Genomic DNA, 60,948 nt, shown 5'->3' on the forward strand with positions numbered 1-60,948 from the left:
AAAGCGGTAGAAAAAGACATCAGAAATATCAGGACACAAAAAAACGAGTGGGGTAATCTAACGCCAGGTGAAACCAAAGCGATTAAACAATTCCAACAAGATTTATCAATAACGATTAGACCGGTGGACAAACATAGAAACATAGAATGTGTCGGCAGATAAGAACCATTTGGCCCCTCTAGTCTGCCCAATAATCTGAATCCTATCAATAGTACCTGGCCCTATCTTAGATGAAGGATAGCCTTATACCTATTCCTGTCTTATATGAAGGATAGCCTTATGCTTATCCCTATCTTATATGAAGGATAGCCTTATACCTATCCCTGTCTTATATGAAGGATAGCCTTATGCTTATCCCTGTCTTATATGAAGGATAGTCTTATGCTTATCCCTATCTTATATGAAGGATAGCCTTATACCTATCCCTGTCTTATATGAAGGATAGCCTTATGCGTATCCCTGTCTTATATGAAGGATAGCCTTATCCCTATCTTATATGAAGGATAGCCTTATGCTTATCCCATGCATGTTTAAACTCCTTCACTGTATTTGCAGCGACCACTTCTGCAGGAAGGCTATTCCATGCATCCACTACTCTCTCAGTAAAGTAATACTTCCTGATATTACTGAAGAAACCTTTGCCCCTCTAATTTAAAACTGTCCTCTTGTGGTAGTTTTTCTTCTTTTAAATCTCCTCTCCTCCTTTACGGTGTTGATTCCCTTTATGTATATAAAAGTCTCTATCATATCCCCTCTGTCTCTTCTTTCTTCTATACATGTTAAGATCCTTTAACCTTTCCTGGTAAGTTTTGTCCTGCAATCCATGTACTAGTTTAGTATCTTCTCTGAACTCTCTCTAGAGTATCTATATCCTTCTGGAGATACGGCCTCCAGTACTGCGCACAATACTCCAAGTGAGGTCTCACCAGTGTTCTGTACAGAGGCATGAGCACTTCTTTCTACTGCTTATACCTCTCCCTATACATCCAAGCATTCTGCTAGTGTTTCCTGCTGCTCTATTACATTGTCTTCCTACCTTTAAAGCACAACTTTCATGAGTTTTAACCCTCATAAACCAGCCCCAGCTTGACAAAGTTGATAGAAATATCAGTTAAATCATACCTTTTGCTGCTTTCTAGACGCTTTAATGATGCCAAAAAATGCTTTTAACGATAGTCAGCAATAGTCGGATAGGCGTGGCTATGCCCGCAGCTGCCACGCCTATCTCCTGTATGTCAGTGCTGGGGACGCTGTGTGATTGGTCCACAGGTCCCTGCATTGAGAGCCCTTATTACTGTACTGTAGAAGAATAAACGGCGCCCGTTCATCTATGCACTCCGGTGATGCGGGCAGTCAGCACTTACAGCAAGCACTAGCTCTCTTTCTGCTAGAACTTGCTCCCTATAGCCCAATGCACGGTGTAATGCTGTAGCGGAATGATCTGGCTGCCCGGTCTCATCTACTGTTGTGTGGCAATGCGGGCGGCCAGATCATTCCGCTAATTTCCATTAATTTCCCCACTATTGATGTCAGACTTACTGTCCTATATTTGCCTGATTTCTCCCTACTACCTTTCTTGTGAATGGGCACGACATGTGCTAATTTCCAATCTTCCGGGACGGCTCCTGTTACCATTGATTGGTTTTAAATAAATCTGTTAATGGCTTTGTTAGCTCACCACAAAGCTCTTTTAATAATTTTGGGTGCATCCCATCAGGCCCCTGTGACTTATTTGTCTTCACTTTAGATAGCAAACCTGGAACCTTTTCCTCTGTAAAGACACATGCATCAAACGATTCATTAGTCTTCCTCCCTAATGGAGGTCCTTTTCCTTCTAAAAACTGAACAGAAGTATTTATTCTCTTCTACATAATATACCAAATCCCCATTTGTGAATACCAAATCCAAAATGGCCTCCCTCCGGGCTGGCTCCTCAACCACTTGTAGAGATAATCCCAGTAGGGAATTTAGAATATCTGTACTCCTGGCAGAACTTGCTATTTTGGTTTTCCAGTTTATATCCGGAAGATTGAAGTCTCCCATAATGATAACTTCTACTTTCATTGTCATTTTAGATATTTCTTCAACTAGTAGATCATCTAATTCTTTAACTTGGCCAGGGGGTCTATAGATCACACCTACACAAGTTATTGATGTGTTAGTGTAGTGTAGTGTTTTTAGGGTACATTCACATGGGCAGGGGTTTACAGCGAGTTTTCCGCTGGGAGTTTGAGCTGTAGCGGACTTCCAGCTGTTGCAAAACTACAATTCCCAGCATGCTCTTTTGCTTTCCGTGCATGCTGGGGGTTGTAGTTATGCAACAGCTGGAGGCACACTGGTTGCAAAACACTGAGAGTTTGTTACTTAACTCAGTGTTTTGCAACCAATGTGCCTCCAGCTGTTGCTAAACTACAACCCCCAGCATGCACAGACAGCCAAAGAGCATGCTGGAAGTTGTAGTTTGCAACAGCTGGAGGCACACTGGTTGTGAAACACTGAGATAAGTAACAAATTCTCAGTGTTTTGCAACCAGTGTGCCTCCAGCTGTTGCAAAAGCTACAACCCCCAGCATGCACGGACAGCCGAAGGGCATGCTGGGACTTGTAGTTATGCAACAGATAGAGGAATATTACTAACACTTCAAGCATGCCCTTTGGCTACCCATGCATGCTGGGGTTGTAGTTATGCAACAGCTGGAGGCACACTGGTTCAAAACACTGAGAGTCTGTTACTTATCTCAGTGTTTCGCAACACGTGTGCCTCGAGCTGTTGCAAAATTACAACTCCCAGCATGTACGGTCTATCAGTGCATGCGGGGAGTTGTAGTTTGCAACAGCTGGAGGCACACTTCTCCAACTGTGGAGCATACAGCACCTGCTAAAAATTTTAAATAGCAGTAATTTACAAGTCTGTTTAACTTTCTGACACCAGTTGATTAAAACCATGTTTTCCAGGGGAGTACCCCTTTAATGGACATTTTGGGACCAATCCATATTGTTACTTGAGGGTGCACTGTGCATATATATATATATATATATATATATATATATATATATATATATATTCAGTGGTCCCTCAAGTTACAATATTAATTGGTTCCAGGGCGACCATTGTATGTTGAAACCAGAACTCTATGGAAACCTGGTAATTTGTTCTGAAGCCCCAAAATGTAATAAAAAACAGGAGAAGGTGAGGATTAATGAAAAATAATTAGATAACTAATAGAGATAAAGCAAATCCTTACATATAAAAGTAATAAAGATCTGCTGGGAGCTGTAATCACTGTCTATGTAGAGGATAGGAGCTTCTTCAGGGTGCTGTACAGTACACACAATGTCCTAAAAAAACTAAAATGGAGCCGCCTTCACCTGGTGTCCAAAGGAGCAGCTAACCCTGGTACAGGTAAAGAGTACAGAACATGTAATACCCCCCTGTACTGTAGGGGGCGCTACCAGACACCAGTCAGTGCATGCACTTCAGTAATACAGGTAGAGTAGTACAGAACATGTAATACCACCCTGTACTGTAGGGGGCGCTACCAGACACGTCAGTCCATGCACTTCAGTAATACAGGGGTTTTACCAGTGAATGCCCATTCTGATTGGTCAGTTCTTCCAGCCATTGTCACGTTGTACAGATCTGGACTGGATTGTATGTTGAGTCTGGTTTCAAGTTACAATGGTCCAGAAAAGACCATTGTATGTAGAAACTATTGTAAGTTGAGGGATCACTGTATAATATTATGATTTTTTTTTTTTACATACACAACGCTCCATAAAACACTCTGCTTTTGTTTTTCCATTAATCCCAGCGATCTGGTGGACGCGTCCCTCTTCTCGGGTGTCGTTTCTCTGTGTTGACAGTGGTGACTGATCTGAGGTTAATGGTGGTGGCTCTGAACTCGTTGGCAGGTTCATATGGTAATTTACTACCTGACACAACAGGGACAAGCGAAGTAGATGGTACAGTAAGTGGAATAGACAAGGCAGCCACAGAACCTGCCATGTTTTCTATAGCAGCTGTATTCGATTCCCTGAGTTGATGGATATGACGTTTCCAGGTAACACCCGTAGAGACCTGCACTGTGTAAGTAAATGGGCCGGATTGTTCCATGATCGTTCCCGGAGGCCACTTTTCTTGTTCTCCATTGTAATTTCTCACCAGAACTCTTTGCCCTACATCAAACTGATGCATTCTTCTGAGAGGATCTGTCTATTGGTTTTGTTGCACAGTGTTAAAGGGGTACTCAGCCCCTAGACATTCTGGGGGAGATTCATCAAAACCAGTGTAGAGAAAGAGTGGTGCAGTTGCCCATAGCAACCAATCAGATCGCTTCTTTCATTTTTAACAAGGCCTCTGCAAAATGAAAGAAGCAATCTGATTGGTTGCTATGGGCAACTGGGCAACTATTACTCTGCACAGGTATTGATAAATATCCCATTTTATCCCCTATACAAAGGATAGGAGATAAAATGTCTGATCACGGGGGTCCCACCTATGGGGACCCCAGCGATCTCTGTCCAGCACCCGTTTGTTTAAAACACTGCAGGTAGCAGGGCTGTGGCATCACTGCCATGCCCCCTCAATGAAAGTCTATGGGAGGGGGCGTGGCGGGAGCCACGCCCCCTCCCATAGACTTGCATTGAGGGGGCGTGGCGTGATGTCGCGAGTGCCATGGCAGTGACGTCACGACCCCGCCGCCCGTTCCAAGCGTTCGGAACAAAATATTCGGAGTACCCCTTTAACCTCTTCAGGACCCATGACGTATGCATACGTCATCACACCCTGGGTCTTAAGGACCCATGACGTATGCATACGTCATGGCGTTTTCCGGTCTCTGCCGCTCGCCGGGCAGAGATCGGAACCGGATGCCTGCTGAAATCCTTCAGCAGGCATCCAGGGCAAACGCCGAGGGGGGCCATGTAGGCCCCCCATGTCGGCGATCGCCGCAAATCGCAAGGGAAATCGCCCTTGCGATCTGCGGCGATACCGGGCTGATCGGGTCTCTGGGACCCGACCACCCGGTAATTTTGCATGATCCCGGCTGTCACAGACATCCAGGACCATGCTAAAGTATAGGAGCGAGGTGGCAAGCCGGCCACCTCCTATACCCTGCGATCTGTCGGTTAGTTAACCGACCAATCGCAGGAGGGGGGGCGGTTACTTCCTCCCGTCCTGCCCGGCCCCTGAAAATCCGGAGAGAACGGGAGGAAGACCGGAGGACGCAGTGGGGGACGGGGGAGTGCTGGGGACCGGCCCCGGTACTTACCTCGTCCCTGAAGACCCGGATCCAGACGATGAAGATGGCGGCGGCGGCGGCGACAGGTGAGTAGATCTTCAGCCGCGGTCGGGCCCTTTACAGCAATGCACGTCGCCGTAAAGCGACATGCATTGCTGTAATAGGACTCTGTAAACTACAACTCCCAGCATGCCCAGACAGCCCTTGGCGTCTGGCCATGCTGGGAGTTGCAGTTTTGCAACATCTGGAGGTCCACAGTTTGGAGACCACTGTGCCCTTCCAGATGTTGCAAAACTACACATCCTCAGCATGCCCTTACTGTCCAGGCATGCTGGGAGTTGTAGTTCTGTAACATCTGGCCCTTCAGATGTTGCAGAACTACAACTCCCAGCATGCCTGGACAGTTTTGGCATACTGGGAGTTCTAGTTTTGCAACATCTGGAAGGGCACAGATTGGGAACCACTGTATTAGTGGTCTGCAAACTGTAGTCCTCCAGATGTTACAAAACTACAACTCCCAGCATGCTGGGAGTTGTAGTTCGGCAACATCTGGCTCTAAAGATGTTGCCGAACTACTACTCCCAGCATGCCTGAGAATGTTTGGGAGTTGTGGTTTTGCAACAGCTGGAGGCACACTGGTTGGGAAACATTGTTTCCTAACTCAGTGTTTCCCAACCAGTGTGCCTCCAGCTGTTGCAAAACCACAACTCCCAAACATTCTCAGGCATGCTGGGAGTAGTAGTTTTGCAACAGCTGGAAGTCCCCCCCCCTGTGAATGTACAGGGTACATTCACATGGGCAGGGGCTTACAGTGAGTATCGGGCTGCAAGTTTGCGATGCAGCAAATTTTGCGCGGCAGCTCAAACTCGCTGTAATCCCCCCGCCCGTGTGACTGTACCCTAAAAACACTACACTACACTAACACAAAATAAAATAAAAAGTAAAAAACACTACATATACACATACCCCTACACAGCCCCCCTCCCTCCCCAATAAAAATGAAAACCGCCTGGTACGCCACGGTTTCCTAAATGGAGCCTCCAGCTGTTGCAAAACAACAACTCCCAGTATTGCCAGACAGCCGTTGACTGTCTAGGCATGCTGGGAGTTTTGCAACAGCTGGAGGCACCCTGTTTGGGAATCACTGGCGTAGAATACCCCTATGTCCACCCCTATGCAAATCCCTAATTCAGGCCTCAAATGCGCATGGCGCCCTGTCGTATTTCAAGGCAACAGTTTTGGGACACATATGGGGTATCGCCGTACTCGGGAGAAATTGTGTTACAAATCTTGGGGGTCTTTTTCTCCTTTCACCCCTTATGAAAAGGTGAAGTTGGGGTCTACACCAGCATGTTAGTGTAAAAAAATAAACTTTTTACACTAACATGCTGGTGTTGCCCTATACTTTTCATTTTGACAAGAGGTAAAGGGGAAAAAAGCCCCACAAAATTTGTAACGCAATTTCTCCCGACTACGGAGATACCCCATATGTGGGCAAAAAGTACTCTGGGGGCGCACAACAAGGCCCAGAAGGGAGAGTGTGCCATGTACATTTGAGGTGATTTGCACAGGGGTGGCTGATTGTTACAGCGGTTTTGACAAACGCAAAAAAAACAAAACCCCACATGTGACCCCATTTTGGAAACTACACCCCTCACGGAATGTAATGAGGGGTGCAGTGAGAATTTACACCCCACAGGTGTCTGACAGATCTTTGGAAGAGTGGGCTGTGCAAATTAAAAATGTTGTACAGCCCACTGTTCCAAAGATATGACAGACACCAGTGGGGGGTAAATGCTCATTTTATGCCTTGTTACGTTCCTCAAGGGGTCTAGTTTCCAAAATGGTATGCCATGTGGGGGTTATTTTGCTGTCCTGGCACCATAGGGGCTTCCTAAATGCGACATGCCCCCCGAGCAAAATTTGCTCTCAAAAAGCCAAATGTGACTCCTTCTCTTCTGAGCATTGTAGTTCGCCCGTAGTGCACTACAGGTCAACTTATGGGGTACCTCCATACTCAGAAGAGATGTGGTTACAAATTTTGGGAGGTATTTTCTGCTATTAACCCTTGCAAAAATGTGAAATTTGGGGGGGAAACACACCTTTTAGTGATTTTTTTTTTTTCTTTACGTATGCAAAAGTCGTGAAACCCCTGTGGGGTATTAAGTCTCACTTTATTTCTTGTTACGTTCCACAAGGGGTCTAGTTTCCAAAATGGTATGCCATGTGGGGGATTTTTGCTGTTCTGGCACCATAGGGGCTTCCTAAATGCGACATGCCCCCGAGCAAAATTTGCTCTCAAAAAGCCAAATATGACTCCTTCTCTTCTGAGCATTGTAGTTCACCCATAGTACACCTCAAGTCAACTTATGGGGTACCTCCATACTCAGAAGAGATGTGGTTACAAATTTTGGGGGGTATTATCTGCTATTAACCCTTGCAGAAATGTGAAATTTGGGGGGGAAACACACATTTTAGTGAAATTTTATTTTTATTTTTTTACATATGCAAAAGTCGTGAAACCCCTGTGGGGTATTAAGGCTCACTTTATTCCTTGTTACGTACCTCAAGGAGTCTAGTTTCCAAAATGGTATGCCATGTGGGGGATTTTTGCTGTTCTGGCACCATAGGGGCTTCCTAAATGCAACATGCCCCCCAAAAACCATTTCAAAAAACGTACTCTCCAAAATCCCCTTGTCGCTCCTTCGCTTCTGAGCCCTCTACTGCGCCCGCCGAACACTTTACATAGACATATGAGGTATGTGCTTACTCGAGAGAAATTGGGCTACAAATATAAGTATACATTTTCTCCTTTTTCCCCTTGTAAAAATTCAAAAATTGGGTCTACAAGAACATGCGAGTGTAAAAAATGGAGATTGTGAATTTTCTCCTTCACTTTGCTGTTATTCCTGTGAAACACCTAAAGGGTTAAAACGCGGACTGAATGTCATTTTGAATACTTTGGGGGGTGCAGTTTTTATAATGGGGTCATTTGTGGGGTATTTCTAATATGAATACCCTTCAAATCCACTTCAAACCTGAACTGGTCCATGAAAAATTGTGAGTTTGTAAATTTTGTGAAAAATTGGAAAATTGCTGCTGAGCTTTGAAGCCCTCTGATGTCTTCCAAAAGTAAAAACACGTAAATGTTATGATGCAAACAAAATAGACATATTGTATATGTGAATAAAAAAAAAATTATTTGGAATATCCATTTTCCTTACAAGCAGAGAGCTTCAAAGTTAAAAAAATGCAAAATTTTCAAATTTTTCATAAAATTTGGGGATTTTTCACCAAGGAAGGATGCAAGTTACCACAAAAATTTACCACTATGTTAAAGTAGAATATGTCACGAAAAAACTATCTCGGAATCAGATTGATAACTAAAAGCATTCCAGAGTTATTAATGTTTAAAGTGACAGTGGTCAGAATTGCAAAAAATGCCCGGGTCCTGAGGTGTAAAATGGCTGGGTCCTTAAGGGGTTAAAGGGGTACTCCGGTGGAAAACTTTTTTTTTTTTTTTTAATCAACTGGTGCCAGAAAGTCAAACACATTTGTAAATTACTTCTATTAAAATAATCTTAGTCCTTCCAGTAGTTATTAGCTGCTGAATACTACAGAGGAAATTCTTTTCTTTTTGAAATACAGAGCTCTCTGCTGACATCTCTGTCCATTTTAAGAACTGTCCAGAGTAGGAGAAAATCCCAATAGAAAACATGTGCTGCTCTGGACAGTTCCTAAAATGGACACAGATGTCAGCAGAGAGCTCTGTGTACCAAAAAAAAAAACAGAATTTCCTCTGTAGTATTTAGCGGCTAATAAGTACTGGAAGGATTAAGATTTTTGAATAGAAGGATTTACAAATCTGTTTAACTTTCTGGCACCAGTTGATAAAAAAAAAAAAAAAAAATAACGTTTTCCACCGGAGTACCCCTTTAAGATTTGGTCTAAAGAGTTCTAGGAAATTGGGTTTCACTTTTGGCCACGTCCCTGGGGCCAAACAAAAAAACTTTACCAAAGGAAATGGTAAAGACATGAGATTTTGCTTTTTTTAAATTTTTTATTGTTTTTTCTTTTAATTGTATAGCCGTCCACTCAGTTTTACTATTCAGATGTCCTTTATTTCTTTATTTTAGTAATTAATAAAAACTAAAACATTGATAGTTTTGCTTTGATGCTGTTAAGAACCTACATATTTATGTACAGTATGCACGTTGCTGCTAGGACTTTACGGTGATAAATTTTATAAAAAAAATTTTTCTTTGCTGCTTTTTTGCTTTCACGTAACACAGGGTCCCCCTAGTGGCCATGCTCTATTACCACAACAATTCTGAGAAGACTGAAGTTCTTTCTCCTAGTGAAGCGATTATACATTATCCCATTAGATGCTCCATTTTACATGAATTTTATTGTACACAAATCTCCTTTTTACTATTTTCTAGTGTATTATCCGTTGTCATGTGTAGAGATGAGCGAACTTACAGTAAATTCGATTCGTCACGAACTTCTCGGCTCGGCAGTTGATGACTTTTCCTGCATAAATTAGTTCAGTTCTCCGGTGCTCCCGTGGGCTGGAAAAGGTGGATACAGTCCTAGGAGACTCTAGGACTGTATCCACCTTTTCCAGCCCACCGGAGCACCTGAAGGCTGAACTAATTTATGCAGGATAAATCATCAACTGCCGAGCCGAGAAGTTTGTGACGAATCGAATTTACTGTAAATTCGCTCATCTCTAGTCATGTGACACTAACCATTTTTGGGCAGCAGATAACATCTAGCATTTTACACACCAGAACTAGTGTTGAGCACGAATATACGTAATGCAAATTTTTATCGCGAATATCGGCACTTCGCGATTTCACGAATATTTAGAATATAGTGTTATACATTCGTAAGGACAAATATTTTTTTCAAATGCAAATTTTTATGCAAATTTTCAATGTGAATTTTCGCATGGAAAAAAAAAAAATGAACATTGCGAATATGCAAATTTCGCGAACATAGGACGAATAACCGTCAATATATTTGCATAATATCCTGAATTTGAATATGGCCCCTGACGCTCATCACTAACCAGAACCATGTTTCCCAACAAGGGTGCCTCCTCCAGCTGTTGCAAAACTACAACTCCCAGCATGCCCGGACAGCCAAAGGCTGTCCGGGCATGCTGGGAGTTGTAGTTTTGCAACAGCTGGAGCCACCCTGGTTGGGAAACACTGCAATGGGAAACACTGCACAGTTAATCTCGTTTGGCACAGTTACAGTTCAGTCCATTTTTTTGGAAAATGGTTTTGTCCACTGTTTCAAAAAAAAAAAATTATAAATAACCTGTATATTCACTGTAAAGTTTTTTTTTTTTAATTTTTATAATATTTTAGTCAATGAGAATCGTATAAAACCGTGTATGGTTACCGTTTCATAATGTTTTACTTATATAGTTTTAATATCCGTAAACTGCATGACAACCGTATGCGCAAACCGTGGTGTAAATGCACCCTAACTTATAGTAAATGTCCCAGGCTGGGGGCGGTCATGATCCCTTGAAAGGGGGGGGACTCCAGTGGAAAACATTTTTTTTAATCAACTGGTGGCAGAAAGTTACACAGAATTGTAAATTACTTCTATATTAAAATCTTCATCCTTCCAGTACTTATCAGCTGCTGAATACTACAGAGGAAGTTGAGTTGTTCTTTTCAGTCTGCCCACAGTGCTCTCTGCTGACACCTCTGTCCATGTCAGGAACTGTCCAGAGCAGGAGAAAATCCCCATAGCAAACCTATCCCTGCTCTGGACAGTTCCTGACACCGACAGAGGTGTCAGCAGAGAGCGGTGATGTCAGACTAGAAAGAACTACACAACTTTCTCTGTAGTATACAGTAGCTGATAAGTACTGGAAGGATTAAGATTTTTAACCCCTTAAAGGGTACTCCGGAGGAAAACTTTTTTTTTTTTTTTTTTTTTTTTTTTTTTTTAAATCAACTGGTCATTTTTTCTTCAATTTTGTTACACACACTGATTATTTTTTTTGTTTCGCTGTAGATTTTTGGGTAAAAATGACTGATGTCATTGCAAAGTAGAATTGGTGGCGCAAAAAAATAAGTCATCTTGTGGATTTTTGGGTGTACAATTGAAAGGGTTATGATTTTTAAAGGTAAGGAGGAAAAAATGAAAGTGGAAAAACGCTCGGTCGTTAAAGGGGTACTCTGGTGGAAAACTTTTTTTTTTTTTTTTATCAAATGGTGCCAGAAAGTTAAACAGATTTGTAAATTACTTCTATTAAGAAATCTTAATCCTTCCAGTACTTGTTAGCTGCTGAATACTACAGAGGAAATTCTTTTTCTTTTTTTTGGAACACAGAGCTCTCTGCTGACATCTCTGTCCATTTTAGGAACTGACCAGAGCAGCATATGATTTCTATGGGGATTTTCTCCTACTCAGGACAGTTCCAAAAAGAAAAGAATGTGTTCCAAAAAGAAAAGAATTTCCTCTGTAGTATTCAGCAGCTAATAAGTACTGGAAGGATTAAGAATTTTATTATAGAAGTAATTTCCAAATCTGTTTAACTTTCTGGCACCAGTTGATTTAAAAAAAAAGTTTTCCACCAGAGTACCCCTTTAAGGACCGAGCGTTTTTCCACTTTTATTTTTTCCTCCTTACCTTTTAAAAAATCATAACCCTTTCAATTGTACACCATCCACATGACGGCTTATTTTTTTGCGCCATCAATTCTACTTTGTAATGACATCAGTAATTTTACCCCAAAATCCACGGTGAAACAAAAAAAAAAAAATCATTGTGAGACAAAATTGAAGAAAAATCGCCATTTTGTAACTTTTGGGGGCTGCCATTCCTAAGCAGTAAATTTTTTGGTAAAAATGACCCTTCTCTTTATTTTGTAGGTCCATACGGTTAAAATGATCCCCTACTTATATAGGTTTGATTTTGTCGTACTTCTTGAAAAAATCATAACTACATGCAGGAAAATTAATGTTTAAAATTGTCATCTTCTGACCCCAATAGCGTTTTTATTTTTCCGCGTACGGTGTGGTATGAGGGCTCATTTTTTTGCGCCGTGATCTGAAGTTTTTAGCGGTAGCATTTTTATATTGATCGGACTTTTTGATCGCTTTTTATTCATTTTTTTCATGATATAAAAAGTGACCAAAAACATGCTATTTTGGACTTTGACATTATTTTGCACGTACACCATTGACTGTGCGGTTTAGTTAACTATATATTTTTATAGTTCGGACATTTACGTACGCAGCGATACCATATGTTTATTTTTATTTACATTTTTTAAATGGGAAAAGGGGTGGCTGATTCAAACTTTTATTAGGGAAGGGGTTACCGTAAATGATCTTTATTTACTTTTTTTTGCAATGTTATAGTTCCATAGGAGACAATAACATGTATTACATTGATCAGTGTTTCTGCCGCTTGACGCGGAGCAGTCATTTGGTGATCGGACAGCGAGGAGGCAGGTAGGGATCCTCTTCGCGACCTGCAAGCTGTTCGGGACACCACGATTTCACCATGGCGGTCCCGAACAGCACCACTGAGCTAACCGGCAATGTTTACTTTTGTTTTAGACGCAGCGATCAAGTTTGATCGCTGTGTCTAAAAGGTTAATGCCGGACATCAGCCCGATCGGCGATGTCCGGCATTTGCCGTGGGTCCTGGTTGCTTACAGCAGCCGGGGCCCACCTGGTATGATGCGCACTCACCTGCTGAGCGTGCGTCATACCTCAGGAGCCGCAAATGGATGTTAATGAACGTCCATTTGTGGCAAAGGGGTTAAATAGGAGTAATTTACAAATCTGTTTAACTTTCTGCCACCAGTTGATAAAAAACCCCTTTAACCCCTTAGAAATGTTGATTTGTGGTCATATAGATAAAAAAAAAAAGATTTTATTTATTTTTTTAAAGTCCCATCAAAACAAAAACAACACATAAAACGAGTCCTCATACAGCCCACTATACAGGAAAATAAGAAGATATAGGTGGTCAGAACAGGGGGGACTTTTCTACCTGTGGATTTTAAGTAACTAAATTTATTTTTTTTTGACATTTTTAAACGACATCAGGCGTACATGTACGCCTGATGTCGTTTAAAAATGTCAAATAAAAAAAAAATGAGTTACTTAAAATCCATTTGAGGAACCCGTGCCAAAGTATCTGAGTGCAGGACCCCGTCTCCCGTAAAAATCAGCATTCAATGGTTCACGTTGGTCTGTAGATATTTTAGGCAGCTTAACAGACTTCCAAAATGTCTTACCCAACGCCATGCCAGCTGGAGAGGAGGAGTAAAGGGATTTGTAAGAATTACAGAATAGAGAATGAATCAGGCACAGAGGTCGCCTGACTCATTTCATAGCGATAGCGGCGGGGGGGGGACCTTCCAGTATTGGTGGTCATCAGCAATCATGCCATTAACCCTTCAGATGATGTGATCAATACTAATCACGGCATCTGAAGTATCTGCAGGGCTTGGGGGACTCATCGAACCACCCACAGCGTAATTGCGGAGGTCCGATGAGTAAATACGGTTTTAATAAAAGTGAAAAAGCCCCTCCCACAATAAAAAAAAAGGAACTTCCCTCTGTTTTGAGAAAAAAAAAGGTAAAAAAACAAATCATTATTGGTACTGCTGTGTGCGGAAGCATCTGAACTGGTAACATTTTTTGCTAATGATCCTCATATGGGTCTGAAGATCGAAAAATTAAAGTTAAAGGCGTGCTCCGGTGGAAAACTTTTATTTTACATTTTCTTTTTTTTTATCAACTGGTGCCAGAAAGTTAGACAGATTTGAAAATAACTTCTATTAAAAAATCTTAGTCCTTCCAGTACTTATTAGCAGCTGTATAATATGTATGTGTTCAGGGCTTCACACTCGTGCTAGTGATTACAGCAATACATACGTACCTGTATGGAAAAACATTGCACTAAACAAAACGGTCAGATTTGTGCCCCATGACCGTGACGGAGGGCACACCTTTAGAGGGCATCGCCTGTAATGGATAATTTGAAAAAGAGGGAGGGTTGGGAGGGGTCCGCAAACGTCACATACGCCCCTCCCGGATTTGTGCCCAATGATCACGACGGAGGGCACACCTTTAGAGGGCAAAAAGTGAACCTGGTAGGATTAAGAGGGTTTATAATCATGAACCAATACCACAAACGCTAACACGAACCCCTAATTTCAGCCTCTGATTTGAGACCGAAATAAAGAATCTGATAACTAGCTAGCCTAGTAATCGATGCCTGGTGCCGAAGCGCTGTGGTAGACTTTCTTATTCTGTAATGAACGAGTCGGCATTAAAAACAAGTTAAAACTGATATACAAGCAGATAAATGCCTCTTTGACATACTTGCCTATGACATTGTGGTGAGGGGGAACCAATAGCTACCTATCAGGCATAATATGAAACTATCCAGTCCCTGCTATTAGGCGGCAAAAATAACTGTTGGAAAAAAGACACACAACAAAAACTACCTGACAGACATTGGTGATAATGACCATTTAACACCATATCTCCTGTAATCAAACTACCCTCAAATAAGCACTTTGCCTGACGAACCATACCTTACCAATTGACCAGCTACCCACTCAAACTGATCTCAGGAGTGAAGTCCTGCTGTGATTGACCGATCCCTTAATTGCCATCATGCCTGTAGACATAACCGGTCTTTGCATAACCAACATACCTGTAAACGTTACAGTTCTGTACATGAACCATCGTGCCTGTTGATTAAACAGATATACAACCGCCCATGAATTGTGATGTTGTTGCTCTGAAGACGTGTCAGTAACAACAATTGCGCAGTGCATCCCCCTGCAGACGTGGCAGGTATAACGAATGTACAACCGCCTTTGTATTGTGATGTTGTTGCTCTGAAGACGTGTCAGTAACAACAATTGTGCAGTGCATCCCCCTGCAGACATGGCAGGTATAACGGGTATACAACCACCCATGTGTAGTGATGTTGTTGCTTTGAAGACATGTCAAAAAACAACAATTACGCAGAGCATCCCCCTGCAGACATGGCAGGTATAACAGGTATACAACTGCTTGAGTGTCATGCTGTTGATATTCTGATGACAAGTCAATAACAGTAAGTCCACAGATCGTGCCCCTGCAGCCATGACGAGTGCAATGAAATCCACAACTACTTATGTCGCGTGGATCGTTATAAGGTAGATGCGGAGTGTGACATGCAAAGTTGATCCAAATGCTGAAAGGTCTATCACATACATGGGATGACAGCCGTGGCGTAATCTAACTTATGATGTTATGAACTTAATAAGAGTGTGTGTGTGAATTTGACGCCCGTAAATGGTCATATAAGCCCGACTGATATAGCTAAAGTGATACGTGTGACTGCACAGTGTGAAAGAACACCGGATTATATCAAGCTCCCAATATGGCAGTACAATCCTGTGTATTCCTGGAATAATGCTATGTGATTTCTTAATGTAAACATTATGACGCTATGATCCACATGGATGCTATGCACCTATGAATCCTGTAACGCAATGAGTGCATGTGCAGTTGAAAAACGTGAAAATGCCATGAAATATATCTAGCAAGTATACCATATGAAGGATATGAGCTAATATCTTGTGAGCTATGATTGTATGTGCAGAATACTAGTGTAAGTGCATGCGCAGTGTAAAACTATAAAACGTGTGCTCCGTAAAATACTGTGATTATGTGTATCGTATGCATGATATGAAAGTATGCGCAGCACTGAACACTGTGTGCCAAATACTATGGCGTATGCACTGCACAGCCCCAGGTACAACTATGGTACAAACACTGTGGTCGCATAGAACTCCAACGCCACGAGCGCCGAAGCCACACGAACGCCACGGTTGCCCATGCATCGTAATGATATGAATGAATGCACAGCGAGAACGTATTGCAAGTGTAAATACCATGAGTGCATAAACAGTATGAAGACTTATGGGCGTCATAACCGGCATCAATGTTATGAGCGTGTGGAACACTAAGCACCGTGAGTGGTTGACAATAAGAAAGTGAAGAAAGAGTCAAAACAGTATCAATGCCATGAGCGTAAAAAACAGCAACAATACCATGTGCGTGTGGAACAGTATCAGTACCATGAATGTATGAAACAATATCGATGCCATTAGCCCATGAACCGTGTCACTGCCATAGCGTATGAGACAGTGTATAATCCCATATGTACCGTGTAAGTTGTGCTCGTTGTATCGTTTAAATACAATGTGTGTGCCTGGTGAGACTACGAGCGTATGTGCCGGCTGAAACCAAGAAGAACATGTACAGTATGGATTATGTGCGTGTATACAGAGCATAGATGCCGAACATTGTGCATGTGATACCATGAGTACATGCACAGCACAAAAGCCACTGGCGTCCGAGCACAAACATCATGAGCGCACGAACAAGGTACACCACGTGCACGCATGCAGTACCAATACAATGACGCAACACAAATGCCGAGAGCATGTGTGCTGCACTACCAACGTCAAGAGTGCGTGCGCAGCCTGAATACCATGGACGTATGAACAGCGAGCGTATGAACAGTATGGATGCCAAGAACAAGTGAAACGGTATGAAGCTATGGTCGTGGGAACAGTATAGCATCAAGAACTTATGATCAGTGTAAATGCCATGAGTGCATGACATTGTGAATGCCATGGACACATGACAGTATGAATGCCATGGACAGTACAAATGCTCAGTTTTTTTTACATGCCATGCGCGCATAACCGGTATGGATGCCATGAGCGTGTGTACATGAACACAGTACACAGCATAACTACCATGGGGGTATGAACAGTTTGAATGCCATGAGTGTCTGAAATAATGTCACAGCATATGAACAGTATAAAAACCATGAGTGACACAGAAACAGTGGGAAATTCATGAGCGTATGCACAGTATGAATATCCTGAGCATGTGCAGTGTGAATGCCATCAGTGTAGAACAGTAAAATACTGTGAAACGGTATGGATGCCCTGAGTGTATTGATAATGTAAATACCACAGCGTGTGCCCAGTATAAATACCCTGAGCGCAAGAACGGCATGAAGCCATGGTGGAACAGTATAAAAGTACACAAGTAATAATCAATGTAAAACCAAGAGCGTATGAATGGTACGAGTGCCATGATCGAATGAATATTATGAGTGAGTAAACCATGTAAATGTCGTGAGTGTATGAATATAATGTTCATGATCTGTAAACAGTGTTCCTGTAAGCGTATGTGCAGTATTAAGACTATGGGCGTATGTGCGAGGTAAGCTTGTGGGCGTACTTACAGCATGAGCGTTATTGAGTGTACGAGTGGAGCGTGCGTGTAGTGAAAGCGTTTGCGCGTGCGTGCAGTGAGATTATGACCCTGCGTGCAGTATAAAGCTAAGAGTGTGCATGCCATATTCTCGCTGTGGAAACACGTACGTGCAGCCAAGAGCACGCACACAGCATGCGACGCTAGGCGTATGAACACAGTGTGCAATGCTGGGAGCAAGTGTGCGTGCAGTATACACTGCTAAGAGCGTAGTTTTTTTTTTATTACTAAAACAGTATGACGACAGAATAACACGCTAGCTATGATTGTGAGATGAGTGTGCATAGCATAACCTACAACAGCTATACCACATAATGCTGTCAGCATATTAAACGCCAAGAGTGCATGCACCGCACGGAAGCCACGAGGCATGTACTGTACAACTACTACAAATGTAGGATGCTATAAGTGAACATACATGCCAATCATCCGTATGGCAAATAGAACACAGAACCGCGCTGATACAAACTCCCTTTTTTTTTTGGAACACAACAAAAATAAACGGAACAACAATTTACCACATGCACCGTGCAGAATCCCAGAGAACAACTCAAATATTGCAACATGATATGCACAAGTTTATGAAGAGACCCTAAAATGTAACATTGAAACGCAAATATAACAACAGAAACACACAAATTAGAGAGGCTGCCCAGACATGTACGTTGTGCCCTGTGCTCTCTGAATTAGCAGCCTGAGACGAGAGGCTTATACAGCATACTTTATCATATACGGCCCAGCCGCATTATGTACCCGCAGGCAGCACAGTCTCCCCCGCGAACAGAGGCTGACAAGTGCCGACAAGGACGGAAAGCTCATACAAACCTCGAGCACGGCGGTGGCAGTATGATGCTGCCTCAGACGGAAGTACCGCAGCCAGACAGTGCTCCGTTCGTAGTTCCCCACGGTGTGACAGACGCTGATGCCGTGGGGCCATGGCTGACCAACACCGTGCGTGGCCTCTGCCTACCGGAACCCTGTCCCCCATGCCATACTCATTGCGCCAGCAAACCCCCTATACATTACCACTGCCGGAACAGCGCAGATTCGGTAGCAGGAGACTGTCAGAGCTCCAAATAATTGCGGGAAAATTGAAAACCTGTGCTCCCTGCTGACCTGGCAACGTCCGCAAACGTCACGTACGCCCCCCCCACCCACATACTACTTGATGCACTGCGTGTGTGTGTGTGTTAATACTCCCGCCCCTCGCACAAATACAGCCATAAATAGGCTTTACACTTATGTGACGACCACAGTGATCTCTGCTGACACCTCTGTCCATGTCAGGAACTGTCCAGAGCAGCATATGTTTGCTATGGGGATTTCCTCCTGCTCTGGAATGTTCCTGAAAAGGACAGGTGTCAGCAGAGAGCACTGTGGTTGTGACAGAAAATAAATCCAAAAAGAAAATAATTTCCTCTGTAGTATTCAGCAGCTTATAAATACTGGAAGGATTAAGATTTTTTTAATAGAAGTTATTTACAAATCTGTTTAACTTTCTGGCACCAGTTGATTAAAAAAAAAAAAAATTCCACCGGAGTACCCCTTTAAAGGGGTTTTGCGCTGCCCTGCAGTTCGGAGCTCCGCTCACAGCGTCCGGAAATTCATTACTCCAAACGCTGTGTGCGGGCTTTCGTGTTCACAGCCACAGGGCGTGACGTCTCGCCCCCCCCCTCTACCAAAGTCTATGGGAAGGGGGCGTGACAGCGGTCGCGGACGAAACGTCACGCCCGGCGGCTGCGAACACGGAAGCCCGCACACAGCGTTCGGAGTAATGAACTTCCGGACGCTGTGAGCGGAGCTCCGAACTGCAGGGCAGCGCACAACCCCTTTAAAGGAGTAGTCCAGTGGTGAGCAACTTATCCCCTATCCTAAGGATAGGGGATAAGTTGCAGATCGCGGGGGGTCCGACCCCTGGGGCCCCCCGCGATCTCCTGTACGGAGCCCCGACAGCCCGCTGGAAGGGGGCGTGTCGACCTCCGCACGAGGCGGCGGCCGACACGCCCCCTCAATACAACTCTATGGCAGAGCCTAAGCGCTGCCTTCGGCAATCTCCGGCTCTGCCATAGAGATGTATTGAGGGGGGCGTGTCGGCCGCCGCCTCGTGCGGGGGTCGACACCCGCTATCTGGGCGGAGAGCCGGGGCCCCGTACAGAGAGATCGCAGGGGGCCCCAGCGGTCGAACCCCCGCGATCTCAAACTTATCCCCTATCCTTAGGATAGGGGATAAGTTTTTCACCACTGGACTACCCCTTTAAGGCTTTTAAAAGGTAAGGAGGGAAAAATTAAAATGCAAAAATGAAAATTTCCAGTGTCCTCAGTGTTGGAATAAAAAATTGGCTAGAATGGTGCTAATCAAGTGAAAATCATGTGTTATATATCTGAATATGTAGCGCTAATAACTTGGCCCACATTGTAACCAAATATGGTGCAGATAACAGGACAAAAAGAGGCGCTAAATTGTTTGATTATGTCTTGTGTACACTAGGAGCAAAACCAAGCACCATGTTGTGGACCAAGCCGAATATTTTATTATTTATTAATTATATCATCCGGCCTGTAAAAATGTCGAATCAAGGCATATCAGTAATACTGTGGTAACCTTAAAGTGAACACTGCAAACCTCTAGCACCCCCTAGAGAAAACTCTAAGAACAGAAACAGAGGATGCAACTCCTCACTGTCACCTGTAGTACTAGTGCAGTCCTACAACTCCCAGCATGCCTTTGGCTTTCCAGGCATGCTGGTAGATGTTTTACAACAGCTGGAGGCACCCTGGTTGGGAAACACTGCCCTTGTGGTTAGAGGGGACTTAGTTGGAACATGTGTAAACGTCATATCGCCAAGCATATACAATCTCCTATAACCCGCAGAATATTCAGTTCACCCTCAAGTCCATCGAAAGACAACTAATAAGAAATAAGAGCATAAAACTGGAAGCAAGTTTTTAATTCTGAATAAGCAGGAATCCTCAATGCGCCACTAACTGCAAGGGTAACAGAGTCAACATGATTAGGTCACCCTACGGGTGCTGAAGAATCTCCAATCAGAACTTGGCAGTCCCTAAGTATTAGAGGGGAAGGGCACCTCTGAAAAGCCCTGAGAAGCCATTATGGCCGGGCAGTTTCTGGGAGGCTTCTGAAGCTTTGAGCAGGATTACAGATTTCTGGATGCTGCGGAGAAGATAAAGCTCCATAAGATGATAGGTGTCTTCAAGAAGGTAAGTGCCACTATAATTAGCTGTGTTCTGAGGGCCGGTGAGCAAGCTTACGTGTGACCGAGCATGGGAGCAATGGAAGTCCCAATTCCCTGGTTTTGGTTATTTTTCTGATCATCGTGTTTGCTTTGTTTTTCTTTCCCCCTGATAAACCGGACAATACAGGAGAAATGCGTTGGAGGATAAAGAGACCAGTTTGGTTAATTTTATGTGCACCTCTGCCCACTAACGTTTAGATTGTTAGGGTGATACTCGGGTACATTAGGGTCAGGGAGATAGGGGTAATCCATTTAGTGGCAAATTCACCAATAAGAACTCAGGACGTATTAAGGTCAAAGTAGGATGGGATGTTAACTTGTCTTCTATTAGAAATCAATAAAAGTTACATTTTAAAAGGAAAAACCACCATCTTATCTTCCTTGCTCCCACTGGAATCACCGGTGTCTGTCACTTCCAGGTTTGGTAATGTCACTCGATCAACGGCTGAGGTGGGACATGACTGCGGCTGCTGACTGAAGCGCCAACACCAGTAACAGTTCTGTGATTCTGGCAGCAGCGAGGAAGGTAAGAGGGTTTATTTATTTTTCTGTCCCCCTCCCAGGGTGGATTTTATCAATGACTAATTCACCAGAGTACCCCTTTAAGTAGACTGTCCACTATTATAAAATTATTTAGACGGATTATCCTCGGAATTGCTGGTGAATTAATCCCCAGTAACCAGGCTGGAAACCAGTCACTAGTCTTCCCATGTCTGAAGACGTACAGTGCCCAAATTCACTGCCAGCATCTAGTGGCACATCACCAAATCCATAACACGCTGTGCAGCACCAAGTCGGCTGCCGTAACACTGACCAGCTGCGTTTACCCTTTTTTTTAGAGTGACATGTCACACGTTTAGTGGTAATCCGGTTTTTAACATGCACCAGTAAGAGTTTATATTTTTCTATTGTATTTTCCAGGAGCTGGATTTATTTTTCCTTTTCACACAATTGTGCAGACTGCTGTCCCAAGTGTGAGTGCTGAAGGTATCTCCAGCCAGACATACACAAAAAAGCCAGATTTGAAGAAATTCAGCTGGGAAAATTTCACTGCGGAGACAAGGAGCTATTTGATAGACCAGGATTACCAAGATAGCTAAAAAGAAAAACCTTCTTAAAGGGGTACTCCGGCCCTAAGACATCTTATCCCCTATCCAAAGGATAGGTGATAAGATCTCTGACCGCTGGGGACCCCTGAAATCTTGCATTCGGCACCCACCTCTGAGCTGCATGCCGCGTGCCGACCATGGGGCCGGAGTGTTGTGGAGTCACTCACCCGCCCCCGCTATGCAAGTCTAGGGGAGGGGGTGTGACGGCTGTGCAGTTTGTGAACTGGCAGCACGGCGTGCAGCTCAAAGAGGTGGGTGCCGAATGCAAGATTGCGGGGGTCCCCAGCGGTCAGACATCTTATCCCCTATCCTTTGGATAGGGGATAAGATGTCTAAGGGCCGGAGTACCCCTTTAAAAGGGAAAATCCGCTGCTCAGCATTTGGAACAAACTGTTCATAATGCTGGAGCAGGAAGCTTGTGACGTCATAGCCCCACCCCCTCATGACACCACACCCCTCAATGCAAGTCTATGGGAGGGGGCATGACAGCTGTCACGCCCCCTCCCATAGAATTGCATTGAGGGGGCGTGGCATGACATTATGAGGGGACGGGGCTATGACTTCACGAGCTCCCGGTGCCAGCTCCAGCATTTACAGTTTGTTCCAAAGGCTAAGCAGCGGAGTACAGCTTTAAGAAAAAGCTCCAGGCAGAGTCCCCTCCTCTTGTCAATCCCTTAGAAGTCATGATCAGCACTGTGCAGGAGATCGTTAGGACGTAGATATACGTCCTAAGGCGGGAAGGGATTAACAAACCTATGAAAAGCCACATTTTTATCTCAATAAGTTAATGTTTAATCCAATTTAACACATTTAAAATTAAATTGTGTACATTTACTTCCCCCTCCAGAAACTATTTTCTTAATTGAATTCAGTCAATACTGTTAAAAATGCATCAAAAATTGGATGACAAACATCTGCTATACGTTATCATTGATCTGCCGCCCATGAGCAAAACTTACTTCTGATTCTCCATTGTACTACAGGAAATCTACCATAATTTGTCATTGAGAAATACAATTTACTAACTAAAATATCCCTGAACACTTTTTCTGGCTATTGATTCTTTATATTAACCAGTGTTTTTCCTGACATTAAATACTTTTTTTTTTCTTTTAAATAAATGACAATTTTTGTAAAAAATTTGTTCAGTGTTTCAGTAAAAAAAAAATAAAAAAAAAAAAAAAAAAAAAGTGTGTGCGAGTTTAGAAATCGGTTGAAAAGTGAAGTCGATGGCTTTTACACACGGGTGTGCGGGAGCGATTGTCCATTTAATGACTTGCAGATCCACTAGGAGAACTTTCCGGCTTGTGGAGGGGGTCCCAAGAATCCTCCGGCCTGCTTGGTAGCAGCCCGGGAAGGGGCAAGTCCCAGCATCTTCTGGATGTTCTGTAGACAAACATAAAATTTACACAATGTTACTTTTATTATAATTTACTTAAATGGGCACTGTCCAATAGAAAAACTAGAGAGGAGCAAATTTACAGTAAATTCGATTCGTCACGAACTTCTCGGCTCTGCAGTTGATAACTTATCCTGCATAAATTAGTTCAGCTTTCCGGTGCTCCGGTGGGCTGGAAAAGGTGGATACAGTCCTAGGAAAGAGTCTCCTAGGACTGTATCCACCTTTTCCAGCCCACGGGAGCACCTGAAAGCTGAACTAATTTATGCAGGAAAAGTCATCAACTGCCGAGCCGAGAAGTTCGTGACGAATCGAATTTATTGTAAATTCGCTCATCTCTAATAAAAACGTCTGATATGTTGTAAAGCATGTATAACCAATAGGTTTTGTAATTGCTTTCATTAGAAAAATCAGTATTTCATACTAAAAAAAGCCAGTCAAAGAACTGCCCCCCCCCCCCCCCCGCCAGCTTGGACACATACTAGTCCTGTTGTGTCCATGCGTCATCACCTACGTCTTGGACACACTTCATTGATTGACAGCTGTGAGCGCAGGGCTCACAGCTGGAAGAAAAATCCTCCCACTGTCAGCTTGTGTTCCGCTACTGTCAGTGAGGACAGGCTGGGAGTTGTAGTTTTGCTAATGCTAGGAGAGATGTGAGCAGACAGCAAACTGAGGGAGGGGGCGGAGACCTGCACAGTGAGGCCACGCCCCCTGCCTTTGAGAGGAATTCAGACTAGTGAGCTAAATTAAAAGTGTAATAAAAAAAAAAAAATAAAGGTGCTAGACACAAAAATTAGATGTACATGGTCAGGATTAGGTACTGAGTGATATATTAAAAAAAAATTTTTTTGGGTTGGATCTGAGGGGTACACTTTAAAACAAGGAAACAAGGAAAAATGCTTCTTCCATAAAAAGATGTATTAAAACATTACAGCCAGAGTATAACAGTATATTCCTGAAATGTTAAGATTATATATATTTTCTGCTACATGAAATCAGCCCCCTCAATGCAAGTCTATGGGAGGGGGCGTGACAGTCGTCACGCCCCCTCCCATAGACTTGCATTGAGGGGGCGGGGCGTAAAGTCACGAGGGGGCAGGGTTATGATGTCACGAGCTGGCTCCAGCGTTACAGTTTGTTCCAAACGCTGAGCAGCGGAGTACCCCTTTAAATGTGTGTCACATGACCCTGACAATTCTGATGTGATGGGGGGCTTCACAACAGCAGATCGCCGTGTTTGACTTAAACTGACCAATTCTTTTTTTTTTTTTTTTTGGGAAGAAAAGCGGCTGTCAGGCGTATGGTGACCGCTCATCTCCCCATAGAGAACACGTGCATCCTTGTCTAAGCTCGCATGTGAAGGGGAGCAACCGAGAGGGCTGAAGGCCAAACCTTTGTTAACCTGACAACCATCTTAAACGAACATCCAGCTTTAAATGGGGATGGTGCCTATATAGCTAAAGGGTCAGCAGACGTAAGTATTTAAGCTGGGCATTAGAAAAGACAAAAAGGAACTATTAATACCAGCGCTTCTAGTGTGTGGCCAAGAATAGGTTCTTATCGCTGCCTGATGTGTTAAAATAGGATTCCCCAAATGTCATAACAACTGATAGCACTATATATATAACAAATAATATCGACGCTGATTAAAACTTATTTATTGAGAAATAACTTATCTTAATCAGCACTGATATTTGCTCTATATAGTATTTATTCAACTAGAGAAAAACCGGTCGCACATCCACAACATACACCTTGATCTATGGCTTCTCTGCAACATTTATTAAACTAACAGGTCGTTATTGTACTTTATGATCATGAAATGCAAGTCCACTAGCCACGTCACGGCCACCTGTAAGTAGTGGGTCCTTAACCCCTTCCCGACCTATGACATACCTGTACGTCATGGGTGGCAAGGTGTTCCCGACCCATGACATACAGGTACGTCATGAACATTACTGCCGCTACTCGCGGCATCCCGCAGCGCCCGGAAAGATGGTGGCTATCACTGATAGCCAGCCATCTTACCGTGCGACTACGGGGGGTTTCATCCCCCACCCCCCCCAGCGATCGCTGCTATCAGCTGGTCAAATCTGACTAGCTGATAGCAGCGTTTCGCTATGAAAATACTTAGCAGCGCGGTGTGTGAGTTCCGATCACGGGGATCAGGACACACACCGCTCTGCTAAGTGTCCCTGACCCGTCCCCCGGCGTTACTTACCCGTCCGAGCGGTGTCCCGAGCGGTCCCGGCGGCGCTGCGTCCCGGAGGTGAGTTTCCGGCAGCAGGGCGGCATCTTCATTGGCAGCAGTGAGATCGCCGTAAAGCGATCTCACTGCTGCCTCTGAGAGTTTCAAAACTGCAACTCCCAGCATGCCCAGACAGCCTTTGGCTTTCTGGGCATGCTGGGAGTTGTAGTTTTGCAACATCTGGAGGCCCACAGTTTGGAGACCACTGTATAATGGTCTCCGATCTGTGCTCTTCCAGATGTTGCAAAACTACAAATCTCAGCATGCTCAGTCTGTCCAGGCATGCTGGGAGTTGTAGTTCTCTAACATCTGGAAGAGCACAGATTGGAGACCATTATACAGTGGTCTCCAAACTGTGGACCTCCAGATGTTGCAAAACTACAACTCCCAGCATGCCCAGACTGCCCAAGCATGCTGGAAGTTGTAGTTCGGCAACATCTGATCCTTCAGATATTGCCGAACTACAACTTCCAGCATGCCTGGGCAGTCTGGGCATGCTGGGAGTTGTAGTTTTGCAACAACTGGAGGCACACTAGTTGGGAAACATTGTCCGTTTCCTACCTCAGTGCCTCCAGCTGTTTCAATTGTTGCAAAACTATAACTCCCAGCATGCACTGACAGACCATGCATGCTGGGAGTTGTAGTTTTGCAACAGCTGGAGGCACACTGGTTTGGAAACACTAAGTTTGGTTGCAAAACACTTGAAAGTTTATTACTTAACTTAGTGTTTCCAAACCAGTGTTCCTCCAGCTGTTGCAAAACTACAACTCCCGCCATGCACGGACAGCCAAAGGGCATGCTCGGAGTTTGCAACAGCTGGATGTTTGCCCCCTCCCCCCAATGTGAATGTACAGGGTACACTCACATGGGCGGAGGTTTACAGTGAGTGCTGCAAGTTTGAGATGGCGCAAATTTTGCGCTGCAGCTCAAACTTCCAGTGGCAAACTTGCTGTGAACCTCTGCCCATGTGACTGTACCCTAAAAACACTACACTACACTAACACTAACCTAAAATAAAAAGTAAAAAACACTACATATACACATACCCCTACACAGCCCCCCCTCCCCAAAAAATGAAAAACGTCTGGTACGCTACTGTTTCCAATACGGAGCCTCCAGCTGTTGCAAAATAATAACTCCCAGTATTGCCGGACAGCCATTGACTGTCCAGGCATGCTGGGAGTTTTGCAACAGCTGGAGGCACCCTGTTTGGAAATCATTGGCATAGAATACCCCTATGTCCACCCCTATTCAAATCCCTAATTCAGGCCTCAAATGCGCATGGCGCTCTCTCACTTTGGAGCCCTGTCGTATTTCAGGGCAACAGTTTTGGGACACATATGGGGTATCGCCGTACTCGGGAGAAATTGCCTTACAAATTTTGGGGGGCTTTTTCTTCTTTAACCCCTTATGAAAAGGTGAAGTTGGGGTCTACACCAGCATGTTAGTGTAAAAAAATAAATTTTTTACACTGACATGCTGGTGTTGCCCTATACTTTTCATTTTCACAAGAGGTAAAAGGGAAAAAAGACCCTCTAAATTTGTAACGCAATTTCTCCTGAGTACGGAGATACCCCATATGTGGGCGCAAAGTGCTCTGGGGGCGCACAACAAGGCCCAGAAGGGAGAGTGCGCCATGTACATTTGAGGTGATTTGCACAGGGGTGGCTGATTGTTACAGCAGTTCTGACAAACGCAAAACAATAAATATCCATATGTGACCCCATTTTGGAAACTACACCCCTCACGGAATGTAATAAGGGGTGCAGTGAGCATTTACACCCCACTGGTGTATGACAGATTTTTGGAACAGTGGTCTGTGAAAATGAAAAATAAAATTTTTGATTTGCACAGTCAACTGTTTCAAATATCTGTCAAACGCCAGTGGGGTGTAAATGCTCACTGCACCCCTTATTAAATTCCATGAGGGGTGTAGTTTCCAAAATGGGGTCACATGTGGGGGGGGTCTACTGTTCTGGCACCATAGGGGCTTCCTAAATGGGACATGCCCCCCAAAAACCCTTTCAGAAAAACTCACTCTCCAAAATCCCATTGTCGCTCCTTCCCTTCTGAGCCCTCTACTGCGCCCGCCGAACACTTTAAATACGCATATGAGGTATTTCCTTACTCGAGAGAAATTGGGTTACAAATTTTAGGGTGATTTCTCTCCTTTTACCCCTTGTAAAAATTAAAAAATTGGGTCTACAAGAAAATGCGAGTGTAAAAAATGAAGATTTATAATTTTCTCCTTCACTTTGCTGCTATTCCTGTGAAACACCTAAAGGGTTAAAACACTTACTGAATGTCATTTTGAATACTTTGGGGGGTGCAGTTTTTATAATGGGGTCATTTATGGGGTATTTCTAATATGAAGACCCTTAAAATCCACTTCCAACCTGAACTGGGCCCTGAAAAATTACGATTTTGAAAATCTTGAGAAAAATTGGAAAATTGCTGCGGAACTTTGAAGCCCTCTGGTGTCTTCCAAAAGTAAAAACTTGTCAATTTTTTTTATGCAAACACAAAGTAGACATATTGTATATGTGAATCAATATGTAATTTATTTGGAATATCCATTTTCCTTTCAAGCAGAGACTTTCAAAGTTAGAAAAATGCTAAATTTTCAAAATTTTCATGACATTTTTAGATTTTTTACCAAGAAAGGATACAAATATCAGTGAAATTTTACCAATAACATAAAGTAGAATATGTCACGAAAAAACAATCTCGGAATCAGAATGATAAGTAAAAGCATTCCAGAGTTATTAATGTTTAAAGTGACAGTGGTCAGATTTTCAAAAAATGCCCAGGTCATGAAGGTGAAAATGGGCTGGGTCATGAAGGGGTTAAAGGGGTACTCCGGTGAAAACCTTTTTTCTTTTAAATCAACTGGTGGCAGAAAGTTAAACATATTTGTAAATTACTTCTGTTAAAAAATCTTAATCCTTCCTGTACTTATTAGCTGCTGAATACTACAGAGGAAATTCTTTTCTTTTTGGAATGCTCTCTGATTACATCACGACCACAGTGCTCTCTGCTGACGTTATTATAATAATAATAATGCTTTATTTATTGTTGTCCTTAGTGGGATTTGAACCCAAGTCCCCAGCACTGCAAGGCAGCAGTGCTAACCACTGAGCCACCATGCTGCCCTTAGCATACATCTGCTATGCATGGTCGCTAAAATAGACAGATATCAGCAGAGAGCACTGTGCTCATGATGTCATCAGTGTTCCAAAAAGAAAGGAATTTCCTCTCTAGCATTCAGCAGCTAATAAGTACTGGAAGGATTAAGATTTTTTAATAGAAGTAATTTACAAATATGTTTAACTTCCTGCCACCAGTTGATTTAAAAGAAAAAAGGTTTTCACCGGAGTACCCCTTTAACATCCCTAGCATAAAATGGATCAGCACTGAGCAGCAACCACCACCGCCCCAACCGACCACCACTGCCCCAACACCAGTGACAACATATGTGGGGGGGGGGGGGGGGGGGGGAACGACCCTCAGCCCAGGCCTAAATAAATTAGCAGGAAGCTGCATTAGGGCCCTATTCCTTTCAGGCAGCCTCCCAGTCTCTGGCTGGGAGTACATGGTGAGTGAGCTTTTTACATCTGTTCACACTGTGCGGTGCTGTGTGGCGTCCATTGCTGCCACGGTGCAGTTTCTGTGGGGAGGTGCGGCCCTGGGACTGGTTTGAGAGGCATTGGGGCTGCTCTGCCAGTGGGTCGTTCCTCCCTGTGGGAGCAGTGGTGGTTGCTGCGCCATTTTATGCTAGGGATGTTAGGGACCCGCTACTTACAGGTGGCCATGACGTGGCTAGTGGGCTTGCATTTCATGATCATAAAGTACAATAACGATCTGTTAGTTTTATAAATGTTGCTGAGAAGTGCATGTTGTGGATGTGAGACCATGTCATTTTTTCCTATAGTGTTATCAGTTGTTATAAAGGCAGTAGTGTTAGAAAGGCATTTTAACACTAATGCTAAGGTAGTGCACATTTTCTTCATTAAGGGGCAACATTTTTTTTTTTTTATAGTGTGAACTTAGCCTATAAGTCAGTTGCTTTAAAGAGAACCTGCTTTTACCATATAACACACGTAGGTAATAAATAGTAAAAGCGATGGTGAAGATATGAAGTTTAAAAAGGTGTCCCCCCGTCAGCCCCGTAGGCAGGAGTCATCTAGTCCCATCTGCTCAGGTTGTCAATCATAGGGAGGGGTGTAATTGCAGCCTGAGCAGACAGGACTAGAAAAGGATGACTCCTGCCCGGAGGAATGGCTTATGGTGGTGAGGGACACCTTTCAAACTTCAAAGCTGCTGGCAGGAACGTCTCTCAGGGATGGTGGGGAAAATCTATATATCCATATATAGTAAAATGTGTTGACATGTTTCCTTTAAGTGCACTTAAACTGCACTCATATACAGAGAGCTGCCGCTCAGCCTATCGCCGGATGAGGCAGGTAATTGACGCAGTTGGCGATTATCTGAGCCGCAGTGTGAAATGAACACCACTGGCAACCAGGAAGAAGACAGGACAGGAGCAGCGATATTGGTGCTCTAGGGAATAAGTTCTAGATCGCGGGGGGTCCGACTGCTGGGACCCACCGCAATCTCCTGAACAGGGCCAAGGCAGTGTGCCGGAAGCGACCAGCTTAACCCTCGCAGAAAGCCGGGGCCGACACGCCCCCTCCATGTAGGGGTAGGCACGCCCACTTCCAGCAGACTGCCGGGGCCCCGTTCAGGAGATCGCAGGGGTCCCAGCACTCGGACCCCGCACAATCTATAACTTTTCCCTTTATCCTTTGGATAGAGAATAAGTTCTTTCACTACACTACTACTTTAACAACTGGTCCAATTCTCGGTCCAATTCTCGTTTTATCTCCTCAGCTCATAGGAGCCATAACGTGATGTTTCCCCCTTCTACAGAGACATATTAGGGCTTGCTATTTGTGGGACCAATTTTATTTTGGAATGACAAAAAAAAAAAAAAAAAAAAGCCCTTATCTGACCTTGTCTATGGAGTGGTTTGAGGTCTAATTTTTTGTGTAGTGATCTGTAATTTTTATCAGTACAATTATGGTGTATATCAGACTTTATGGATAGTTTAAGCCATTTTACTTCTGGGATGTGAGATGACCAAAAGTTACCGTATATACTCGAGTATAGGCCGAGTTTTTCAGCACGATTTTTCGTGCTGAAAACACCCCCCTCGGCTTATACTCGAGTGAACTCCCCCACCCGCAGTGGTCTTCAACCTGCGGACCTCCAGAGGTTTCAAAACTACAACTCCCAGCAAGCCCGGGCAGCCATCGGCTGTCCGGGCTTGCTGGGAGTTGTAGTTTTGAAACCTCCGGAGGTCCGCAGGTTGAAGACCACTGCGGCCTTCAACATCATCCAGCCCCCTCTCACCCCCTTTAGTTCTGAGTACTCACCTCCGCTCGGCGCTGGTCCGGTCCTGCAGGGCTGTCCGGTGAGGAGGTGGTCCGGTGGGATACTGGTTCCGGGCTGCTATCTTCACCGGGGAGGCCTCTTCTAAGCGCTTCGGGCCCGGCCTCAGAATAGTCACGTTGCCGTGACAACGACGCAGAGGTGCGTTCATTGCCAACGTAATTCTGCGTCATTGTCAAGGCAACGGCTCTATTCCGGGCCGGAAGCGCGGAGAAGAGGCGCCCCCGGTGAAGATAGCAGCCCGGACCACCTCCCCACCGGACCACCTCCTCTCCGGACAGCCCTGCAGGACCGGACCAGCGCCGAGCGGAGGTGAGTACTGTACAGAACTAAAGGGGGGTGAGAGGGGGCTGGATGATGTTGAAGGCCGCAGTGGTCTTCAACCTGCGGACCTCCGGAGGTTTCAAAACTACAACTCCCAGCAAGCCCGGACAGCCGATGGCTGCCCGGGCTTGCTGGGAGTTGTAGTTTTGAAACCTCTGGAGGTCCGCAGGTTGAAGACCACTGAGGGCGAATGATGAGAAGAGGATGATGAAGGGGGGGGGTGTGGGGATGATAAGGGGATGATGAAGGGGGGATGTGTGGGATGATAAGGGGATGATGAAGGGGGGATGTGTGGGATGATGACAAGGGGATGATGAAGGGGGGATGTGTGGGATGACAAGGGGATGATGAAGGGGGGATGTGTGGGATGATAAGGGGATGATGAAGGGGGGATGTGTGGGATGATAAGGGGATGATGAAGGGGGGATGTGTGGGATGATGACAAGGGGATGATGATGAGGATGTTAATGACGGGTCTGGATGATGACGGGGGGGGGATGAGGTATTTCCCACCCTAGGCTTATACTCGAGTCAATAACTTTTCCTGGGATTTTGGGTTGAAATTAGGGGTCTCGGCTTATACTCGGGTCGGCTTATACTCGAGTATATACGGTAGCAATTCTGCCATTTTGTATTTTTCTTTCATTTACACCATTCACCATGGAAGATCAATAAAAGTAATATTTTAAACAGTTCAGACAATTTTGCATGTGGCAATAACAACAGTATGGATTTTAATTTTTGGTTAATTTGGTGGTGATTTAAAAAAAAATTTTTTAATACAACCCCCCCCCCCCCCCCCCCTTGGGAGACTTGAATGAGTTATCATTCGGTTACTCATCCAAATCAATGAAATGCCATTGCACTGTATTAATAAATTAAAGGGTTGTTCTGTAACTGTAAATCTATCACAGCAGTCACCGAGGCCTAGTACAGTCCCTGGACTGCCATGTCTTGTCATTTGGAGCTAATCTGACCCTTATACCAATCTCCCAGCATCTGACTAGTTAAATGCCACTCAGTTTTGACCGCAGCATCTTAGTTAAAGGGAGTCCACCACTAGTTTTGGTATTGCGTTACCCTGTAATAAACGCTACCTTTAGTATCTTGATGTGCGGTGTCATTAGCCAGTAAACTTGCCAGGGCTTGACTGTTCTATAAGCAGCACCCACCCGGACCCCTCCTAGTCACGTTTGACCTAGAGGGAAGAGTCTGGGCAGGTATAGAGCTGCTCCTAGAGATACAGTCCCATCTCAAGTGCAATAAAGAGCTAATTTGCAAAATGAATAAAGAGTTTAACCAGAATATAATACAGCACCTTAAGATACTAAAGGCAGCGTTCATTGCACAATAACACCTTCTATTCAGCAATACTTGTGGTTTAATTTTGCCAAAACAGGTGGTAGACGGAGATCACCCTGGATGGTTACTAATAGCAGCTGCTAAAAGCAGCTTCATACACACTTCATGCTGACGGGATGTACCTAAATCATTTATTGCGTGAAGGGGTTAAAGTTCCCATTAGACATGTGTGACGGCCGTCACAGTCCCTCCCAAACTTGCATTGAGGGGGGCGGGGCGTGACGTCGCGATACTCCGTCCCCGTGGTCGGGAGGCATAACACAGAGCCTCCAGCGCTTCCTGCAGTGTTTACAGGTGGGTGCAGCATGCTAGATTGCGGGGGTCCCCAGCGGCGGGACCCCCGCGATCAGACATCTTATCCCCTTTCCTTTGGATAGGAATAAGATGTCTTGGGGCCGGAGAACCCCTTTAAAGAAATGTAAAAAGTTGTGTACATACAGCCAATATCTAAAAATAACACAGGATAAGAGGCATTAATACACCACACCTAAGTTTGTATTCCCACAGTCTGGGCCTCTATACACAGGAAAAGTCACAAGCTCGGATACAGGATTTGCGTGCTTCCCCGAGAAGGGAACAAGACAACAGATGTAGCATCCTTAGCTGCAGGGGAAAGTGTCGCTGAGAAATCTGAGAAGGATGTGCAAGTAATCAAAGGTAGTATACGGGTGTTACAGGCTTCCTAACAGGCCTGGACAAAGCCAGATTGAAAGTTATAAAAAAATTTAAAAAAAATGCAGCAGCACTGCAAACAGACGAGTGAATATATGGCATTAAATGCAGTGCAAAATATTCTGTATATTCAAGTGTGCACGTTTTAGCATGTGCAGAGTGCTGCTGCAGCTTGTGTGTTTGTATTGCAGATGTAGCATGGATGCCTGTGTATGTTATCCTGCTTTGTGGTGGTGACCATTTTATTAGTGAAAACTTACAAGACAGCAAATGGATGCATTTATTACTAAAACAGAAATGAGAAGTGGCCAATATAAGTGAAAACACTGAAAAAGCTTTTACTCCATCATAATCTGAACAGTGAGGTTTTGACTCGTTGCTGTATCATTAAATAAAACCTTATTCAGTTTTACACTGTACATATACACACATACACGTAGAGAGGAAAAAGGAGATTTTTTGTACCCACCGTAAAATCTCTCGTAGCCTTCATTGGGGTGGGGGGGGGGGACACCCTATACTGATGGGTATATGGCTCCTCCCTGGCAGGATATACCCGCCCACCTGTCATGAGAAACTCAGTTGTGTCACAAAGCAGTAGGAGAAGCCAACAAGAAAGATGCCTGAAAAGGACCCTAGAGGGTATCCCGGATAAAAAAAAAAAAGAACACGAAGATATCGGTGGGTGCGAGGCTACGAGAAAGATTTTACAGTGAGCACAAAAAAAAAATCTCCTTTTCTTGGACGTTCAAAAGCAGTCCCTGCAGTGGAAATTAATAACCGCCAGAGAAGGGGACGCAGTCCTAAGACCGAACCCTGTCCACCTGCAAGGCTTGCTGGAGAGACCCTCGGCCAAGAGACAAACTGGGCCAGGAAACAGAGCGTCTGGAAGCTCCACCACCCATGTAGATGGCCGTGGAAGCCAAAAGAGACACCGGCTGTAGCAAAGACCGGAGACCAATAGGCCGCAGAGAGACAGGAAGAAGTGGTCTCGGAGGCCCGATGGGCCGTAACCATCTGGAAGGCCACTACAGAACCATAGAGGCTTAGCCTGGCTGATAAACACATGGAAAAGGGGAGCGACAAGGGAACCCCAGTCAGAAAAGCAACCGATGGAAGAGAACATGGAGAGAGATCACAAGGGAGATTAACAAGGAAAGCGGAGACCAGAAGCCCCCGGGAAAAAAAGAAACAGACAAAACCGTCCCAAGAGAACAGGACGGATTTGAACGACAACCCGGACCAACACACTGGTGGGTCCAGAATTGCTGCCTCAGGGAACACTGCGAGTACCCCGAAGGAAGAGTGGACTCTTGACTCCAAGCCCGAACAGCTGCAAAAAGAGAAAACAGTGAACCACAGCCAAGGTCAACTTGGCTAGACTGGTGCAATCAGACTGACCAGAAAGCTCTCCATCCCAAGAGTACAGGGACCCTGAAGGAGGAGAAGGGAAGTAGACCGGCCGGACAAAGACCTAAACGCCGTGAGAAGAGTATGCCAGAAAGGAGAAACAAGCATTGGACCCATCGGCCCAAACAGACAGGAAGAGGAATCCAAAACAACATCCTGTCAGGACAGGAACGGAGACTGAGGGAGCCAAGCTGACAAAGGCAGGAACAATACAACAGATGGAGACCAGGCCGGCTATAGCCGAAACATACATGCCGTAAAAACTCCCCCAGCAGGGGAGAGTGCCATGGTCGCTGAAGCAGCCGAAAGGTCGCCAAAAAAAATAGGAAAAGTGCCAGACTGCAATAGTAGGCTGAGAACACTAACATAGCTGGCCCAACAACCCCCTGATTGCTCATAGCAGAACAGGGAACGGGGGGGGGGGGTGGAAGAGAAATGTCTTTATATGGCCAGTTTCACAGTGGGGAGAGAAATAGGTAGTCATGGTGAACTCTGGCACAGTCCGTGCCAAGCCATAAGATTGGTGCACACCCAGCAGAAGAGGGAATATCAAGGTTACGCCAGGTTACGAGCATGCTAAACACCGCCCCATGGTAAAGGGTGCACATCCGGGTGACTACAGTAACCCTAGAAACTCTGCGACAACATACAGAGGTATGGTCAACCATCTGAGTCCTCGTAGGGATGTGGACCCGGGAAACTCGCGGTGGATAAAGATGTGACTACACATGCAAGAAAGGAACGTACGGATTATAATAAAGATGTAGGAGGTACATCCCCAAAAGGGAAGAAACCTTTGGACCCTCCGAACATAAACCACAAGCCATATCCACAGAGCAATCCTGACCCTTGTCGGAAGGCATGAGGGGCGGCTGAACAAACCTTGTCGCCTTACAGGCCCCATTCCAGAACAGAGGTGCTCAGCCGCAGAAGAAGTGCGGAAATGAGACCACATGCAAGCCCAAGTATGCCCCCTGAAAAGGGGGAAGGTGGGCGCCATACGTGCAGAGTGTCCACACCATATGTGGGAACCAGAGAGATACCGCACGATTGTAGTGGGGAATCAGGACTACTGCCATGCAAGCAGCAGGCATAGAGCAGGTGGCCGGCAGTAGTGAAAATAGACGGAGCACCTACCGGTGAGCAAGAACGATGCTGGGAGCAGACCAACATTACGCCACCTGTGAAAGAAGAACAATGACTGCAGCTGTTTCTGCGAAGGTCTAACAAGCCTGCAGAAAACACTCCCAGCCTACCCCTAACAGTGCTACAGACAGTATGTCACAGAAAGCACCAGAACTGCAGGCACAGGTAACTGATGTAGGATGCACGTGGTGCGGGAAACCATTCAGACAGTCTGGCTTATTGGAATAAGGGACGATTAACATACAGAGTTCCTGTTTTAGGACCGCACACCGAAAGTCTACCGGACTTCAGCCGCAGGAGCGGCAAGTATGGGATAGGTGACCTGGAAATTAGGAAGCCGTGCTGACGACCGTCTGGTGTACTGGAATAGGAAGTCCTGAACCACATAAGGACACTCATCCAAACACCTCACAACAACCGTGGGATACCCGAACCGGAGGAGCTGCAGTGTCGGACCCCATGCAGACAACTGGGTACTAGAACTCCCACTATGGGATCGACAGGAATATGGTAGGTGACCCAGTGGAGTAGTAAACCATGCAGGCCACAGTCTGGACGACTGGTAAAGGGTCCTGTGAACATTCAGGTCCACTCCTGCAGGCACCTCATCTGAAGGTGGGGCCCTGAACTGCAGCCGTGAGTGCGGCAGAAACGATGGGTGGAGTATCGGTGTAGGAAACCATGCACACCAAAGGCTAGCCAACGGGCACAGGGTCCAGTGCACATGTTAGGACACCCCACTAGACCCATCACATTAGCAGCGAGTTCCGGGAAATTCCAGCCCTGTACGCAACAGCCTCATGGTGGGAGACCAGCAGTTGAGGAACCAAGCAGACCACTGTCTGGCTTACTGGTATAGGGAAAACTCCAGCCCTGTGTCCACCATATATGCAAGAGACCACGCAGATCACTGTCTGGCTTACTGGTATAGGGAAAACTCCAGCCCTGTGTCCACCGTATATGCAAGAGACCACGCAGATCACCGTCTGGCTTACTGGTGTAGGGTCTATTGTGTATGCTGTAGACCATGACACTGTCTAGCACATTGGAATGGAGTCCGTGCACATGCAGGATTACTCCTCCGGAAACCTCGCACGAGTAGTGGGGGTAACGGAAGTCCTAGCCACGGATGTGGCAGACATGTGAACTGTGAGTGGAGGAGGGCGGAAGGCAAATATAGTGGGCTTAGTAATTTTACTTTGTGTCTTTAATATATTGAGTTAAGGTATGACATTTTGCTCCATATATGTATGCGTGTATTTTCCTTATATGCACATACCTATATCATGCTTACTGTTTTTTGCACTCTGAGGATATGGTGCATATAATTGCACTTTTTTCTCCAAATTGTATTATTCCTTGTATCCAGTACAGGTTTTAGATTCCACTCCAGCTTTTCCAGGTTTCTTCTCATTTGATTGTTGAAGTGTCACATGACCTTATTTTATATAAAGTGCATGTCTTTTTATTATGTCTGTATGCCATGACTAAGGACCAAGTGTAGGTTCGAAACGAGTCGGCTGTCTACTGTTCCGTCTGTATATGACCCAATAAAGACTATCTGCTTTTACCTGCAATCCTGGGCTGGACCGTTCCTTCCTGTATATACCCACGTGGTTGGAGACGCTGCTAACCAGGCCTGTGCACAGGTGTAGCTGAGAGGCGGTGAGCTGTCATTTTGCTCTTTGAGGAGGGAGGAAGGACGCAGACCATGGTCTGGCTAATTGGTACAGTGGCCACGGCACCCACAAACATCGCCCACCCTGGGTTAATGGAACTCTAGCTGCAGCGTACATTTAATAGGCGACTGACGGCGGCGTAAACCAATCTGAATGGATTGTCTAATACCCTCCCAGGAATGAGACACTCCGGCATGGAGGAAGGGCCCCTCAGTTTCTTTTAGAAGTGCATTGGCATCAGTTGGAGAAAGAAGAAAAGAAAACCCTGGTACTAGTTCCCGCACTACAAGAAAGGGGACTGGGAGCGGAGCCATGCTCCGTTACTCTGCCCAACCAACATGGCTGCTAGCAAAGTGTAATTGCTGGGCAGTGCAGAGCAGCGCTGGGTTAAGTGTTAAGTGCAACAAACCCCTGCTGCCAATGTGATGGAGTTAAGCACAGCCTGGGAAGGGAGAGGGGGTGAGATGAGGGAAGGAATCCTCACCTACCGGGAAGATGTCCTCTCATACTCACCTGATGGAGTCTTTGGCCAGCTTAACGCCCCGCTGCATCATGCCAGGCTGTCATAGTGAGGCGAGCGGGGGTAAGATGTACTACCCTGGCGCTGGCTATTGGCGAGAAGGGGTTATCGGTCCATACTTTATGTCCCGTGCCCCTTCATCGCAGAAGAGGGAACAGGTAGCGCCATGCTCCTGAACCCCCCACCTGAAAACAGAAAATAAAAGGAATGAAAAAAATAAAAATAACTAAACATCCCTAACTATAAAACAAGAAAAAGACCAGGTCTGGAGAACTCAGAGAGAGACCACGTTTTTTCCTAGTGTCAGCGCCTCCTAATGGCAAGAGCATATACCCATCAGTATTGGTGTCCCCCAATGAAGAGCGTCCGAGAAATATTGTATACTGCCCTGGAGTCACACACTGGATAAAATAACCTTCCGACTATATAGTATCCAAAAGATAACCTTACTTACCTGCCGGATAGACATAGTGCAAAGTATGTAGAGGAAAATAAAGGAGCAGTCAGTATAATCCTCTCCCAGCAGGTTCCTATGCGATAGCCCTTGTATATAGGATAGGGGGATGAATGGAAGTTTTGCCACAACACGACCATCAAAACTGAAAAATAAATAATCTATATTACTTAATAGCTCCATTGTATGGTACAAGAGAAATACAATATAGCAGTTTGTTTAGCCTTTTTCCTAGTGAATTGCATTGTTGCCCTACTATGAATACAGGAACCATATTTAAAGTGGGCCTAAAACTCAGCACTGTATAAAAGACACACAAGCAAGAAATACACACACATTATGTTCACACGTGAAGCAGATTGGCTTGTGTAGAGTCGTATGCTTACAGGAAAGCGAGCTGTGAACAGGCTTCCTACCCAACAATTGATTCAGTCATTTTAGAGAACGCATTTCCTGGCTAAACATTTATAGCTGCAGAGAAGAAGCGTTCGACTACCCCCAAACAGAAGTCATATGTTACCCCCAAACAGAAGTCATGTTACCCACCTTCACACATCTCCCTCTCTGATTATTTTAAGTGGATATAGAGATTATATAGAAACAGACATAGAATGTGTCGGCAGATAAGAACCATTTGGCCCATCTAGTCTGCCCAATAATCTGAATCCTATGAGTAGTCCCTGGCCCTATCTTATATGAAGGATAGCCTTATGCTTATCCCATGCATGTTTAACCTCTTAAGGACCCAGGACGTATGGGTACGTCCTGGGTCTGCGATATAACGCGGGGTCACACGGTGACCCCGCATCATATCGCGGCGGGCCCGGCGTCATAGTGAAGTCGGGACCCGCCTCTAATAGCGCGCGGCACTGATCGCTGTGCCGCGCGCTATTAACCCTTTAGCCGCGCGCTCAAAGCTGAGCCACGCGGCTAAAAACGAACGTGAAAGTTGCCGGTTAGCTCAGGGAGCTGTTCGGGATCGCCGCGGTATAATCGCGGCATCCCGAACAGCTGTAGCACAGGAGGAAGTCTTCTTACCTTCTCCTGTGCTGTCCGATCGCCGAATGAATGCTTCAAGCCTGAGATCCAGGCTTTAGCAATCAATCGCCGAAAACACTGATTGATCCATTCCTATGGAGATGGATCAATCAGTGTAAAAGATCAGTACATGCAATGTTATAGCCCCCCCTATTGGAGCTATAATATTGCATAAGAAAAGTGTAAAAAATGATTAACCCTTTCAATTATCCCTTCCCCTAATAAAAGTTTGAATCACCCGGCATTTCCAAGAATAAAAAAAACATTATGTGAATAATAATAAAAATAAACATATGTGGTATCGCCGCGTGCGGAAATGTCCGAATTATAAAAATATACCGCTTTTTAAACCGCTCGTTCAAATAGCGCATTTTTGATCACTTTTTATACCACAAAAAAAGTGAATAAAAAGTGATCAAAAAGACTGATCAGAACAAAAATGGTACCGCTAAAAACTTCAGATGACAGCGCAAAAAATGAGCCCTGATAGCGCCCTGAACACAGAAAAATAAAAAAGTTATAGGGGTCAAAAGATTACCATTTTAAACGTATAATTTTCCCGCATGTATTCATGATTTTTTTCTGAAGTGATACAAAATCAAACCTATATAAGTAGGGTATCATTTTAACCGTATGGACCTACAGAATAAAGGTAAGGTATCATTTTTGCCGAAAAATGTACTGCGTAAAAACGGAAGCCCAAAACTTACAAAATAGTGTTTTTTCATCAATTTTGTCGCACATTGATTTTTTTTCCCGTTTCACCGTAGATTTTTGGGTAAAATGACTAATGTCATTACAAAGTAGAATTAGTGACGCAAAAAATAAGCCATCATATAGAATTTTAGGTGAAAATTTTTAAGAGTTATGATTTTTTAAAGTTAAGGAGGAAAAATTGAAAATGAAAAAACGGAAAAAGCCCGTTAAACTCCTTCACTGTATTTGCAGCGACCACTTCTGCAGGAAGGCTATTCCATGCATCCACTACTCTCTCAGTAAAGTAATACTTCCTGATATTACTGCAGAAACCTTTGCCCTTCTAATTTAAAACTATGTCCTCTTGTGGTAGTTTTTCTTCTTTTAAATCTCCTCTCCTCCTTTACAGTGTTGATTCCCTTTATGTATATAAAAGTCTCTATCATATCCCCTCTGTCTCTTCTTTCTTCCAAGCTATACATGTCAAGGCCCTTTAACCTTTCCTGGTAAGTTTTATCCTGCAATCCATGTACTAGTTTAGTAGCTATTCTTTGAACTCTCTCTAGAGTATCTACCGTATATCCTTCTGGAGATACGGCCTCCAGTACTGCGCAGAATACTCCAAGTGAGGTCTCACCAGTGTTCTGTACAGCGGCATGAGCACTTCTCTCTTTCTACTGCTTATACCTCTCCCTATACATCCAAGCATTCTGCTAGTGTTTCCTGCTGTTCTATTACATTGTCTTCCTACCTTTAAGTCATCTGAAATCATTTCTCCTAAATCCCTTTCCTCAGATACTGAGGTCAGGACTGTGTCAAATAATCTATATTCTGCCCGTGGGTTTTTACGCCCCAGGTGCATTATCTTGCACTTATCCACATTCAATTTCGGTTGCCAGAATTCTGAACATTCTTCTAGTTTGCCTAAATCCTTTTCCATTTGGCGTATCCCTCCAGGAACATCAACCCTGTTACATATCTTTGTGTCATCAGCAAAAAGACCAAAACCATCGAGACCTTCTGTAATATCACTAATGAAGATATTAAACAATATTGGTCCCAGTACAGATCCCTGAGGTCCCCACTGGTGACAAGACCTTGCTCTGAATATTCTCCATTGACTACAACCCTCTGTTGTCTGTTACTCAGCCACTGCCTAATTCACTCAACAATAGGGGAGTCCAGGCTCAATGACTGCAGCTTATTGATAAGTCTTCTATGTGGGACAGCATCAAAAGCCTTACTAAAATCTAGATATGCGATGTCTACTGCCCCTCCGCCATTATTTTAGTCACCCAGTCAAAAAAAATCAATAAGATTTGTTTGACATGATCTCCCTGAAGTAAACCCATGTTTTTCATCTTGCAATCCATGGGATTTTAGATGTTCCACAATCCTATCCTTTAGTAGGGTTTCCATTAATTTCCCCACTATTGATGTCAGACTTACTGGCCTATAGTTGCTTGATTCCTCCCTACTACCTTTCTTGTGAATGGGCACAACATTTGCTAATTTCCAATCTTCCGGGACGGCTCCTGTTACCATTGATTGGTTAAAATCTGTTAACGGTTTTGCTAGCTCCCCACTAAACTCTTAATAATTTTGGGTGTATCCCATCAGGCCCCTGTGATTTATTTGTCTTCACTTTAGAAAGCAAACGTAGAACCTCTTCCTCTGTAAAGACACATGCATCAAACGATTCCTTAGTTTTCCTCTCTAATGGAGGTCCTTTTTCTTCTGTAAAAACTGAACAGAAGTATTCATTAAGGCAGTCGGCTAGCCCCTTATTCTCTTCTACATACCTTCCTTCCTCTGTTTTTAATTTAGTTATTTCTTGTTTTAATTTCCTTTTTTCATTTATATATCTGAAGAATGTCTTATCCCCTTTTTTCACAGGCTGAGCTAGTTTTTCTTCTGCCTGTGCTTTAGACATTCTTATAACTTGCTTGGCCTCTTTCTGCCTAGTCTTGTAGATGTCCCTATCTTCATTGCTCTGGGTTGTTTTATAATTAACTAAATGCTAGTTTTTTGTTTTTTATGATTTTGGCCACTTCTGCTGAGAACCTCAGTGGTCTCTTCCTTTTTCTGCTTTTACTGACAAGTCTAGTGCAATTTTCTGTTGCCTTCAATAAAGCGTCTTTTAAGTAGTCCCATTTCTCCTGAACTCCATGTAATTTGTTCCAGTCTGATAGGGACTCATTTATGACTAATCTCTTTTTTGAAAAGTCTGTTTTTCTAAATTCTAAAACTTTTGTTTTTGTGTGGTGTCACTCCTTCACTGTCCTTATATTAAACCACACTGATTGGTGATCACTAGATCCCAAGCTTTCGCCAACACTATCAAATACCAAATCCCCATTTGTGAACACCAAATCCAAAATGGCCTCCTTCCGTGTTGGCTCCTCAACCACTTGTTGTAGAGATAATCCCAGTAGGGAATTTAGAATATCTGGCAGAACTAGCTATTTTGGTTTTCCAGTTTATATCCGGAAGATTGAAGTCTCCCATAATGATAACTTCTCCTTTCATTGTCATTTTAGATATTTCTTTAACTAGTAGATCATCTACTTCTTTAACTTGGCCACTTACACACATACATACATACACTAGATTATTTTATTTAAGCAACTTCAGCCCAGACAACACCTTTTAGGAGTGTTCAAAGCCGAGAAGCCATTTACTTGTTAGTCCAGCTGTCGCAAAACTACAACTCCCAGCATGCTAAGAGTTGTAGGTTTGCAACAGCTGGAGGCACACTGTTTGGTATTACATCTTGGGGATCATTCCAACACAGTGTTTTCCACACACACACACTGCAGACAGGTGTGGTGCTGTTTTTGGAAGAAATAGTTTTTTTCTATTGCTGAGTTTAACAATATGATAAAGCAGTAAGCAGGGTTGAAAGGTATATAAAAAAAAAAAAAAAAAAAAAAAGCTGCTGCAAGTGACTTTAACCCCTTAAGGAAGGAGCATTTTTCTACTTTTGTTTTTCCTCCTTACCTTTTAAAAATCAGAACCCTTTCAATTTTGCATCTACAGACCCATATGTTGGTTTTTAGAGATGAGCGAAGTTACAGTGATTCGATTTGTCACAAACTTCTCGGCTCGGCAGTTGCTGACTTTAGCCTGCATAAAGGACTTAATCCACCTTTTCCAGCCCACCGCAGCACCTGAAAGCTGAATTTTTATCAGTACCATTTTTGTTTTGATTGGACTTTTTGATCACTTTTTATTTTTTATGGTATAAAAAAGTGACCAAAAAGATGCTATTTTTTTACGTGTACGCCATGGCCCGTGTGGTTTAACCCCTTAAGGACTCAGCCCATTTTGGCCTTAAGGACTCAGACAATTAAATTTTTACGTTTTCATTTTTTCCTCCTCGCCTTCTAAAAATCATAACTCTTTTATATTTTCATCCACAGACTAGTATGAGGGCTTGTTTTTTGCGCGACCAGTTGTCCTTTGTAATGACATCACTCATTATATCATAAAATGTATGGCGCAACCAAAAAACACTATTTTTGTGGGGAAATTAAAACGAAAAACGCAATTTTGCTAATTTTGGAAGGTTTTGTTTTCACGCCGTACAATTTATGGTAAAAATGACATGTGTTCTTTATTCTTAGGGTCAATACGATTAAAATGATACCCATTATTACATACTTTTATATTATTGTTGCGCTTAAAAAAAAATCACAAACTTTTTAACCAAATTAGTATGTTTATAATCCCTTTATTTTGATGACCTCTAACTTTTTTATTTTTCCGTATAAGTGGCGGTATGGGGGCTCATTTTTTGCGCCATGATCTGTACTTTTTTTTGATACCACATTTGCATATAAAAAACTTTTAATACACTTTTTATAATTTTTTTTTAAATAAAATGTATTAAAAAAGTAGGAATTTTGGACTTTTTTTTATTTTTTTTCGTTCACGCCGTTCACCGTACGGGATCATTAACATTTTATTTTAATAGTTCGGACATTTACGCACGCGGCGATACCAAATATGTCTATAAAAAATGTTTTTTACGCTTTTTGGGGGTAAAATAGGAAAAAACGGACGTTTTACTTTTTTATTGGGGGAGGGGATTTTTCACTTTTTTTTTACTTTTACTTTTACATTTTTTTTTACACTTGAATAGTCCCCATAGGGGACTATTCATAGCAATACCATGATTGCTAATACTGATCTGTTCTATGTATAGGACATAGAACAGATCAGTGTTCTCTGTGATCTTCTGCTCTGGTCTGCTCGATCACAGACCAGAGCAGGAGACGCCGGGAGCCGCACGGAGGAAGGAGAGGGGACCTCCGTGCGGCGTTATGAATGATCGGATCCCCGCAGCAGCGCTGCGGGCGATCCGATCGTTCATTTAAATCGCGAACTCCCGCAGATGCCGGGATCTGTATTGATCCCGGCACCTGAGGGGTTAATGGCGGACGCCCGCGAGATCGCGGGCGTCGGCCATTGCCGGCGGGTCCCTGTCTGCGATCAGTAGCCGCGATCAGCCGCGCATGACACGGGCATCGCTCCGATGCCCGCGGTTATGCTTAGGACGTAAATGTACGTCCTGGTGCGTTAAGTACCACCTCACCAGGACGTACATTTACGTCCTGCGTCCTTAAGGGGTTAATTAACAAGATATTTTTATAGTTTGGACATTTACGCATGTGTCGATACCACATATGTTTATATTAATTTTTATTTACATAGTTTTTTTTTATGGGAAAGGGGGGTGATTCAAATGTATTAGGGAAGGGGTTAAATCACATTTATTAATTTTTTCCACACTTTTTTTTTTTGCAATGTTGTAGCCCCCATAGGGGACTATAACATGCAGGATATTTATTGCAGACACTGATCAATGCTATGCCATAGCATTACAATGATTAGTGTTATCGGTGCTCCACTGCTCCTCCCTGGATCTCAGGCATGGAGCAGTGAATAGACAGACGAACGAATAACGAGGAGGCAGGTAGGGACCTTCCTCGTGTCCTAACATCTGATCAGGAAACAGCGGTGGTCCCGATCAGCCCGACTGAGCTGCCGGGAATGGTTTACGTTAGTTTTAGACGCGGCAATCAACCTTGATTGCAGCGTCTGAAGGGTTAATACCGGGCACGTCTGGTATTAGCCACAGATCCTGGCTATCGTTAGCCGCCGGGACAGACCCAATATGCCGCGTTATATCACGGGAGCATGTGCAGGACGTAAATATACGCCCTGCGTTGCTAAAGGGGTTAAAATGCACTGATTGATTAAAAAAGACAGGATTCGCCCATCTACAGCAATTATGTGAGAAATGTGAAATATAAATGAAACCACAAAACGAATCAAAATAGACAGACATTTTGGTTTGCTAAGACAACTAAGCAATGTAAGAAGTGCAACTAGATGTAATGTAGCAACGCATTACATAACTTACATTGAATTGAACATGCCCATCAAAGCCGTGAAGCAGAAACCTATAGCGAACATGGACTTCATCCGGACCTAATAAAACAGAATTATTATTAAGCCAGGAACAATATTAATAGCTGTGTAAGGAAATATAACAACATGAGAAGACTGAGTAAACTCAGACGTGGAGTGGACAAAAAATTTTAACCTTAAAGGGGTACAATGCTGGAGCTGGTGCCGTGACATCATAGCCCCGCTCCCTCAATGCAAGTCTATGGGAGGGGGCGGGCATTCCAAACGCTGAGCAGAGGAGTACCCCTTTAAAATAAGGAAAATTGGCTTCTACCCCAATTGGCTTTTTGTATTTGGAACCCACTGGGTGTTCTCAGCTGCTAGATTTCATAGGAGAGGCGGAATTTACACTACAGCCTAGTGAGTGTCACTCAGGGTAAAAGAGGTGACCAGAGGGAAGTGACCGAACTTGTCCTGGGGTCTAGCAACTGAGGGGGGGGGGATGCCCAATAGGCTCCAAAGACTAATTTGCATGTCAGCACTGGAGGGGTCAATTCTCTAATGAGAGGCATGTGTAGATTCAGGGTCCAATATACACCCATGCCTTTACTTTATACTATAAACTCTACTGACAGCTCCACTTTACTTGTACATACCATAGACAAATCACGATTATTATTCTTCAGCTTCTCCTCTTGACGTTCTAGAATAATGACATAAGTGATACGTTATCACCATTACAGTTATAAAAATACAATTCTACACAGTAGTTTTGGTACTAAACAGATTTAAAGGGGTATTCCAGGAAAAAAAAAACTCCCTTCTATATATCAACTGGCTCCAGAAAGTTAAACAGATTTGTAAATTACTTCTATTAAAAAATCTTAATCCTTTCAATAATTATCAGCTGCTGAAGTTGAGTTGTTGTTTTCTGTCTGGCAACCGTGCTCTCTGCTGACATCTCTGCTTGTCTCAGGAACTGCACAGAGTAGAAGAGGTTTGCTATGGGGATTTGTTTCTAAACTGGGTGGTTCCCGAGACAGGTGTCATCAGAGAGCACTTAAGACAGAAAAGAACAACTCAACTTCAGAAGCTCAGAAATAGTGAAAGGATTACGATTTTTCAATAGAAGTAATTTGCAAATCTGTTTAACTTTCTGGAGCCAGTTGATGTATAAAAAAACGTTATTTCCTGGATAACCCCTTTGACACTTTTGCAGCCTATATTATCAGCCTGGCCGACTGTGCTTGTGTTTTCAATGGAGAGAGAAAGGAAGGAAGGAAGGGGAGAGAGAGAAAAGAAGGAAGGAAGGGGAGAGAGAGAAAAGAAGGAAGGAAGGGGAGAGAGAGAAAAGAAGGAAGGAAGGGGGGAGAGAGAGAAAAGAAGGAAGGAAGGGGGGAGAGAGAAAAGAAGGAAAGAAGGGGGGAGAGAGAAAAGAAGGAAAGAAGGGGGGAGAGAGAAAAGAAGGAAGGAAGGGGAGAGAGAGAAAAGAAGGAAGGAAGGGGAGAGAGAGAAAAGAAGGAAGGAAGGGGGGAGAGAGAAAAGAAGGAAGGAAGGGGGGGAGAGAGAGAAAGGAAGGAAGGAAGGGGAGAGAGAGAAAAGAAGGAAGGAAGGGGAGAGAGAAAAGAAGGAAGGAAGGGGAGAGAGAAAAGAAGGAAGGAAGGGGAGAGAGAGAAAAGAAGGAAGGAAGGGGGGAGAGAGAAAAGAAGGAAGGAAGGGGGGAGAGAGAAAGGAAGGAAGGAAGGGGAGAGAGAAAGGAAGGAAGGAAGGGGAGAGAGAAAGGAAGGAAGGAAGGGGAGAGAGAAAGGAAGGAAGGGGAGAGAGAAAGGAAGGAAGGGGAGAGAGAAAGGAAGGAAGGGGAGAGAGAAAGGAAGGAAGGGGAGAGAGAAAGGAAGGGGAGAGAGAAAGGAAGGAAGGAAGGGGAGAGAGAAAGGAAGGAAGGGGAGAGAGAAAGGAAGGAAGGGAGGAAGGAAGGGGAGAGAGAAAGGAAGGAAGGAAGGGGAGAGAGAAAAGAAGGAAGGAAGGGGAGAGAGAAAAGAAGGAAGGAAGGGGAGAGAGAAAAGAAGGAAGGAAGGGGAGAGAGAGAAAGAAAGGAAGGAAGGGGAGAGAGAGAAAGAAAGGAAGGAAGGGGAGAGAGAGAAAGAAAGGAAGGAAGGGGAGAGAGAAAGAAAGGAAGGAAGGGGAGAGAGAGAAAGAAAGGAAGGAATGGGAGAGAGAAAGAAAGGAAGGAATGGGAGAGAGAAAGAAAGGAAGGAATGGGAGAGAGAAAGAAAGGAAGGAATGGGAGAGAGAAAGGAAGGAAGGGGAGAGAGAGAGGAAGGAAGGAAGGAAGGGGAGAGAGAAAGGAAGGAAGGAAGGAAGGGGGGAGAGAAAGGAAGGAAGGAAGGAAGGAAGGAAGGGGAGAGAGAAAGGAAGGAAGGAAGGGGAGAGAGAAAGGAAGGAAGGAAGGAAGGGGAGAGAGAAAGGAAGGAAGGAAGGGGAGAGAGAAAGGAAGGAAGGAAGGAAGGAAGGAAGGGGAGAGAGAAAGGAAGGGATGCTACTGCTAGACACATCTGATTGAGACTTCTCTCCCTGGGTACATGAGGATTGGGCAGCGGAAATCCTGCATACCTGATCCTTCATTTCTATATAAATTCAATCTGCTACAGGGGGCAGGGGGAGACTTAAAGGGGTACTCGGGTGGAAGAAAAAAAAAAAATTTAATCAACTGGTGCCAGAAAGTTACAGATTTGTAAATTACTTCTATTTATAAATCTCAATCCTTCCAGCACTTAGCTGCTGTATATTACAGAGGAAGTTCTTTTATTTATTTTCTGTTTTCTACTTTTCAGCCCATACAGCCTTATGTCCTGATCCTCTGGCCCCTGCGTCGCCAGTCATCAGGCATGGAGCGAAGCTCACTCCGTGCACCAGACGATAGGGGGGTGCTGCAGGAGAGATCGTAAGGGTTCCCAGCGGCAAGACCCCTGCTATCAGACATCTTATCCCCTATCCTAGATAAGATGTCTAGGGGCGGAGTACCCCTTTAAAGCACAACTCAATACTTCAATCCTGTGCGATCTTCAGCCCCAGTGAGCGAGACGCAGTTTACCCTGGCGAGTGTGGGTGATCAGACAACCATACTGTGCTCAGCAAGTTCCATGCACAAGCCCGTTCCTGATTAACAGGACTCTTGCACAGAAGTTCGCTGAGAATGGTACGGTGGCCTAGGCAAACCCATCCCCCACACTGGAGCAGGAGATCGTGTGGGAGTCAAGTATTGGACCTACGCTTTAACGTAACATATACTAACAACACTAAGTTACAAGCCATAAAGTAATCTTACCTATCTTTTTCTTCTGTGTGCGGCCAGCAGATTCTGTTATAGCTTCCTTTTTCTTTTCCACTTGAAGGAAAAAAGAAATGTCAGATAACATTAAATGTGCTGTACACATTCAATCTCGGGGGCATATTGACATCTAAAAATCTTCTGCTCTTTCCCCTTCTCCCTGAGCTCAGCCTATCACCGGCCGAGGTGGCATATAGCTACGGCTGGCGGTACGCTGACTGCAGTGAACACTGAATCTGTGAACACGGAAGAAGACCAGACTGGAGGACCGAACCGCTGTAGCAATCACTGTCCCCCTTGTTATGTTCCTTGATGAGTGTAGTTTTCAAAATAATATACCATGTGGTTATTTTTTTTGCAGGTCTGGCACCATAGGGGCTTCCTAAATGTGACATGCCCCCCAAAAACCATTTCAGAAAAAGTCCCTCTCCAAAATCCCATTGATACTCCCTCGCTTCTGAGCCCTCTAGTGCACCCACAGAGCACTTTGCATACACATATGAGGTACTTACTCAAGAGAAATTGGGTTATTTGGGGGGTTCTCCTTTTACCCCTTGTAAAAATTCAAAAACTGGGTGTACAAGAACAAGTTAGTGTAAAAAATGTAGATTTTGAATTCTCACTTTGCTGCTATCCCTGTGAAACACCTAAAGGGTTAACAAACACTCTTCTAATGGGGTCATTTATGGGGTATTTTTCATATAAAGGCCCTCAAATCCACTTCAAAACTAAAATTGGTCCATGAAAAATTCAGATTTTGAAAATTCGCTGAAAAATTGTAAAAACATGTCAACTTTATGATGCCAACATAAAGTAGACATATTTGCCCAGATTTATCAATCTGTGTGAGAGAAAAAGTGGAGAGATTTTACCACAGCAGCCAATCACAGCTCAGCTTTCACTTTACCAGAGCTCGTTAGCTGAGCTGTAATTGGTTGCTGTGGAAAAATCTCAGAGTTTGATAAATCTGGGCCGTTGTATATGTAAATCAATATATCATTTATTTGGAATGTCTATTTTCCTTACAAGCAGAGAGCTTCAAAGTTAGAAAAAAGCTAAATTTTCAAAATTTGTCATGAAATTTGGAAATTCTTCACCAAGAAATAATGCAAGTATCGACGAAAATTTACCACTATGTTAATGTAGAATATGTCACGAACAATCAATCTCGGAATCAAAATCCTAAGTAGAAGCATCCCAGAGATATTAATGCTTAAAATGACAGTGTATTATCACCGATCTCAAAACGTACGTGGTCAGAGTACAATCTTAATAAATGTCATGAGGATTCTAGAACATGTAATCACCGAAACAATTCCTCCTGATCTACTAAATCATAAAAAACTTAGCCTTTAATAGTACCAGTTAAAAGTCTTAGAATTGAGAAAAGACCAAGAAATAAATATATATATATATATACACACACACATACATACATACATACACACACACACACACACAGTGGTGTCACACAAAGTCAAAAAAAATTGTCAAAAAATGAGCCCAGGGGTGTACCATCCCCAAAACAAGATAACTCTGATACACTGACAGCGTACAATACAGATCACCAAATATCTGAAGAGGGGCATATAGATATACAGATGAGATGTAAATATCTCGCAGATTCCTCCAGGCAAGAATAATCTGTGTACAGTTGTATAGTTGAACGCTGGGAGAAGGGGAAAGTGCCCACTTACTGCTAGAATGCCCACTCCTCTGTCCCTGCCTTTTGAGGGACTCACCTCCTTAACAGGGTGGCCTCAACCACGGTGCCGGGCCCAACTCTGAGTGTGGGAGAAAAACTACAAATAGAGAGGCAGTAGACAGCAGGATAGATATGGATGTACACTCCGGGGCTCAAAATGTGACCAAAATCAATAGGTGTGCTCAAAATAGTGTCAAAGAAACAACAATATACAGCTAGCCAAAACAAAATTCCTACGCGTTTCACCTGCCTGGTAGCTGCAGGATCATCAGGGAACAACACTTGGCAGAAAAATGATTAAAAACAGAACCAATCTAAATGTAACCCCATTGATTAAACCGTTATGATGGAGAACAGCAAACCGGCTCAGCAACAAAAGCGCTAACATATGTATTTAGCTGATAGTGTGTGGACTCCAAATCAGAACAGCCGCATGATAATGATCATACACCACACCTCACATAGGTGCTCCCCTCATAGTACACCAACTAGCAATATCTTATCTCTCTAGCTGCAGCTGTGATAGTCGGGTGTATCTATAAGTAGTAGAAGCCATTATATATCCACTGTAGATTTAGTGTGTACAACACGAATATATCATGCAGGGATGTATAGTCTAGGGATTACACCAAACAGATGCTAAGTTATTAATACCTACAGTCTTCACATACACTTCAAGTATTGATAAACAAGGGTATGTACATTAATAGCTGATGCATAGATAAGCAAAGAAGCCGTGGTGTGTAATACTTATACGTCCCCGATGGTATGTAGACCCAGAAATACGTGGATTCTCAGTTGGTGTACACGATGATCTTGGAGGAGCCCCACTATTCCTGTTTAACCCGGTGGCATGATGCAGGCTGATATGTCTGCAGCCACCGGGGGGGGATCTTTTAAACCCCGCGGAATTCCTGCTTTCCGGTGCTGTCAAACGCCATGTAGGAAGAAATGCGCATTACCGGAACAGGATATGCGTCATGCGTGGCGCTTCAGAGTGGAACGCAAATGCGCCCTTGTGTCATGCGCATATTCATTATATGTTAACCGGCCCGCACAGGAATCCACGCATCCCAGTATGACGCATGCGTACCTTGCACCAGAAGTATCGAGAGGAGATTGGAACGCATGGATGAAACGCCTACATCACCTATTACAGGAAGTACCCATAGGGGAGACTCGTAATGATAGCCACAGAATATTAGAGGTATTTATAGATAATACTATTGGGTATGATACAGGGGGTTAGATGATGGTATACATTCATAACTTTAAAGGAGGCTAAAAGAAATATCATCGATCACACGCTTTAGATATATTATTGATAGAGCCATAACACATGGACACTTAATAGATGTATAAGATAGTAACCGCTGGCCAGTGCTAAAACAATAAATCATACTTTAATAATTAAAGGCATAGAACAGTATCGATGTACGGGCCCCTCAGCACCACCACCCATAGGGACCACGATAGTATAATAATTGTAGGGGTGGATTTTGGTTATAATATGAAAAGCGGTCATATGTTCTAAAATTCGGCGTTGCACCTCCCTCTTGGTTTTTAGAACATATCGGCGACGTTAATCATAAAAGGGACAAGCCCCTATCAAACCGCATGTGGACCTCTCATGCGTCATCCCCTCGTGCTCTTACTTTTCAAGTATTAGAGGTGGTTCGTCCTAACATAAGGGGTGGTAATTTGGACCAAAGACTCTTACAGAAGGAAACCCAGTGGATTTATAGACTGGGGACGGTATCCCTTGGAGGCCTCAATGAAAGTCTCTGTTTTACGTCATTTATCAAATAACTCTTCCCCCTGGAAATATAATGTCCTCACTACTTTGGCCGCTTTATATATACTTATATTTCTATTATCATCATCATTTTATACCCTTTATTATTACTTTTCTCTACTTGTGACAGCTTTTCATATTATAACCAAAATCCACCCCTACAATTATTATACTATCGTGGTCCCTATGGGTGGTGGTGCTGAGGGGCCCGCACGTCGATACTGTTCTATGCCTTTAATTATTAAAGTAGGATTTATTGTGTTAGCACTGGCCAGCGGTTACTATCTTATACATCTATTAAGTGTCCATGTGTTATGGCTCTATCAATAATATATCTAAAGTGTGTGATCGATGATATTTCTTTTAGCCTCCTTTAAAGTTATGAATATATACCATCATCTAACCCCCTGTATCATACCCAATAGTATTATCTATAAATACCTCTAATATTCTGTGGCTATCATTATGAGTCTCCCCTATGGGTACTTCCTGTAATTGGAACGCATGGGTGAAACGCATATATCACCTATCTCCTCTCGATACTTCTGGTGCAGGGTACGCATGCGTCATACTGGGACGCGTGGATTCCTGTGCGGGCCGGTTAACATATAATGAATATGCACATGACACAAGGGCGCATTTGCGGTCCACTCTGAAGCGTCACGCATGACGCATATCCTGTTCCGGTCATGCGCATTTCTTCCTACATGGTGTTTGACATCACCGGAAAGCAGGAATTCTGCGGGGTTTAAAAGATCCCCCCGGTGGCTGCAGACATATCAGCCTGCATCATGCTACCGGGTTAAACAGGAATAGTGGGGCTCCTCCAAGATCATCGTGTACACCAACTGAGAATCCACGTATTTCTGGGTCTACATACCATCGGGGACGTATAAGTGCCATTACACACCACGGCTTCTTTGCTTATCTATGCATCAGCTATTAATGTACATACCCTTGTTTATCAATACTTGAAGTGTATGTGAAGACTGTAGGTATTAATAACTTAGCATCTGTTTGGTGTAATCCCTAGACTATACATCCCTGCATGATATATTCGTGTTGTACACACTAAATCTACAGTGGATATATAATGGCTTCTACTACTTATAGATACACCCGACTATCACAGCTGCAGCTAGAGAGATAAGATATTGCTAGTTGGTGTACTATGAGGGGAGCACCTATGTGAGGTGTGGTGTATGATCATTATCATGCAGCTGCGCTGATTTAGAGTCCACACACTATCAGCTAAATACATATATTAGCGCTTTTGTTGCGGAGCCGGTTTGCTGTTCTCCATCATAACGGTTTAATCAATGGTGTTACATTTAGATTGGTTCTGTTTTTAATCATTTTTCTGCCAAGTGTTGTTCCCTGATGATCCTGCAGCCAGGCAGGTGAAACGCGTAGGAATTTTGGGACAAAATCCTTCTTTTGTTTTGGCTAGCTGTATATTGTTGTTTCTTTGACACTATTTTGAGCTCATCTATTGATTTTGGTCACATTTTGAGCCCCGGAGTGTACATCCATATCTATCCTGCTGTCTACTGCCTCTCTATTTGTAGTTTTTCTCCCTCACTTAGAGTAGGGCCCGGCACCGTGGTTGAGGCCACCCTGTTAAGGAGGCGAGTCCCTCAAAAGGCAGGCACAGAGGAGTGGGCATTCTAGCAGTAAGTGGGCACTTTCCCCTTCTCCCAGCGTTCAACTATACAACTGTAGACAGATTATTCTTGCCTGGAGGAATCTGCGAGATATTTACATCTCATCTGTATATCTATATGCCCCTCTTCAGATATTTGGTGATCTGTATTGTACGCTGTCAGTGTATCAGAGTTCTCTTGTTTTGGGGATAGTACACCCATGGGCTCATATCTTGACAATTTTTTTTGACTGTAACTCCACTGTACACTTTTTCACTATATAAAATATATATATATATATATATATATATATATATATATATATATATATATATATATATATATATATATTCTAAGACTATTTTAACTGGTACTATTAAAGGTTATGTTTTATATTATATTTAGTAGATCAGGAGGAATTGTTTCGGTGTTTAAAGTGACAGTGGTCAGATGTACAAACAATGCTCTGGTCCTTAAAGGGGTACTACGCCCCTAGACATCTTCTCCCCTATCCAAATGATATGGGATAAGATGTCTGATCGCAGGGGTCCCGCCGCTGGGGACCCCCGGGATCTCGGCTGCAGCACCCCCTGTCATTAGTGCACAGAGCAAACTCGCTCTGTACATAATGAGGGGCAATACAGGGGCTGGAGCATCGTGACGTCACGGCTCACCCCCTTAATACAAGTCTATGGGACGGGCTTGCATCAAGGGGGCAGTCCGTTACGTCATGAGGGGCGGAGCCATGACGTCACGATGCTCTGGCCACTGTATTGCCCGTCATTATGTACAGAGCGAGTTTGCTCTGTGCAGTAATGACAGGGGGTGCTGCAGCCGAGATCCTGCGGATAGGGGATAAGATGTCTAGGGGCGGACTACCCCTTTAAGGTGGAAATGGGCTCGGTCCTTAAGGGGTTAAGTGACAGTAGCACTTTAAAGGAGTTCTCTCTAATATGAAAACTCATTTTAAAAGGCAAGGAAGAGTTATTTCTAGATTGGGTGACATAATATAGTTGGCCAGAAATGACAAAAGTAACTTACATTTTTTACTTTGCTTTTCCACTTCAGCTTTTAACCTCTTGTATTTATCTGTTCTGTAAACTAAAACCCATGTTATACCTAGAGAGAGAGAGAGAGGAAATGGTTAAACATGAGGCCCGTTACAAAAATCTACGGTCACAACATAAGAATATATGACTATATACAAACACCTGCTGTGATCTCACACTATAACAAAATCCAACCCCTAGACCCTGATACACTGTATAGGGGATAAGTGTCTGACCTTCAGAATAGGGTCCCGAATCAGCTGCATGGAGGGCAGGGTCTGCACACTCCACAAATTCTCTTTGGGAGCCCTGGAGACACCAGAGTACAGGGATCATGAATCTCTGGAGCTCACAGAATGGAGGGATCATATATAGATGTCACCCAGAGGTCAGACGCCTTCTGATCAGATACTTTACCCCTATTCTTACACAGGAAATGTCCACGCACAGCACACAGCAGCCCACGCGGCCCCGTACACACACACGCGGCAGCCCACGCGGCCCCGTACACACACACGCGGCAGCCCACGCGGCCCCGTACACACACACGCGGCAGCCCACGCGGCCCCGTACACACACACGCGGCAGCCCACGCGGCCCCGTACACACACACGCGGCAGCCCACGCGGCCCCGTACACACACACGCGGCAGCCCACGCGGCCCCGTACACACACACGCGGCAGCCCACGCGGCCCCGTACACACACACACGCGGCAGCCCACGCGGCCCCGTACACACACACACACACACACCGCGGCCCCGTAGACACACAGCGCAGCCCACGCGGCCCCGTAGACACACACAGCAGCCCACGCGGCCCCGTAGACACACAGCGCAGCCCACGCGGCCCCGTACACACACAGCGCAGCCCACGCGGCCCCGTACACACACAGCGCAGCCCACGCGGCCCCCGTACACACACAGCGCAGCCCACGCGGCCCCCGTACACACACAGCGCAGCCCACGCGGCCCCGTACACACACAGCAGCCTACGCGGCCCCGTACACACACAGCAGCCCACACTTACCTGTATACACACACAGCAGCCCACACGGACCTGTATACACACACAGCAGCCCACACGGACCTGTATACACACACAGCAGCCCACACGGACCTGTATACACACACAGCAGCCCACACGGACCTGTATACACACACAGCAGCCTACACGGACCTGTATACACACACAGCAGCCTACACGGACCTGTATACACACACAGCAGCCTACACGGACCTGTATACACACACAGCAGCCCACACGGACCTGTATACACACACAGCAGCCCACACGGACCTGTATACACACACAGCAGCCCACACGGACCTGTATACACACACAGCAGCCCACACGGACCTGTATACACACACAGCAGCCCACACGGACCTGTATACACACACAGCAGCCCACACGGACCTGTATACACACACAGCAGCCCACACGGACCTGTATACACACACAGCAGCCCACACGGACCTGTATACACACACAGCAGCCCACACGGACCTGTATACACACACAGCAGCCTACACGGACCTGTATACACACACAGCAGCCCACACGGACCTGTATACACACACAGCAGCCCACACGGACCTGTATACACACACAGCAGCCCACACGGACCTGTATACACACACAGCAGCCCACACGGACCTGTATACACACACAGCAGCCCACACGGACCTGTATACACACACAGCAGCCCACACGGACCTGTATACACACACAGCAGCCCACACGGACCTGTATACACACACAGCAGCCCACACGGACCTGTATACACACACAGCAGCCCACACGGACCTGTATACACACACAGCAGCCCACACGGACCTGTATACACACACAGCAGCCCACACGGACCTGTATACACACACAGCAGCCTACACGGACCTGTATACACACACAGCAGCCTACACGGACCTGTATACACACACAGCAGCCTACACGGACCTGTATACACACACAGCAGCCTACACGGACCTGTATACACACACAGCAGCCTACACGGACCTGTATACACACACAGCAGCCTACACGGACCTGTATACACACACAGCAGCCTACACGGACCTGTATACACACACAGCAGCCTACACGGACCTGTATACACACACAGCAGCCTACACGGACCTGTATACACACACAGCAGCCTACACTGACCTGTATACACACACAGCAGCCTACACTGACCTGTATACACACACAGCAGCCTACACTGACCTGTATACACACACAGCAGCCTACACTGACCTGTATACACACACAGCAGCCTACACTGACCTGTATACACACACAGCAGCCTACACTGACCTGTATACACACACAGCAGCCTACACTGACCTGTATACACACACAGCAGCCTACACTGACCTGTATACACACACAGCAGCCTACACTGACCTGTATACACACACAGCAGCCTACACGGACCTGTATACACACACAGCAGCCTACACTGACCTGTATACACACACAGCAGCCTACACTGACCTGTATACACACACAGCAGCCTACACTGACCTGTATACACACACAGCAGCCTACACTGACCTGTATACACACACAGCAGCCTACACTGACCTGTATACACACACAGCAGCCTACACTGACCTGTATACACACACAGCAGCCTACACTGACCTGTATACACACACAGCAGCCTACACTGACCTGTATACACACACAGCAGCCTACACTGACCTGTATACACACACAGCAGCCTACACTGACCTGTATACACACACAGCAGCCTACACTGACCTGTATACACACACAGCAGCCTACACTGACCTGTATACACACACAGCAGCCTACACTGACCTGTATACACACACAGCAGCCTACACTGACCTGTATACACACACAGCAGCCTACACTGACCTGTATACACACACAGCAGCCTACACTGACCTGTATACACACACAGCAGCCTACACTGACCTGTATACACACACAGCAGCCTACACTGACCTGTATACACACACAGCAGCCTACACTGACCTGTATACACACACAGCAGCCTACACTGACCTGTATACACACACAGCAGCCTACACTGACCTGTATACACACACAGCAGCCTACACTGACCTGTATACACACACAGCAGCCTACACTGACCTGTATACACACACAGCAGCCTACACTGACCTGTATACACACACAGCAGCCTACACTGACCTGTATACACACACAGCAGCCTACACTGACCTGTATACACACACAGCAGCCTACACTGACCTGTATACACACACAGCAGCCTACACTGACCTGTATACACACACAGCAGCCTACACTGACCTGTATACACACACAGCAGCCTACACTGACCTGTATACACACACAGCAGCCTACACTGACCTGTATACACACACAGCAGCCTACACTGACCTGTATACACACACAGCAGCCTACAGGGACCTGTATACACACACAGCAGCCTACAGGGACCTGTATACACACACAGCAGCCTACAGGGACCTGTATACACACAGCAGCCTACAGGGACCTGTATATACACAGCAGCCTACAGGGACCTGTATATACACAGCAGCCTACACGGACCTGTATACACCCCTGTATGGACCTGTATACATAGAAGCCTACACGGACCTGTCTATACACAGCAGCCTACATGGACCTGTATATACAGCAGCCTACAGGGACCTGTATATACACAGCAGCCTACAGGGACCTGTATATACGGACACACCGGCCCCGGGCTCTAGAGCAGCGCCCGTCCATTCCCCGCACTCACCCTCCGCCAGCAGCGCCGTACACACCGATATGAACACGATGAGCACGGTGTCCGCGAACATAGTACTCATGGTGCCGAGAGACCTCAGCTGCCCTACGAGCCAGTCAGCACTGCCACAGTGACGTCACCACGCACAGCGTCCCTGCCGGAAATCAGCGGCATGCTGGGAGAGTGAAGGCCGGAGTTGTATCTACTTCCGGCTGCTCCGACGTCACGTGACACGTTCAGACTGTGCTGGATAGCCGTGGCTTAGTCTGCGGTCACATGGGGAGGAGGCCGAGGGGTTTAGGATAGATGTGAAATACAGAACCCACAATGCTTTATCGCTCAGCCTTATAGGTAGTTTCCCTTTGTTGCCCATAGTAACAAGTCACAGCTCAGCCTTTATGTCACATGTATTCACATGCTGAGCCAGTACTGCCCTGTATAAAGATGGAAACCTCCTAGAATAAAGGTCTCCAAACTAAGTTCCTTCGGAAACAGCGCCACACCTGTCCTCAGGCTGGGGGTGGTATTACAACTTGTCTTCATTCACTTCAATTGAACTGAGCTGCAATACCACACACAACCTGAGAACTTTGCTCTGATTTTCTATTTTTGGACAACCCCATTAAAGATCCACTTATACCTCATTCACATCACTGGTTCTGTACCCTATGGATGATTTACGTAAAAATCCTGATCGTGTCTTGTGCATGTGAAGTAGGGATCGACCGATTATCGGTTTTGGGCATTATCGGTATCGGCAATTACCTTGCCGATAATGTCCCGCCCCGAGACCGTCGCCGCTGCCCCATTGCTTTCCCCATCCCCGATATTCCGGTATATATATATATCCGGAATATCGGTACAAGTTATCGGCCTGAAAGGTCACAGATTATCGATATCGGTCTATCCCTAATGTGAAGACACCTCCATCACATCTGCTATACATGTACCGTATGTTCTGATCAGGTCAGGAGGAGATCACTTTATAGATCTGTGGTCTCCAACCTGCGGACCTCCAGATGGTGCAAAACTACAACTCCCAGCATGCCCGGACAGCCAGCGGCTGTCCGGGCATGCTGGGAGTTGTAGTTTTGCAACATCTGGAGGTTCGCAGGGTTGAGACCACCGTTATAGATGGTGGGTGTCAGCTGCTAATAGCAGCTGGAACACGCAAACAGTGACCGATATCATGCTCATAGTTAGTTAACCCCTTAAATGCCATTATCAATAGTGAAAGCTGCATTTAAAAAGGCTAAGGCCATGTTCACATGCCGGAATTTCCATGCGGAATTCCGCATTGGAATTCTGCAGATTCATCTGCAGCAGAGTCCCATTGTATAAATGGTATTCTGCTGCGCAGTGCACATGGCTGAATTTCCGCTGTTTCCATGTTTCTGGCACAGATATTCTGATTTCCGTGTCCGCAGAAAGAATGAACCTGTCCATTCTTTATTCAGACGCCGCACAGAATGCATAGCTGTCTATAAGAAGGCACATACCCGTGCAGTCTAAGCGCCAGCATGCGATGCTGGTGCCTGCAGTCTGCGGAATGTCCTCACAAAGATTTTCAGAGCAGACATTCCTATAAGTGAACGTAGCCTAAACCACAGGTTGCGCTCCTGTCAGGTGCCCAATTTATTATAAAAATCCCTCTTTCCATTAGATCACAGTGTTAAAAATCCTCTCAGGGGAAGGGGGCGTGCCCCTCCCTTGTGGCGGTGGGAGGGCCTTGTCCATGACTCATGGACAAGCTAATGCAGGACTGGTTAGTGTCCCAGTAGTTATGGGGACCCCTAGTGGTGGGATTTTCCGGAGCAATTTATTTATTTATTTTTTAAATATTACAAAAGGAATTTTCATCAGTAACAACATATAAAAAGTTTTAGGATCTGACAGTGCCCAATTAAAGTGGCACTCC

The 60,948-nt window shown here is 44.7% G+C and overlaps 1 protein-coding gene across 1 annotated transcript; it reads right to left on the reverse strand.

Moving 5' to 3' along the window:
• Window positions 1-23,101: 23,101 nt before the first annotated feature.
• On the reverse strand, window positions 23,102-59,197 carry TMCO1 (transmembrane and coiled-coil domains 1). Its single transcript, XM_056523598.1, has 7 exons — window positions 59,043-59,197; window positions 55,270-55,347; window positions 49,083-49,142; window positions 46,414-46,460; window positions 45,771-45,838; window positions 38,609-38,753; window positions 23,102-23,326 (listed from the first exon to the last, which is right to left on the reverse strand). Exons 1-7 carry the CDS (start codon window positions 59,110-59,112, stop codon window positions 23,228-23,230), a joined length of 567 nt encoding a protein of 188 aa, XP_056379573.1. The 5' UTR covers window positions 59,113-59,197; the 3' UTR covers window positions 23,102-23,227.
• Window positions 59,198-60,948: the final 1,751 nt, after the last annotated feature.

This window comes from Hyla sarda, chromosome 6 (assembly GCF_029499605.1).
Source record: "Hyla sarda isolate aHylSar1 chromosome 6, aHylSar1.hap1, whole genome shotgun sequence".
NCBI lineage: Eukaryota > Metazoa > Chordata > Amphibia > Anura > Hylidae > Hyla > Hyla sarda.

Excerpts from the sequence above, each read along its gene's own strand:
- TMCO1 (XM_056523598.1), bottom strand. The coding sequence starts at position 59,112 with ATGAGTACTATGTTCGCGGACACCGTGCTCATCGTGTTCATATCGGTG. Across the intron at positions 55,348-59,042 it reads TACGGCGCTGCTGGCGGAGG|GTATAACATGGGTTTTAGTT; the intron begins GTGAGTGCGGGG and ends CTCTCTCTCTAG. Across the intron at positions 45,839-46,413 it reads ATAATCGTGATTTGTCTATG|GTCCGGATGAAGTCCATGTT; the intron begins GTATGTACAAGT and ends CTGTTTTATTAG.